The sequence below is a fragment of the Coregonus clupeaformis genome, unplaced genomic scaffold (genome assembly GCF_020615455.1).
Source record: "Coregonus clupeaformis isolate EN_2021a unplaced genomic scaffold, ASM2061545v1 scaf3009, whole genome shotgun sequence".
Classification (NCBI taxonomy): Eukaryota; Metazoa; Chordata; class Actinopteri; order Salmoniformes; family Salmonidae; genus Coregonus; species Coregonus clupeaformis.
In genome coordinates, this window is record NW_025536463.1 from 1 (window position 1) to 57,857 (window position 57,857).

Consider the following 57,857-nt stretch of genomic DNA (forward strand, 5'->3'; position numbering starts at 1 on the left):
GCCAAACCATTTCTGTATGGACCTCGCTTTGTGCACGGGGCATTGTCATGCTGAAACAGGAAAGGGCCTTCCCCAAACTTTTGCCACAAAGTTGGAAGCACAGAATCGTCTAGAATGTAATTGTATGCTGTAGCGTTAAGATTTCCCTTCACTGGAACTAAGGGGCCTAGCCCGAACCATGAAAAACAGCCCCAGACCATTATTCCTCCTCCACCAAACTTTACAGTTGGCACTATGCATTGGGGCAGGTAGCATTCTCCTGGCATCAGCCAAACACAGATTCGTCCGTTGGACTGCCAGATGGTGAAGTGTAATTCATCACTCCAGAGAACGCGTTTCCACTGCTCCAGAGTCCAATGGCGGCGAGCTTTACACCACTCCAGCCGACGCTTGGCATTGCGCATGGTGATCTTAGGCTTGTGTGCGGCTGCTCGGCCATGGAAACCCATTTCATGAAGCTCCCGACGAACAGTTCTGCTGAAGTTGCGTCCAGAGGCAGTTTGGAACTCGGTAGTGAGTGTTGCAACCGAGGACAGACTATTTTTACACGCTACAGCAACTCGGCGTTTCCCGTTCTGTGAGCTTGTGTGGCCTACCACTTCGCGGCTGAGCCGTTGTTGCTCCTAGACGTTTCCACTTCACAATAACAGCACTTACAGTTGACCCGGGGCAGCTCTAGCAGGGCAGAAATTTAACGAACTGACTTGTTGGAAAGGTGGCATCCTATGACGGTGCCATGTTGAAAGTCACTGAGCTCTTCAGTAAGGCCATTCTACTGCCAATGTTTGTCTATGGAGATTGCATGGCTGTGTGGTCGATTTTATACACCTGTCAGCAGTGTGGCTGAAATAGCCGAATCCACTAATTTGAAGGGGTGTCCATATACTTTTGTACATATAGTTCATGGAAAAGATGCTAACTCTATGCCATCAATGAAAGATCAAGCTCAACTTTATTTTGTGAAAAATAACTTTTCCCTTTTCCCCAGGGGAGCATCCTGGTCTCTCCGTGAACAATCTCTGAAACCTTCCTGTTCTCTTTCCCCCAGGGGAGCATCCTGGCCTCCCTGGTCTCTCTGAGAATGGTCTTCGAAAGTAGCAGGACAAAATGTGTGACCTCTAAATGAAATTAGACTCTAGCAGCACCCCGTTTATCAGCTCTGCTCCCTCCAGAGTGTCAAGTCATTCCTTAACTACTGTCCCGACCGACCGACACACACACACACACACACATCCTTTAATAGACATCCCTGGACACCATTTATCTTATCTGAGGGGTTATTAAAACATTTTAAAGGAGCAGCTCATTCATTTAAAATGTAATGCATGAATTTGGCCTGGGCCGGGCTTCCAGTAATGAATGGAGAGTACATTAGGGAAGTGTTAGCCTTGTGTTGATGTAGTGTGGCCCTGGTCACTGGTGCGGGGGGTAAACTGTTTAGCATTGTGTGGGGTCTCCGGTAAACTGTTCAGGCCGGGGGGGGTTCAGGTGCTCAAAAAGGGATAATTGTCCAACAACAAACTGAACAAAGACCTTGCAATTTAAATACAATTGCTGCATCTAATAAGTTACATGCAATGAAGCAATTCGTAACAACTAAAACATATTTGAAGGCCTCGGAGGCAGCACACTGACTGACTCACAAAACAGCTAAATGGAAGTTGAACTCTGGATGACCCTCCGCATGTTCAGACAACCATGGATACTGTCCTCAGGCACCGTTAGGATGACGCTGGAGACGTGCTGTCCTCAGGCACCGTTAGGATGACGCTGGAGACGTGCTGTCCTCAGGCACCGTTAGGCTGTTAGGATGACGCTGGAGACGTGCTGTCCTCAGGCACCGTTAGGATGACGCTGGAGACGTGCTGTCCTCAGGCACCGTTAGGATGACGCTGGAGACGTGCTGTCCTCAGGCACCGCTAGGATGACGCTGGAGACGTGCTGTCCTCAGGCACCGTTAGGATGATGCTGGAGACGTGCTGTCCTCAGGCACCGTTAGGATGACTCTGGAGACGTGCTGTCCTCAGGCACCGTTAGGATGATGCTGGAGACGTGCTGTCCTGGAGCACTGTTAGGATGACGCTGGAGACGTGCTGTCCTGGAGCACTGTTAGGATGACGCTGGAGACGTGCTGTCCTCAGGCACTGTTAGGATGATGCTGGAGACGATGCTGTCCTCAGGCACTGTTAGGATGACGCTGGAGACGTGGCTGTCCTCAGGCACCGTTAGGATGACGCTGGAGACGTGCTGTCCTCAGGCACCGTTAGGATGACCCTGGAGACGTGCTGTCCTCAGGCACCGTTAGGATGACGCTGGAGACGTGCTGTCCTCAGGCACGTTAGGATGACGCTGGAGACGTGCTGTCCTCAGGCACCGTTAGGATGACGCTGGAGACGTGCTGTCCTCAGGCACCGTTAGGATGATGCTGGAGACGTGCTGTCCTCAGGCACCGTTAGGATGACGCTGGAGGCGTGCTGTCCTCAGGCACCGTTAGGATGACGCTGGAGACGTGCTGTCCTCAGGCACCGTTAGGATGACGTTGGAGACGTGCTGTCCTCAGGCACTGTTAGGATGACGTTGGAGACGTGCTGTCCTCGGGCACCGTTAGGGATGACGCTGGAGACGTGCTGTCCTCAGGCACCGTTAGGATGACGCTGGAGACGTGCTGTCCTCAGGCACCGTTAGGATGACGCTGGAGACGTGCTGTCCTCAGGCACCGTTGGATGACGCTGGAGACGTGCTGTCCTCAGGCACCGTTAGGATGACGCTGGAGGCGTGCTGTCCTCAGGCACCGTTAGGGATGACGCTGGAGACGTGCTGTCCTCAGGCGCCGTTAGGATGACGCTGGGCGTGCTGTCCTCAGGCACCGTTAGGATGACGCTGGAGACGTGCACCTTAGGATGACGCTGGAGACGTGCTGTCCTCAGGCACCGTTAGATGACGCTGGAGACGATGCTGTCCTCAGGCGCGTTAGGATGACGCTGGAGGCGTGCTGTCCTCAGGCACCGTTAGGATGACGCTGGAGACGTGCACCGTTAGGATGACGTTGAGACGTGCTGTCCTCAGGCACTGTTAGGATGACGTTGGAGACGTGCTGTCCTCGAGCACCGTTAGGATGACGCTGGAGACGTGCTGTCCTCAGGCACCGTTAGGATGATGCTGAGACGTGCTGTCCTCAGGCACCGTTAGGATGACGCTGGAGACGTGCTGTCCTCAGGCACCGTTAGGATGACGCTGGAGACGTGCTGTCCTCAGGCACCGTTAGGATGACGCTGGAGACGTGCTGTCCTCAGGCACCGTTAGGATGACGCTGGAGACGTGCTGTCCTCAGGCACCGTTAGGATGACGCTGGAGACGTGCTGTCCTCAGGCACCGTTAGGATGACTCTGGAGACGTGCTGTCCTCAGGCACCGTTAGGATGACTCTGGAGACGTGCTGTCCTCAGGCACTGTTAGGATGACGTTGGAGACGTGCTGTCCTCTGGCACCGTTAGGATGACGCTGGAGACGTGCTGTCCTCAGGCACCGTTAGGATGACGCTGGAGACGTGCTGTCCTCAGGCACCGTTAGGATGACGCTGGAGGCGTGCTGTCCTCAAAGGATGATGCTGAGACGTGCTGTCCTCAGGTGCCATTAGGATGACGCTGGAGACGTGCTGTCCTCAGGCGCCGTTAGGATGACGCTGGAGGCGTGCTGTCCTCAGGCACCGTTAGGATGACGCTGGAGACGTGCTGTCCTCAGGCGCCATTAGGATGGACGCTGGAGACGTGCTGTCCTCAGGCACTGTTAGGATGACGCTGGAGGCGTGCTGTCCTCAGGCACCGTTAGGATGACGCTGGAGACGTGCTGTCCTCAGGCGCCGTTAGGATGACGCTGGAGGCGTGCTGTCCTCAGGCACCGTTAGGATGACGCTGGAGACGTGCACCGTTAGGATGACGCTGGAGACGTGCTGTCCTCAGGCACCGTTAGGATGACGCTGGAGACGTGCTGTCCTCAGGCACCGTTAGGATGACGCTGGAGACGTGCTGTCCTCAGGCACTGTTAGGATGACGCTGGAGACGTGCTGTCCTCAGGCACTGTTAGGATGACTCTGGAGACGTGCTGTCCTCAGGCACCGTTAGGATGACGCTGGAGACGTGCTGTCCTCAGGCACCGTTAGGCTGTTAGGATGACGCTGGAGACGTGCTGTCCTCAGGCACCGTTAGGATGACGCTTGGAGACGTGCTGTCCTCAGGCACCGTTAGGATGACGCTGAGACGTGCTGTCCTCAGGCACCGCTAGGATGACGCTGAGACGTGCTGTCCTCAGGCACCGTTAGGGATGATGCTGGAGACGTGCTGTCCTCAGGCACCGTTAGGATGACTCTGGAGACGTGCTGTCCTCAGGCACCGTTAGGATGATGCTGGAGACGTGCTGTCCTGGAGCACTGTTAGGATGACGCTGGAGACGTGCTGTCCTGGAGCACTGTTAGGATGACGCTGGAAACGATGCTGTCCTCAGGCACTGTTAGGATGATGCTGGAGACGTGCTGTCCTCAGGCACTGTTAGGATGACGCTGGAGACGTGCTGTCCTCAGGCACCGTTAGGATGACGCTGGAGACGTGCTGTCCTCAGGCACCGTTAGGATGACGCTGGAGACGTGCTGTCCTCAGGCACCGTTAGGGATGACGCTGGAGACGTGCTGTCCTCAGGCACCCGTTAGGATGACGCTGGAGGCGTGCTGTCCTCAGGCACCGTTAGGATGACGCTGAGACGTGCTGTCCTCAGGCACTGTTAGGATGACGTTGGAGACGTGCTGTCCTCAGGCACTGTTAGGATGACGTTGGAGACGTGCTGTCCTCAGGCACCGTTAGGGATGACGCTGGAGACGTCTGTCCTCAGGCACCGTTAGGATGATGCTGGAGACGTGCTGTCCTCAGGCACCGTTAGGATGACGCTGGAGACGTGCTGTCCTCAGGCACCGTTAGGATGACGCTGGAGGCGTGCTGTCCTCAGGGCACCGTTAGGATGACGCTGGAGGCGTGCTGTCCTCAGGCACCGTTAGGATGACGCTGGAGACGTGCTGTCCTCAGGCGCCGTTAGATGACGCTGGAGGCGTGCTGTCCTCAGGCACCGTTAGGATGACGCTGGAGACGTGCACCGTTAGGATGACGCTGGAGACGTGCTGTCCTCAGGCACCGTTAGGATGACGCTGGAGACGTGCTGTCCTCAGGCGCCGTTAGGATGACGCTGGAGGCGTGCTGTCCTCAGGCACCGTTAGGATGACGCTGGAGACGTGCACCGTTAGGATGACGTTGGAGACGTGCTGTCCTCAGGCACTGTTAGGATGACGCTGGAGACGTGCTGTCCTCAGGCACCGTTAGGATGACGCTGGAGACGTGCTGTCCTCAGGCACCGTTAGGATGATGCTGGAGACGTGCTGTCCTCAGGCACCCGTTAGGATGACGCTGGAGACGTGCTGTCCTCAGGCACCGTTAGGATGACTCTGGAGACGTGCTGTCCTCAGGCACCGTTAGGATGACTCTGGAGACGTGCTGTCCTCAGGCACTGTTAGGATGACGTTGGAGACGTGCTGTCCTCTGGCACCGTTAGGATGACGCTGGAGACGTGCTGTCCTCAGGCACCGTTAGGATGACGCTGGAGACGTGCTGTCCTCAGGCACCGTTAGGATGACGCTGGAGGCGTGCTGTCCTCAAAGGATGATGCTGGAGACGTGCTGTCCTCAGGTGCCATTAGGATGACGCTGGAGACGTGCTGTCCTCAGGCGCCGTTAGGATGACGCTGGAGGCGTGCTGTCCTCAGGCACCGTTAGGATGACGCTGGAGACGTGCTGTCCTCAGGCGCCATTAGGATGACGCTGGAGACGTGCTGTCCTCAGGCACTGTTAGGATGACGCTGGAGGCGTGCTGTCCTCAGGCACCGTTAGGATGACGCTGGAGACGTGCTGTCCTCAGGCGCCGTTAGGATGACGCTGGAGGCGTGCTGTCCTCAGGCAACGTTAGGATGACGCTGGAGACGTGCACCGTTAGGATGACGCTGAGACGTGCTGTCCTCAGGCACCGTTAGGATGACGCTGGAGGCGTGCTGTCCTCAAAGGATGATGCTGAGACGTGCTGTCCTCAGGTGCCATTAGGATGACGCTGAGACGTGCTGTCCTCAGGCGCCGTTAGGATGACGCTGGAGGCGTGCTGTCCTCAGGCACCGTTAGGATGACGCTGGAGACGTGCTGTCCTCAGGCGCCATTAGGGATGACGCTGGAGACGTGCTGTCCTCAGGCACTGTTAGGATGACGCTGGAGGCGTGCTGTCCTCAGGCACCGTTAGGATGACGCTGAGACGTGCACCGTTAGGATGACGCTGGAGACGTGCTGTCCTCAGGCACCGTTAGGATGACGCTGGAGACGTGCTGTCCTCAGGCACCGTTAGGATGACGCTGGAGACGTGCTGTCCTCAGGCACTGTTAGGATGACGCTGGAGACGTGCTGTCCTCAGGCACTGTTAGGATGACTCTGGAGACGTGCTGTCCTCAGGCACCGTTAGGATGACGCTGGAGACGTGCTGTCCTCAGGCAATGTTAGGCTGTTAGGATGACGCTGGGAGACGTGCTGTCCTCAGGCACCGGTAGGATGACGCTGGAGACGTGCTGTCCTCAGGCACCGTTAGGATGACGCTGGAGACGTGCTGTCCTCAGGCACCGCTAGGATGACGCTGGAGACGTGCTGTCCTCAGGCACCGTTAGGATGATGCTGGAGACGTGCTGTCCTCAGGCACCGTTAGGATGACTCTGGAGACGTGCTGTCCTCAGGCACCGTTAGGATGATGCTGGAGACGTGCTGTCCTCAGGCACCGTTAGGATGACGCTGGAGACGTGCTGTCCTCAGGCACCGTTAGGATGACTCTGGAGACGTGCTGTCCTCAGGCACCGTTAGGATGACTCTGGAGACGTGCTGTCCTCAGGCACTGTTAGGATGACGTTGGAGACGTGCTGTCCTCTGGCACCGTTAGGATGACGCTGGAGACGTGCTGTCCTCAGGCACCGTTAGGATGACGCTGGAGACGTGCTGTCCTCAGGCACCGTTAGGATGACGCTGGAGGCGTGCTGTCCTCAAAGGATGATGCTGGAGACGTGCTGTCCTCAGGTGCCATTAGGATGACGCTGGAGACGTGCTGTCCTCAGGCGCCGTTAGGATGACGCTGGAGGCGTGCTGTCCTCAGGCACCGTTAGGATGACGCTGGAGACGTGCTGTCCTCAGGCGCCATTAGGATGACGCTGGAGACGTGCTGTCCTCAGGCACTGTTAGGATGACGCTGGAGGCGTGCTGTCCTCAGGCACCGTTAGGATGACGCTGGAGACGTGCTGTCCTCAGGCGCCGTTAGGATGACGCTGGAGGCGTGCTGTCCTCAGGCAACGTTAGGATGACGCTGGAGACGTGCACCGTTAGGATGACGCTGGAGACGTGCTGTCCTCAGGCACCGTTAGGATGACGCTGGAGGCGTGCTGTCCTCAAAGGATGATGCTGGAGACGTGCTGTCCTCAGGTGCCATTAGGATGACGCTGGAGACGTGCTGTCCTCAGGCGCCGTTAGGATGACGCTGGAGGCGTGCTGTCCTCAGGCACCGTTAGGATGACGCTGGAGACGTGCTGTCCTCAGGCGCCATTAGGATGACGCTGGAGACGTGCTGTCCTCAGGCACTGTTAGGATGACGCTGGAGGCGTGCTGTCCTCAGGCACCGTTAGGATGACGCTGGAGACGTGCACCGTTAGGATGACGCTGGAGACGTGCTGTCCTCAGGCACCGTTAGGATGACGCTGGAGACGTGCTGTCCTCAGGCACCGTTAGGATGACGCTGGAGACGTGCTGTCCTCAGGCACTGTTAGGATGACGCTGGAGACGTGCTGTCCTCAGGCACTGTTAGGATGACTCTGGAGACGTAGCTGTCCTCAGGCACCGTTAGGATGACGCTGGAGACGTGCTGTCCTCAGGCACCGTTAGGCTGTTAGGATGACGCTGGAGACGTGCTGTCCTCAGGCACCGTTAGGATGACGCTGGAGACGTGCTGTCCTCAGGCACCGTTAGGATGACGCTGGAGACGTGCTGTCCTCAGGCACCGCTAGGATGACGCTGGAGACGTGCTGTCCTCAGGCACCGTTAGGATGATGCTGGAGACGTGCTGTCCTCAGGCACCGTTAGGATGACTCTGGAGACGTGCTGTCCTCAGGCACCGTTAGGATGATGCTGGAGATGTGCTGTCCTGGAGCACTGTTAGGATGACGCTGGAGACGTGCTGTCCTGGAGCACTGTTAGGATGACGCTGGAAACGTGCTGTCCTCAGGCACTGTTAGGATGATGCTGGAGACGTGCTGTCCTCAGGCACTGTTAGGATGACGCTGGAGACGTGCTGTCCTCAGGCACCGTTAGGATGACGCTGGAGACGTGCTGTCCTCAGGCACCGTTAGGATGACGCTGGAGACGTGCTGTCCTCAGGCACCGTTAGATGACGCTGGAGACGTGCTGTCCTCAGGCACCCGTTAGGATGACGCTGGAGGCGTGCTGTCCTCAGGCACCGTTAGGATGACGCTGGAGACGTGCTGTCCTCAGGCACTGTTAGGATGACGTTGGAGACGTGCTGTCCTCAGGCACTGTTAGGATGACGTTGGAGACGTGCTGTCCTCAGGCACCGTTAGGATGACGCTGGAGACGTGCTGTCCTCAGGCACCGTTAGGATGATGCTGGAGACGTGCTGTCCTCAGGCACCGTTAGGATGACGCTGAGACGTGCTGTCCTCAGGCACCGTTAGGATGACGCTGGAGGCGTGCTGTCCTCAGGCACCGTTAGGATGACGCTGGAGGCGTGCTGTCCTCAGGCACCGTTAGGATGACGCTGGAGACGTGCTGTCCTCAGGCGCCCGTTAGGATGACGCTGGGGCGTGCTGTCCTCAGGCACCGTTAGGATGACGCTGGAGACGTGCACCGTTGGATGACGCTGGAGACGTGCTGTCCTCAGGCACCGTTAGGATGACGCTGAGACGTGCTGTCCTCAGGCGCCGCGTAGGATGACGCTGGAGGCGTGCTGTCCTCAGGCACCGTTAGGATGACGCTGGAGACGTGCACCGTTAGGATGACGTTGGAGACGTGCTGTCCTCAGGCACTGTTAGGATGACGCTGGAGACGTGCTGTCCTCAGGCACCGTTAGGATGACGCTGGAGACGTGCTGTCCTCAGGCACCGTTAGGATGATGCTGGAGACGTGCTGTCCTCAGGCACCGTTAGGATGACGCTGGAGACGTGCTGTCCTCAGGCACCGTTAGGATGACTCTGGAGACGTGCTGTCCTCAGGCACCGTTAGGATGACTCTGGAGACGTGCTGTCCTCAGGCACTGTTAGGATGACGTTGGAGACGTGCTGTCCTCAGGCACCGTTAGGATGACTCTGGAGACGTGCTGTCCTCAGGCACCGCTAGGATGACGCTGGAGACGTGCTGTCCTCAGGCACCGTTAGGATGATGCTGGAGACGTGCTGTCCTCAGGCACCGTTAGGATGACTCTGGAGACGTGCTGTCCTCAGGCACCGTTAGGATGATGCTGGAGATGTGCTGTCCTGGAGCACTGTTAGGATGACGCTGGAGACGTGCTGTCCTGGAGCACTGTTAGGATGACGCTGAAACGTGCTGTCCTCAGGCACTGTTAGGATGATGCTGGAGACGTGCTGTCCTCAGGCACTGTTAGGATGACGCTGGAGACGTGCTGTCCTCAGGCACCCGTTAGGATGACGCTGGAGACGTGCTGTCCTCAGGCACCGTTAGGATGACGCTGGAGACGTGCTGTCCTCAGGCACCGTTAGGATGACGCTGGAGACGTGCTGTCCTCAGGCACCGTTAGGATGACGCTGGAGGCGTGCTGTCCTCAGGCACCCGTTAGGATGACGCTGAGACGTGCTGTCCTCAGGCACTGTTAGGATGGACGTTGGAGACGTGCTGTCCTCAGGCACTGTTAGGATGACGTTGGAGACGTGCTGTCCTCAGGCACCGTTAGGATGACGCTGGAGACGTGCTGTCCTCAGGCACCGTTAGGATGATGCTGGAGACGTGCTGTCCTCAGGCACCGTTAGGATGACGCTGGAGACGTGCTGTCCTCAGGCACCGTTAGGATGACGCTGGAGGCGTGCTGTCCTCAGGCACCGTTAGGATGACGCTGGAGGCGTGCTGTCCTCAGGCACCGTTAGGATGACGCTGGAGACGTGCTGTCCTCAGGCGCCGTTAGGGTGACGCTGGAGGCGTGCTGTCCTCAGGCACCGTTAGGATGACGCTGGAGACGTGCACCGTTAGGATGACGCTGGAGACGTGCTGTCCTCAGGCACCGTTAGGATGACGCTGGAGACGTGCTGTCCTCAGGCGCCGTTAGGATGACGCTGGAGGCGTGCTGTCCTCAGGCACCGTTAGGATGACGCTGGAGACGTGCACCGTTAGGATGACGTTGGAGACGTGCTGTCCTCAGGCACTGTTAGGATGACGCTGGAGACGTGCTGTCCTCAGGCACCGTTAGGATGACGCTGGAGACGTGCTGTCCTCAGGCACCGTTAGGATGATGCTGGAGACGTGCTGTCCTCAGGCACCGTTAGGATGACGCTGGAGACGTGCTGTCCTCAGGCACCGTTAGGATGACTCTGGAGACGTGCTGTCCTCAGGCACCGTTAGGATGACTCTGGAGACGTGCTGTCCTCAGGCACTGTTAGGATGACGTTGGAGACGTGCTGTCCTCTGGCACCGTTAGGATGACGCTGGAGACGTGCTGTCCTCAGGCACCGTTAGGATGACGCTGGAGACGTGCTGTCCTCAGGCACCGTTAGGATGACGCTGGAGGCGTGCTGTCCTCAAAGGATGATGCTGGAGACGTGCTGTCCTCAGGTGCCATTAGGATGACGCTGGAGACGTGCTGTCCTCAGGCGCCGTTAGGATGACGCTGGAGGCGTGCTGTCCTCAGGCACCGTTAGGATGACGCTGGAGACGTGCTGTCCTCAGGCGCCATTAGGATGACCGCTGGAGACGTGCTGTCCTCAGGCACTGTTAGGATGACGCTGGAGGCGTGCTGTCCTCAGGCACCGTTAGGATGACGCTGGAGACGTGCTGTCCTCAGGCGCCGTTAGGATGACGCTGGAGGCGTGCTGTCCTCAGGCAACGTTAGGATGACCGCTGGAGACGTGCACCGTTAGGATGACGCTGGAGACGTGCTGTCCTCAGGCACCGTTAGGATGACGCTGGAGGCGTGCTGTCCTCAAAGGATGATGCTGGAGACGTGCTGTCCTCAGGTGCCATTAGGATGACGCTGGAGACGTGCTGTCCTCAGGCGCGTTAGGATGACGCTGGAGGCGTGCTGTCCTCAGGCACCGTTAGGATGACGCTGGAGACGTGCTGTCCTCAGGCGCCATTAGGATGACGCTGGAGACGTGCTGTCCTCAGGCACTGTTAGGATGACGCTGGAGGCGTGCTGTCCTCAGGCACCGTTAGGATGACGCTGGAGACGTGCTGTCCTCAGGCGCCGTTAGGATGACGCTGGAGCGTGCTGTCCTCAGGCACCGTTAGGATGACGCTGGAGACGTGCACCGTTAGGATGACGCTGGAGACGTGCTGTCCTCAGGCACCGTTAGGATGACGCTGGAGACGTGCTGTCCTCAGGCACCGTTAGGATGACTCTGGAGACGTGCTGTCCTCAGGCACCGTTAGGATGACTCTGGAGACGTGCTGTCCTCAGGCACTGTTAGGATGACGTTGAGACGTGCTGTCCTCTGGCACCGTTAGGATGACGCTGGAGACGTGCTGTCCTCAGGCACCGTTAGGATGACGCTGGAGACGTGCTGTCCTCAGGCACCGGTTAGGATGACGCTGGAGGCGTGCTGTCCTCAAAGGATGATGCTGGAGACGTGCTGTCCTCAGGTGCCATTAGGATGACGCTGGAGACGTGCTGTCCTCAGGCGCCCGTTAGGATGACGCTGGAGGCGTGCTGTCCTCAGGCACCGTTAGGATGACGCTGGAGACGTGCTGTCCTCAGGCGCCATTAGGATGACGCTGGAGACGTGCTGTCCTCAGGCACTGTTAGGATGACGCTGGAGGCGTGCTGTCCTCAGGCACCGTTAGGATGACGCTGGAGACGTGCTGTCCTCAGGCGCCCCGTTAGGATGACGCTGAGGCGTGCTGTCCTCAGGCAACGTTAGGATGACGCTGGAGACGTGCACCGTTAGGATGACGCTGGAGACGTGCTGTCCTCAGGCACCGTTAGGATGACGCTGGAGGCGTGCTGTCCTCAAAGGATGATGCTGGAGACGTGCTGTCCTCAGGTGCCATTAGGATGACGCTGGAGACGTGCTGTCCTCAGGCGCCGTTAGGATGACGCTGGAGCGTGCTGTCCTCAGGCACCGTTAGGATGACGCTGGAGACGTGCTGTCCTCAGGCGCCATTAGGATGACGCTGGAGACGTGCTGTCCTCAGGCACTGTTAGGATGACGCTGGAGGCGTGCTGTCCTCAGGCACCGTTAGGATGACGCTGGAGACGTGCTGTCCTCAGGCGCCGTTAGGATGACGCTGGAGGCGTGCTGTCCTCAGGCACCGTTAGGATGACGCTGGAGACGTGCACCGTTAGGATGACGCTGGAGACGTGCTGTCCTCAGGCACCGTTAGGATGACGCTGGAGACGTGCTGTCCTCAGGCACCGTTAGGATGACGCTGGAGACGTGCTGTCCTCAGGCACCGTTAGGATGACGCTGGAGACGTGCTGTCCTCAGGCACCGTTAGGATGACGCTGGAGACGTGTTGTCCTCAAGCACTGCTAGGATGACACTGGAGACGTGCTGTCCTCAAGCACTGCTAGGATGACGCTGGAGACGTGCTGTCCTCAGGCACCGTTAGGATGACGCTGGAGACGTGCTGTCCTCAGGCACCGTTAGGATGACGCTGGAGACGTGCTGTCCTCAGGCACCGTTAGGATGACGCTGGAGACGTGCTGTCCTCAGGCACCGTTAGGATGACGCTGGAGACGTGCTGTCCTCAGGCACCATTAGGATGACGCTGGAGACGTGCTGTCCTCAGGCACCGTTAGGATGACGCTGGAGACGTGCTGTCCTCAGGCGCCGTTAGGATGACGCTGGAGGCGTGCTGTCCTCAGGCACCGTTAGGATGAGGCTGGGGTTGGGGTTTTTAGGCACAGCTGGGGACTGGTCTGCTCACTATAAGGCAGAAGGAAAGGGAACTAACCTGGGGGTGGAGGCAGCTGGGGGACTGGTCTGCTCACCATAAGGCAGAAGGAAAGGGAACTAACCTGGGGGTGGAGGCAGCTGGGGACTGGTCTGCTCACTATAAGGCAGAAGGAAAGGGAACTAACCTGGGGGGTGGAGGCAGCTGGGGACTGGTCTGCTCACTATAAGGCAGAAGGAAAGGGAACTAACCTGGGGGTGGAGGCAGCTGGGGACTGGTCTGCTCACTATAAGGCAGAAGGAAAGGGAACTAACCTGGGGGTGGAGGCAGCTGGGGACTGGTCTGCTCACTATAAGGCAGAAGGAAAGGAACTAACCTGGGGGTGGAGGCAGCTGGGGACTGGTCTGCTCACTATAAGGCAGAAGGAAAGGGAACTAACCTGGGGGTGGAGGCAGCTGGGGACTGGTCTGCTCACTATAAGGCAGAAGAAAGGGAACTAACCTGGGGGTGGAGGCAGCTGGGGACTGGTCTGCTCACTATAAGGCAAAAGGAAAGGGAACTAACCTGGGGGTGGAGGCAGCTGGGGACTGGTCTGCTCACTATAAGGCAGAAGAAAGGGAACTAACCTGGGGGTGGAGGCAGCTGGGGACTGATCTGCTCACTATAAGGCAGAAGAAAGGGAACTAACCTGGGGGTGGAGGCATCTGGGGACTGGTCTGCTCACTATAAGGCAGAAGGAAAGGGAACTAACCTGGGGGTGGAGGCAGCTGGGGACTGGTCTGCTCACTATAAGGCAGAAGAAAGGGAACTAACCTGGGGGTGGAGGCAGCTGGGGACTGGTCTGCTCACTATAAGGCAGAAGGAAAGGAACTAACCTGGGGGTGGAGGCAGCTGGGGACTGGTCTGCTCACTATAAGGCAGAAGGAAAGGAACTAACCTGGGGGTGGAGGCAGCTGGGGACTGGTCTGCTCACTATAAGGCAGAAGGAAAGGAACTAACCTGGGGGTGGAGGCAGCTGGGGACTGGTCTGCTCACTATAAGGCAGAAGAAAGGGAACTAACCTGGGGGTGGAGGCAGCTGGGGACTGGTCTGCTCACTATAAGGCAGAAGGAAAGGGAACTAACCTGGGGGTGGAGGCAGCTGGGGACTGGTCTGCTCACTATAAGGCAGAAGGAAAGGAACTAACCTGGGGGTGGAGGCAGCTGGGGACTGGTCTGCTCACTATAAGACAGAAGGAAAGGGAACTAACCTGGGGGTGGAGGCAGCTGGGGACTGGTCTGCTCACTATAAGGCAGAAGGAAAGGAACTAACCTGGGGGTGGAGGCAGCTGGGGACTGGTCTGCTCACTATAAGGCAGAAGGAAAGGGAACTAACCTGGGGGTGGAGGCAGCTGGGGACTGGTCTGCTCACTATAAGGCAGAAGAAAGGGAACTAACCTGGGGGTGGAGGCAGCTGGGGACTGGTCTGCTCACTATAAGGCAGAAGGAAAGGGAACTAACCTGGGGGTGGAGGCAGCTGGGGACTGGTCTGCTCACTATAAGGCAGAAGGAAAGGGAACTAACCTGGGGATGGAGGCAGCTGGGGACTGGTCTGCTCACTATAAGGCAGAAGGAAAGGAACTAACCTGGGGGTGGAGGCAGCTGGGGACTGGTCTGCTCACTATAAGGCAGAAGGAAAGGGAACTAACCTGGGGGGTGGAGGCAGCTGGGGACTGGTCTGCTCACTATAAGGCAGAAGGAAAGGAACTAACCTGGGGGTGGAGGCAGCTGGGGACTGGTCTGCTCACTATAAGGCAGAAGGAAAGGGAACTAACCTGGGGGTGGAGGCAGCTGGGGACTGGTCTGCTCACTATAAGGCAAAAGGAAAGGGAAATAACCTGGGGGTGGAAGCAGCTGGGGACTGCTCTGCTCACTATAAGGCAGAAGGAAAGGGAACTAACCTGGGGGTGGAGGCAGCTGGGGACTGGTCTGCTCACTATAAGGCAGAAGGAAAGGGAACTAACCTGGGGGTGGAGGCAGCTGGGGACTGGTCTGCTCACTATAAGGCAGAAGGAAAGGAACTAACCTGGGGGTGGAGGCAGCTGGGGACTGGTCTGCTCACTATAAGGCAGAAGGAAAGGGAACTAACCTGGGGGTGGAGGCAGCTGGGGACTGGTCTGCTCACTATAAGGCAGAAGGAAAGGAACTAACCTGGGGGTGGAGGCAGCTGGGGACTGGTCTGCTCACTATAAGGCAGAAGGAAAGGGAACTAACCTGGGGGTGGAGGCAGCTGGGGACTGGTCTGCTCACTATAAGGCAGAAGAAAGGGAACTAACCTGGGGGTGGAGGCAGCTGGGGACTGGTCTGCTCACTATAAGGCAGAAGGAAAGGAACTAACCTGGGGGTGGAGGCAGCTGGGGACTGGTCTGCTCACTATAAGGCAGAAGGAAAGGAACTAACCTGGGGGTGGAGGCAGCTGGGGACTGGTCTGCTCACTATAAGGCAGAAGGAAAGGGAACTAACCTGGGGGTGGAGGCAGCTGGGGACTGGTCTGCTCACTATAAGGCAGAAGAAAGGGAACTAACCTGGGGGTGGAGGCAGCTGGGGACTGGTCTGCTCACTATAAGGCAGAAGGAAAGAAACTAACCTGGGGGTGGAGGCAGCTGGGGACTGGTCTGCTCACTATAAGGCAGAAGAAAGGGAACTAACCTGGGGTGGAGGCAGCTGGGGACTGGTCTGCTCACTATAAGGCAGAAGGAAAGGAACTAACCTGGGGGTGGAGGCAGCTGGGGACTTGTCTGCTCACTATAAGGCAGAAGGAAAGGGAACTAACCTGGGGGTGGAGGCAGCTGGGGACTGGTCTGCTCACTATAAGGCAGAAGGAAAGGAACTAACCTGGGGGTGGAGGCAGCTGAGGACAGACTTTTACATTTTTAGTCATTTAGCAGACGCTCTTATCCAGAGCGACTTACAGTTAGTGAGTGCATACATCAGATTGATCAGATTTTACTGCTCTGAAGGAGACGGGAGGGTATTTCCCTTTGAGTCGGGAACCAACCAACTCCTCCGTAATAGAGGACCACAGTATGAGTCATAATACCCATAAAACCTAGCGGTCAAACAGGGAAATGGTTCCAATAGTGTTTTTAGGCTTACCCTGGCGTGACATTTTGATAACCTGTAAATCTCTCTAGGACAAGGTGACTTTTATCAATATATTCACCTGTATTTAACCCCCCCCACAAAAATGAAACGCTAATTAGCTGCTAATGTGGCTATCGTGAAGAACTACAAATGCCATGATGATCTGGACGAGACTGCCGAATCGAGGCAAAGGTAAGAATCTCTGGATGAACTATCTAATGTTAGCTACATGTAGTAATGAATACATTGGCAACGTTTCTTTAAAAAAATGGACAATTCCGTGAACTGTCTTGTGCAAGTTTTAAATTGACACAATACTTGTTAGCAAAGGTGTCAGCTAGAGAAGATGTGCAGGAGATTGCAGGGATTTGTAGTTTTTGCATGATGTCTACTTTGATGCTAATTAGCATTTTAGAATCTGAGAATAAATGGAGCCGAATATATTGATAAAAGTCACCTTGTCCGAGAGAGATTTACTGGTTATCAAAATGTCACGCCAGGGTAAGCCTACACGAAACACAGCCCTTATTTTAACTGTTTCTAAAATCCCCTATGGGAAAAATGAATGTTTGAAAAACGACTGGAACCATTTCCCTGTTTGACCGCTTGGTTTTATGAGTATTTCATGGCAGCTCGAAAGGCTGAATCATTCCGATTCAAGCGCAACAGTCAGCCTTTTCCCACGATCTAAGGGCACTCTGGTTGAATTTTATCTTTTAGATTTCAATCATTTTCCATTTAGATTTTTAAGGTTAACCACATTACAATGATTTCGTGATACAATGGCGATTATTTTAAAAAATCTGTTTATTTTTCTTTATTTTTTTCAGGATTTCGGAAATTCTTCCACGACCCCATTTTCATATCAGGCTTCCCCACATGGGGTCGCGACCCCTAGTTTGGGAACCGCTGCTGGAGACTGTGAAACCACCATCCCTCGCTATCAAAACTCTCTCTGGGGCAGGGTTTAATACACATATAGAGACTGGCTGGAGAAATGGTGATTCTTAAAAATGCTTAAAAAGGCTGAACAATGAAAACACATCAAACACAAACTTGTGAATTATTATTTGCCTAACCTGAGTAAAAAACATCATATAAAAAAAACTGAACATGAATGTCAGAGTATAAAAAATGTCTATAATAATTAACAGGTAGAAAGCCTGTAACAATAAAAAGCTGAACATTTTATAAAAACAATCACAAAAGGTGATCACTTAACAAGTCATAATAAGTAACACAAATTTGTCTTTCATTTCACAACGAACAAACACTTTCGCACATCAAATAGGTGTTCACATCACTGGAGGCTGGTGGCAGCTTAATTGTAGAGAACAGGCTTCCTGGTAATGACTGGAGCGGAATCAGTGGAATGGTATCGAATACGTCACACATGGTTTCCATGGCGATTCCATTCGCTCCGTTCCAGCCATTATAATGAGCCGTCCTCCCCTCAGCAGCCCCCTGTGGTTCACATCTCCTCACTGTCGAAGGACTCTGAGCATTGGAGGAAGATCTCCTCATAGTCCCTCGTAGCAGACAGACACAGGTCCTACACGGAGAGAGAGAGAGAAGAACCTGTCATCTGGTGGACAGACAGACAGGTCCAACACAGGACAGAAGAACCTGTCATCTGGTGGACAGACAGACAGAGACACAGGACAGAAGAACCTGTCATCTGGTGGACTGACAGACAGAGACACAGGACAGAAGAACCTGTCATCTGGTGGACTGACAGACAGAGACACAGGACAGAAGAACCTGTCATCTGGTGGACTGACAGACAGAGACACAGGACAGAAGAACCTGTCATTTGGTGGACAGACAGACAGAGACACAGGACAGAAGAACCTGTCATCTGGTGGACAGACAAGACAACATACTGTATATCTCACACCTCTATTTCCAAGACACCATTTATTATGTTCTATCTGAATCTACCGTATCTGGTTTCTATCTGAATCTACCGTATCTGGTTATGTTCTGGTTTCTATCTGAATCTACCGTATCTGGTTATGTTCTGGTTTCTATCTGAGTCTACCGTATCTGGTTATGTTCTGGTTTCTATCTGAATCTACCGTATCTGGTTATGTTCTGGTTTCTATCTGAATCTACCGTATCTGGTTATGTTCTGGTTTCTATCTGAATCTACCGTATCTGGTGATGTTCTGGTTTCTATCTGAATCTACCGTATCTGGTGATGTTCTGGTTTCTATCTGAATCTACCGTATCTGGTTATGTTCTGGTTTCTATCTGAATCTACCGTATCTGGTTTTGTTCTGGTTTCTATCTGAATCTACCGTATCTGGTTATGTTCTGGTTTCTATCTGAATCTACCGTATCTGGTTATGTTCTGGTTTCTATCTGAATCTACCGTATCTGGTTATGTTCTGGTTTCTATCTGAATCTACCGTACCTGGTTATGTTCTGGTTTCTATCTGAATCTACCGTATCTGGTTATGTTCTGGTTTCTATCTGAATCTACCGTATCTGGTTATGTTCTGGTTTCTATCTGAATCTACCGTATCTGGTTATGTTCTGGTTTCTATCTGAATCTACCGTACCTGGTTATGTTCTGGTTTCTATCTGAATCTACCGTATCTGGTTATGTTCTGGTTTCTATCTGAATCTACCGTATCTGGTTATGTTCTGGTTTCTATCTGAATCTACCGTACCTGGTTATGTTCTGGTTTCTATCTGAATCTACCGTATCTGGTTATGTTCTGGTTTCTATCTGAATCTACCGTACCTGGTTTTGTTCTGGTTTCTCCACCATCTGAGTCTTGAGGAAACACATGATGTTCTTATAGACCTCCCGGAGCTTCTCAAAGTCATCACACCGAGGAGGGGCCAGGACAGGACTGGAGACACACAGAGCAGCGGATGGTAATTCATGAACAGGAGGGGCCAGGACAGGACTGGAGACACACAGAGCAGCGGATGGTAATTCATGAACAGGAGGGGCCAGGACAGGACTGGAGACACACAGAGCAGCGGATGGTAATTCATGAACAGGAGGGGCCAGGACAGGACTGGAGACACACAGAGCAGCGGATGGTAATTCATGAACAGGAGGGGCCAGGACAGGACTGGAGACACACAGAGCAGCGGATGGTAATTCATGAACAGGAGGGGCCAGGACAGGACTGGAGACACACATAGCAGCGGATGGTAATTCATGAACAGGAGGGGCCAGGACAGGACTGGAGACACACAGAGCAGCGGATGGTAATTCATGAACAGGAGGGGCCAGGACAGGACTGGAGACACACAGAGCAGCGGATGGTAATTCATGAACAGGAGGGGCCAGGACAGGACTGGAGACACACAGAGCAGCGGATGGTAATTCATGAACAGGAGGGGCCAGGACAGGACTGGAGACACACAGAGCAGCGGATGGTAATTCATGAACAGGAGGGGCCAGGACAGGACTGGAGACACACAGAGCAGCGGATGGTAATTCATGAACAGGAGGGGCCAGGACAGGACTGGAGACACACAGAGCAGCGGATGGTAATTCATGAACAGCAGGAAGATGCCATTACTATCCTATCACACTACTCCTACAGCACATCACAGGACAGAGGAGTAGGGGAAACACACTGAGTAGGGAAACACACTGAGTAGGGAAACGCACTGAGTAGGGAAACACACTGAGTAGGGAAAAGCACTGAGTAGGGGAAACGCACTGAGTAGGGAAACGCACTGAGTAGGGAAACGCACTGAGTAGGGAACGCACTGAGTAGGGAAACGCACTGAGTAGGGAAACGCACTGAGTAGGGAAACGCACTGAGTAGGGAAACGCACTGAGTAGGGAACGCACTGAGTAGCGAAACGCACTGAGTAGCGAAACGCACTGAGTAGGGAAACGCACTGAGTAGGGAAACGCACTGAGTAGGGAAACGCACTGAGTAGGAAACACGAGTAGGGAAACACCGAGTAGGGGAAAGCACCGAGTAGGGGAAGCACCCGTAGGGAAACGACCGAGGAGGGAAAGCACTGAGTAGGGAAACGCACTGAGTAGGGAAACGCACTGAGTAGGGAAACGCACTGAGTAGGGAAACGCACTGAGGAGGGAAACGCACTGAGTAGGGAAACACACTGAGTAGGGAAACACACTGAGTAGGGAAACACACTGAGTAGGGAAACGCACTGAGTAGGGAAACGCACTGAGTAGGGAAACGCACTGAGTAGGGAAACACACTGAGTAGGGAAACACACTGAGTAGGGAAACGCACTGAGTAGGAAACGCACTGAGTGGGAAACACACTGAGTAGGGAAACACACTGAGTAGGGAAACACACTGAGTAGGGAAACGCACTGAGTAGGGAAACGCACTGAGTAGGGAAAAGCACTGAGTAGGGAAACGCACTGAGTAGGGAAACGCACTGAGTAGGGAAACACACTGAGTAGGGAAACACACTGAGTAGGGAAACACACTGAGTAGGGAAAAGCACTGAGTAGGGAAACGCACTGAGTAGGGAAACGCACTGAGTAGGGAAACGCACTGAGTAGGGAAACGCACTGAGTAGGGAAACGCACTGAGTAGGGAAACGCACTGAGTAGGGAAACGCACTGAGTAGCGAAACGCACTGAGTAGCGAAACGCACTGAGTAGGGAAACGCACTGAGTAGGGAAACGCACTGAGTAGGGAAACACACGAGTAGGGAAACACACGAGTAGGGAAACGCACTGAGTAGGGAAACGCACTGCAGGGGAAACGCACTGAGTAGGGAAACGCACTGAGTAGGGAAACGCACTGAGTAGGGAAACGCACTGAGTAGGGAAACGCACTGAGTAGGGAAACGCACTGAGAGGGAAACGCACTGAGGGAGGAAAGCACTGAGTAGGGAAACGCACTGAGTAGGGAAACGCACTGAGTAGGGAAACACACTGAGTAGGGAAACACACTGAGTAGGGAAACACACTGAGTAGGGAAACGCACTGAGTAGGGAAACACACTGAGTAGGGAAACACACTGAGTAGGGAAACGCACTGAGTAGGGAAACGCACTGAGTAGGGGAAACGCACTGAGTAGGGAAACGCACTGAGTAGGGAAACGCACTGAGTAGGGAAACGCACTGAGTAGGGAAACGCACTGAGTAGGGAAACGCACTGAGTAGGGAAACGCACTGAGTAGGGAAACGCACTGAGTAGGGAAACGCACTGAGTAGGGAAAGCACTGAGTAGGGAAAAGCACTGAGTAGGGAAACGCACTGAGTAGGGAAACGCACTGAGTAGGGAAACGCACTGAGTAGCGAAACGCACTGAGTAGGGAAACGCACTGAGTAGGGAAACGCACTGAGTAGGGGAAAGCACTGAGTAGGGAAACGCACTGAGTAGGGAAACACACTGAGTAGGGAAACGCACTGAGTAGGGAAACGCACTGAGTAGGGAAACACACTGAGTAGGGAAACGCACTGAGTAGGGAAACGCACTGAGTAGGGAAACGCACTGAGTAGGGAAACACACTGAGTAGGGAAACGCACGGAGTAGGGAAACACTGCAGTAGGGAAACGCACTGCAGTAGGGAAACGCACTGAGGAGGGAAACGCACTGAGTAGGGAAACGCACTGAGTAGGGAAACGCACTGAGTAGGGAAACACACTGAGTAGGGAACGCACTGAGTAGGGAAACGCACTGAGTAGGGAAACGCACTGAGTAGGGAAACGCACTGAGTAGGGAAACGCACTGAGTAGGGAAACGCACTGAGTAGGGAAACGCACTGAGTAGGGAAACGCACTGAGTAGGGAAACGCACCGAGTAGGGAAACGCACCGAGTAGGGAAACGCACCGAGTAGGGAAACGCACCGAGTAGGGAAACGCACCGAGTAGGGAAACGCACCGAGTAGGGAAACGCACCCGAGTAGGAAAGCACGCAGTAGGGAAACGCACGAGTGGAAGCGCTTGCAGTAGGGAAAGCACGCAGTAGGGAACGCACCGAGTAGGGAAACGCACCGAGCAGGGAAACGCACCGAGCAGGGAAACGCACCGAGCAGGGAAACGCACCGAGCAGGGAAACGCACCGAGCAGGGAAACGCACGAGCAGGGAAACGCACTGAGGAGGGAAACGCACTGAGTAGGGAAACGCACTGAGTAGGGAAACGCACTGAGGAGGGAAACGCACTGAGGAGGGAAACGCACTGAGGAGGGAAACGCACTGAGTAGGGAAACGCACTGAGTAGGGAAACGCACTGAGGAGGGAAACGCACTGAGTAGGGAAACACTGAGTAGGGAAACGCACTGAGTAGGGAAACGCACTGAGTAGGGAAACGCACTGAGTAGGGAAACGCACTGAGTAGGGAAACGCACTGAGTAGGGAAACGCACTGAGTAGGGAAACGCACTGAGTAGGGAAACACACTGTGTAGGGAAGGTGATTATTGAGAGAGAGAGAGCATTGGGACAATCTCAAGTGCATTCTCCTCGCCTCCTTCTTATATCCCATTGGATGAGAAAGCCAGGAGGTCCCTCCCCTCTGACCTTCTCCTCCAATGGGTTTCGAGGAGGCGGCGAGGAGAGAAGGCGTGAGGAGAGTGCCCATTTGAGATTGTCCCATTGTTATCCTAATAGACTATTCCTACAGTAAGCCATGAGAGAGGTGTAGAGCAGGGGGGGGGGTTATCCTAACACCAACAGGTACTGTACCAGAGGCATAGTAAATGATAGGGGACATCTTGAATCAGGTAGACAGGTATGGTAAATGATAAGGGACATCTTGAATCAGGTAGACAGGTATGGTAAATGATAGGGGACATCTTGAATCAGGTAGACAGGTATGGTAAATGATAGGGGACATCTTGAATCAGGTAGACAGGTATGGTAAATGATAGGGGACATCTTGAATCAGGTAGACAGGTATGGTAAATGATAGGGGACATCTTGAATCAGGTAGACAGGTATGGTAAATGATAGGGGACATCTTGAATCAGGTAGACGGGTATGGTAAATGATAGGGGACATCTTGAATCAGGTAGACAGGTATGGTAAATGATAGACACTGTATGTGAGGCGATTAAGTCATGTGTCCCTCTCCTCTCCTCTCCTCTCCTCTCTGTCTGTTGGTTATCAGAGCTCTGCTCCTCTCCTCTCCTCTCATCTCCTCTCCTCTCTGTTTGTTGGTTATCAGAGCTCCCCTCCTCTCCTCTCTGTCTGTTGGTTATCAGAGCTCTGCTCCCCTCCCCTCCTCTCTGTCTGTTGGTTATCAGATCTCTGCTCCCCTCCTCTCCTCTCTGTCTGTTGGTTATCAGAGCTCTGCTCCCCTCCTCTCCTCTCTGTCTGTTGGTTATCAGAGCTCTGCTCCCCTCCCCTCCTCTCTGTCTGTTGGTTATCAGATCTCTGCTCCCCTCCTCTCCGTCTGTTGGTTATCAGAGCTCTGCTCCCCTCCTCTCCTCTCTGTCTGTTGATTATCAGAGCTCCTCTCCTCTCCTCTCCTCTCTGTCTGTTGGTTATCAGAGCTCTGCTCCCCTCCTCTCCTCTCTGTCTGTTGGTTATCAGAGCTCTGCTCCCTCCTCTCCTCTCTGTCTGTTGGTTATCAGAGCTCTGCTCCTTCTCCTCTCCTCTCTGTCTGTTGGTTATCAGAGCTCCTCTCCCTCTCCTCTCCTCTCTGTCTGTTGGTTATCAGAGCTCCCCTCCTCTCCTCTCCTCTCTGTCTGTTGGTTATCAGAGCTCCTCTCCTCTCCTCTCCTCTCTGTCTGTTGGTTATCAGAGCTCTGCTCCCCTCCTCTCCTCTCTGTCTGTTGGTTATCAGAGCTCTGCTCCCCTCCTCTCCTCTCTGTCTGTTGGTTATCAGAGCTCCTCTCCTCTCCTCTCCTCTCTGTCTGTTGGTTATCAGAGCTCTGCTCCTCTCCTCTCTGTCTGTTGGTTATCAGAGCTCTGATCCCCTCCTCTCCTCTCTGTCTGTTGGTTATCAGAGCTCTGCTCCCCTCCTCTCTGTCTGTTGGTTATCAGAGCTCTGCTCCTCTCCTCTCCATCTGTCTGTTGGTTATCAGAGCTCTGCTCCCCTCCTCTCCTCTCTGTCTGTTGGTTATCAGAGCTCTGCTCCCCTCCTCTCCTCTCTGTCTGTTGGTTATCAGAGCTCCCCTCCTCTCCTCTCTGTCTGTTGGTTATCAGAGCTCTGCTCCCCTCCTCTCCTCTCTGTCTGTTGGTTATCAGAGCTCTGCTCCTCTCCTCTCCTCTCCTCTCTGTCTGTTGGTTATCAGAGCTCTGCTCCTCTCCTCTCTGTCTGTTGGTTATCAGAGCTCTGCTCCCTCCTCTCCTCTCTGTCTGTTGGTTATCAGAGCTCTGCTCCTCTCCTCTCCCTCTCTGTCTGTTGGTTATCAGAGCTCCTCTCCTCTCCTCTCCGTCTGTTGGTTATCAGAGCTCTGCTCCTCTCCTCTCCTCTCTGTCTGTTGGTTATCAGAGCTCTGCTCCTCTCCCTCTCCTCTCTGTCTGTTGGTTATCAGAGCTCTGCTCCTCTCCTCTCTGTCTGTTGGTTATCAGAGCTCTGCTCCCCTCCTCTCCTCTCTGTCTGTTGGTTATCAAAGCTCTGCTCCCCTCCTCTCCTCTCTGTCTGTTGGTTATCAGAGCTCTGCTCCCCTCCTCTCCTCTCTGTCTGTTGGTTATCAGAGCTCCTCTCCTCTCCTCTCCTCTCTGTCTGTTGGTTATCAGAGCTCTGCTCCTCTCCTCTCCTCTCTGTCTGTTGGTTATCAGAGCTCTGCTCCCCTCCTCTCCTCTCTGTCTGTTGGTTATCAGAGCTCTGCTCCCCTCCTCTCCTCTCTGTCTGTTGGTTATCAGAGCTCCCCTCCTCTCCTCTCTGTCTGTTGGTTATCAGAGCTCTGCTCCTCTCCTCTCCTCTCCTCTCTGTCTGTTGGTTATCAGAGCTCTGCTCCCCTCCTCTCCTCTCTGTCTGTTGGTTATCAGAGCTCTGCTCCCCTCCTCTCTGTCTGTTGGTTATCAGATCTCTGCTCCCCTCCTCTCTGTCTGTTGGTTATCAGAGCTCTGCTCCCCTCCTCTCCTCTCCGCTCTGTCTGTTGGTTATCAGAGCTCTGCTCCCCTCCTCTCCTCTCTGTCTGTTGGTTATCAGAGCTCTGCTCCCCTCCTCTCCTCTCTGTCTGTTGGTTATCAGAGCTCTGCTCCCCTCCTCTCCGCTCTGTCTGTTGGTTATCAGAGCTCTGCTCCCCTCCTCTCCTCTCTGTCTGTTGGTTATCAGAGCTCTGCTCCCCTCCTCTCCTCTCTGTCTGTTGGTTATCAGAGCTCTGCTCCCCTCCTCTCTGTCTGTTGGTTATCAGAGCTCTGCTCCCCTCCTCTCCTCTCTGTCTGTTGGTTATCAGAGCTCTGCTCCCCTCCTCTCCTCTCTGTCTGTTGGTTATCAGAGCTCTGCTCCCCTCCTCTCTGTCTGTTGGTTATCAGAGCCCTCTCCTCTCCTCTCCTCTCCTCTCCTCTCTGTCTGTTGGTTATCAGAGCTCCTCTCCTCTCCTCTCCTCTCTGTCTGTTGGTTATCAGAGCTCCTCTCCTCTCCTCTCTGTCTGTTGGTTATCAGAGCTCTGCTCCCCTCCTCTCCTCTCTGTCTGTTGGTTATCAGAGCTCTGCTCCCCTCCTCTCCTCTCTGTCTGTTGGTTATCAGAGCTCTGCTCCCCTCCTCTCCTCTCTGTCTGTTGGTTATCAGAGCTCCTCTCCTCTCCTCTCTGTCTGTTGGTTATCAGAGCTCCCCTCCTCTCCTCTCCTCTCTGTCTGTTGGTTATCAGAGCTCCTCTCCTCTCCTCTCTGTCTGTTGGTTATCAGAGCTCTGCTCCCCTCCTCTCCTCTCTGTCTGTTGGTTATCAGAGCTCTGCTCCCCTCCTCTCCTCTCTGTCTGTTGGTTATCAGAGCTCTGCTCCCCTCCTCTCTGTCTGTTGGTTATCAGAGCTCTGCTCCCCTCCTCTCCTCTCTGTCTGTTGGTTATCAGAGCTCTGCTCCCCTCCTCTCCTCTCTGTCTGTTGGTTATCAGAGCTCTGCTCCCCTCCTCTCTGTCTGTTGGTTATCAGAGCTCCTCTCCTCTCCTCTCCTCTCCTCTCTGTCTGTTGGTTATCAGAGCTCCTCTCCTCTCCTCTCCTCTCTGTCTGTTGGTTATCAGAGCTCCTCTCCTCTCCTCTCTGTCTGTTGGTTATCAGAGCTCTGCTCCCCTCCTCTCCTCTCTGTCTGTTGGTTATCAGAGCTCTGCTCCCCTCCTCTCCTCTCTGTCTGTTGGTTATCAGAGCTCTGCTCCCCTCCTCTCCTCTCTGTCTGTTGGTTATCAGAGCTCCTCTCCTCTCCTCTCTGTCTGTTGGTTATCAGAGCTCCCCTCCTCTCCTCTCCCTCTCTGTCTGTTGGTTATCAGAGCTCCTCTCCTCTCCTCTCTCTGTCTGTTGGTTATCAGAGCTCCCCTCCTCTCCTCTCCTCTCTGTCTGTTGGTTATCAGAGCTCTGCTCCCCTCCTCTCCTCTCTGTCTGTTGGTTATCAGAGCTCTGCTCCTCTCCTCTCCTCTCTGTCTGTTGGTTATCAGAGCTCTGCTCCCCTCCTCTCCTCTCTGTCTGTTGGTTATCAGAGCTCTGCTCCTCTCCTCTCTGTCTGTTGGTTATCAGAGCTCTGCTCCCCTCCTCTCTGTCTGTTTGTTGGTTAATATAACATTTGAAACGTCTTTATCCTTTTGAAACCTTTTTGAGTGCAATGTTTACTGTTTTTAATATTGTTTCTTCTCACTTTTGTTTATTGTTTATTTCACTTGCTTTGGCAATGTAAGCATATGCTTCCCATGCCAATAAAGCCATTTGAAATGAGACAGAGAGGAGTGGAGTAGAGAGAGAGAGAGGGAGTAGAGAGAGAGAGAGAGAGAGAGAGAGAGAGAGAGAGAGAGAGAGAGAGATGGAGTGTAGAGAGAGAGAGAGAGAGAGAGAGAGAGAGAGAGAGAGAGAGAGAGAGAGAGAGAGAGAGAGAGAGAGAGGGAGAGTAGCGAGAGAGATGGAGTGTAGAGAGAGAGAGAGAGAGAGAGTGTAGAGAGAGAGTAGCGAGAGAGATGGAGTGTAGAGAGAGAAACGAGAGGAGGAGTGTAGAGAGAGAGAGAGAGAGAGAGAGAGAGAGAGTAGCGAGAGAGATGGAGTGTAGAGAGAGAGAAACGAGAGGAGGAGTGTAGAGAGAGAGAGAGAGTAAAATGTTTTTGTCATGGTTAAACAGACAGTGTACAACCAAACAGACGTGTTTATGTTGCCTTGGCAATAGCAAATATGTAATCATGAAAGAGCAGCGTTGGTCGTCTGAATAAATGCATAATGCATTATAGTGCTGTCTCTCTGCTGGAAAGATCCCGGAAACACACTGAGTGACCGTAGGATGGAATGAAGGCTGTTTCAGTGTAATACATTATTACAGCTACACTGCTCCTCAGCCTGGGGTCCTCGTCCTGCTAATTACACTGACTCATTAGGGTGCTAATATACACCGATGGCAGAATACTCTGTCTGGATGGGGCCTCCTTTATTGGATGTTTAATACTGGCCAAATGTCTAATTTGGTGTTGTTGAATACATGATAAGATTGGTACCACCACCGCCATACTGGGATAGATAGCAGTACAGTGCTAAAGCCTGGTTGGCAGGATTATGGGAATGTGACTTCATCAATTACCATATGAGGTCAACTAATGTATCTATATGTGTTTTCTGGTGTTGTGGAGTCGGAGGTCTGGTGTTGTGGAGTTGGAGGTCTGGTGTCGTGGAGTCGGAGGTGTTGCGGAGTCAGAGGTCTGGTGTTGTGGAGTCAGAGGTCTGGTGTTGTGGAGTCAGAGGTCTGGTGTTGTGGAGTCGGAGGTGTTGCGGAGTCAGAGGTCTGGTGTTGTGGAGTCAGAGGTCTGGTGTTGTGGAGTCAGAGGTCTGGTGTTGTGGAGTCAGAGGTCTGGTGTTGTGGAGTCAGAGGTCTGGTGTTGTGGAGTCAGAGGTCTGGTGTTGTGGAGTCGGAGGTCTGGTGTCGTGGAGTCAGAGGTCTGGTGTCGTGGAGTCGGAGGTCTGGTGTTGTGGAGTCGGAGGTCTGGTGTCGTGGAGTCAGAGGTCTGGTGTCGTGGAGTCAGAGGTGTTGTGGAGTCGGAGGTCTGGTGTCGTGGAGTCAGAGGTCTGGTGTTGTGGAGTCAGAGGTCTGGTGTCGTGGAGTCAGAGGTCTGGTGTTGTGGAGTCAGAGGTCTGGTGTTGTGGAGTCGGAGGTGTTGTGGAGTCAGAGGTCTGGTGTTGTGGAGTCGGAGGTCTGGTGTTGTGGAGTCAGAGGTCTGGTGTTGTGGAGTCAGAGGTCTGGTGTTGTGGAGTCAGAGGTCTGGTGTTGTGGAGTCGGAGGTCTGGTGTCGTGGAGTCAGAGGTCTGGTGTTGTGGAGTCAGAGGTCTGGTGTTGTGGAGTCAGAGGTCTGGTGTTGTGGAGTCAGAGGTCTGGTGTTGTGGAGTCAGAGGTCTGGTGTTGTGGAGTCGGAGGTCTGGTGTCGTGGAGTCAGAGGTCTGGTGTTGTGGAGTCAGAGGTGTTGTGGAGTCAGAGGTGTTGCGGAGTCAGAGGTCTGGTGTTGTGGAGTCAGAGGTGTTGTGGAGTCAGAGTTGTTGTGGAGTCAGAGGTCTGGTGTTGTGGAGTCAGAGGTCTGGTGTTGTGGAGTCAGAGGTGTTGTGGAGTCAGAGTTGTTGTGGAGTCAGAGGTCTGGTGTTGTGGAGTCAGAGGTCTGGTGTTGTGGAGTCAGAGGTCTGGTGTTGTGGAGTCAGAGGTCTGGTGTTGTGGAGTCAGAGGTGTTGTGGAGTCAAAGGTCTGGTGTTGTGGAGTCAGAGGTCTGGTGTTGTGGAGTCAGAGGTCTGGTGTTGTGGAGTCAGAGGTCTGGTGTTGTGGAGTCAGAGGTCTGGTGTTGTGGAGTCAGAGGTGTTGTGGAGTCAAAGGTCTGGTGTTGTGGAGTCAGAGGTCTGGTGTTGTGGAGTCAGAGGTCTGGTGTTGTGGAGTCAGAGGTCTGGTGTTGTGGAGTCAGAGGTCTGGTGTTGTGGAGTCAGAGGTGTTGTGGAGTCAGAGTTGTTGTGGAGTCAGAGGTCTGGTGTTGTGGAGTCAGAGGTCTGGTGTTGTGGAGTCAGAGGTGTTGTGGAGTCAGAGTTGTTGTGGAGTCAGAGGTCTGGTGTTGTGGAGTCAGAGGTCTGGTGTTGTGGAGTCAGAGGTCTGGTGTTGTGGAGTCAGAGGTGTTGTGGAGTCAAAGGTCTGGTGTTGTGGAGTCAGAGGTCTGGTGTTGTGGAGTCAGAGGTCTGGTGTTGTGGAGTCAGAGGTCTGGTGTTGTGGAGTCAGAGGTGTTGTGGAGTCAAAGGTCTGGTGTTGTGGAGTCAGAGGTCTGGTGTTGTGGAGTCAGAGGTCTGGTGTTGTGGAGTCAGAGGTGTTGCGGAGTCAAAGGTCTGGTGTTGTGGAGTCAGAGGTCTGGTGTTGTGGAGTCAGAGGTCTGGTGTTGTGGAGTCAGAGGTGTTGTGGAGTCAGAGGTCTGGTGTTGTGGAGTCAGAGGTCTGGTGTTGTGGAGTCAGAGGTCTGGTGTTGTGGAGTCAGAGGTCTGGTGTTGTGGAGTCAGAGGTCTGGTGTTGTGGAGTCAGAGGTCTGGTGTTGTGGAGTCAGAGGTCTGGTGTTGTGGAGTCAGAGGTGTCGTGGAGTCAGAGGTGTTGTGGAGTCAGAGGTCTGGTGTTGTGGAGTCAGAGGTGTCGTGGAGTCAGAGGTCTGGTGTCGTGGAGTCAGAGGTCTGGTGTTGTGGAGTCAGAGGTCTGGTGTTGTGGAGTCAGAGGTCTGGTGTTGTGGAGTCGGAGGTCTGGTGTTGTGGAGTCAGAGGTCTGGTGTTGTGGAGTCAGAGGTCTGGTGTTGTGGAGTCAGAGGTGTTGCGGAGTCAAAGGTCTGGTGTTGTGGAGTCAGAGGTCTGGTGTTGTGGAGTCAGAGGTCTGGTGTTGTGGAGTCAGAGGTCTGGTGTTGTGGAGTCAGAGGTCTGGTGTTGTGGAGTCAGAGGTGTTGTGGAGTCAGAGGTCTGGTGTTGTGGAGTCAGAGGTCTGGTGTTGTGGAGTCAGAGGTCTGGTGTTGTGGAGTCAGAGGTCTGGTGTTGTGGAGTCAGAGGTGTTGTGGAGTCAGAGGTCTGGTGTTGTGGAGTCAGAGGTGTTGTGGAGTCAGAGGTGTTGTGGAGTCAAAGGTCTGGTGTTGTGGAGTCAGAGGTCTGGTGTTGTGGAGTCAGAGGTCTGGTGTTGTGGAGTCGGAGGTCTGGTGTTGCGGAGTCAGAGGTCTGGTGTTGTGGAGTCAGAGGTGTTGTGGAGTCGGAGGTCTGGTGTCGTGGAGTCAGAGGTCTGGTGTTGTGGAGTCAGAGGTCTGGTGTTGTGGAGTCAGAGGTCTGGTGTTGTGGAGTCAGAGGTGTTGTGGAGTCAGAGGTCTGGTGTTGTGGAGTCAGAGGTATTGTGGAGTCAGAGGTCTGGTGGAGGGGAGTCAGAGGTCTGGTGGAGGGGAGTCAGAGGTCTGGTGGAGGGGAGTCAGAGGTCTGTGTGTGGTGGTGAGGTGCGCAGTGTTTTCCATTAGTGACGGCTGTCGGCTAATCAGTCGGTTACAGACTTCATATTAAACTAGGCTACTTTTCATTTAAAAGTTTCAATTCACTAGTCCGTTGAGCCCTCTCCTGCTAGAATGAACATCTTCTAGTGATCTATTAATAGGATAGGCGCCTGTCAGTATAAAAGGGAGCGATGAAAGGGAAACGCAGTCAAATTTCTTTACACAGAGGGAGAGAGAACATGATGCTAGGAGGGAGAGAGAACATGACGCTTGGAGGGAGAGAGAACATGATGCTAGGAGGGAGAGAGAACATGATGCTAGGAGGGAGAGAGAACATGACGCTTGGAGGGAGAGAGAACATGATGCTAGGAGGGAGAGAGAACATGATGCTAGGAGGGAGAGAGAACATGACGCTAGGAGGAAGAGAGAACATGATGCTAGGAGGGAGAGAGAACATGATGCTAGGAGGGAGAGAGTCTAATTCCACGACTTCCTAATTATTGTTTTCTGGCACATCATTTATTTATTCATTTATGTACTTGAGGAAAACACTGGGTGCATGCTGAAATAGAGGACAGCTGTATCTGCTCTGTGGCCCCTGTCCTAGAGGAGAGCTGTATCTGCTCTGTGTCCCTGTCCTAGAGGAGAGCTGTATCTGCTCTGTGGCCCTGTCCTAGAGGACAGCTGTATCTGCTCTGTGCCCCTGTCCTAGAGGAGAGCTGTATCTGCTCTGTGCCCCTGTCCTAGAGGAGAGCTGTATCTGCTCTGTGCCCCTGTCCTAGAGGAGAGCTGTATCTGCTCTGTGGCCCTGTCCTAGAGGAGAGCTGTATCTGCTCTGTGGTCCTAGAGGACAGCTGTATCTGCTCTGTGGTCCTAGAGGAGAGCTGTATCTGCTCTGTTCCCCTGTCCTAGAGGAGAGCTGTATCTGCTCTGTGCCCCTGTCCTAGAGGAGAGCAGTATCTGCTCTGTGGCCCTTTCCTAGAGGAGAGCTGTATCTGCTCTGTGGCCCTTTCCTAGAGGAGAGCTGTATCTGCTCTGTGCCCCTGTCCTAGAGGAGAGCAGTACTGACGGTGATTGATGAGTTCCATCGGGACGCGGCAGACACGGTCTACGTGAGGAGACTGTACCCACCGACCCCGAGGATGGCACACACACACAGAGAGAGAGAGAGAGATGGGTACAGGAGCAGCCACACTAGATTAAGGTCCTCATTCCACATCCTGTCATCTTAGAAAGCCTCAGTCATCCCCCCACTCCATCCCTTCAATCCCTGCCTACCCCTTCCCTCTTCCTCACCCCCTCTTCCTCTCCCCCTATATTTGATGACACTGAAGGACACCGTTATAGGTGATTACAGATGACATCTTACTGTTACGATAGCTTATGACAGACCGCTGTGTAATGAAATCAGTGTCTATGTGTAACACGTGAAAATACCTGTCCTCTGAAGCAGAGTCCATCTCTTTCTTCACCACATCGTAGGCATCCTGAAGCAGGTCCTGGCAACAAAACAACAATCAATCAATCAAACAACAACAACGTGGAACGGTCGTAACAAGATGGCTGAAACAAGTGGAAGCTACAAGCTTTAGCTCAGCCAGCCTTCCATCAGTCACTATGGGGACGATACCGTTCCATTTCTCCAGACTGTGGTGTGACTGTGGGTAGTGTGACAGTCCAGTAGAGATAACGAGGGGTGGACTTCTAGACAGGGAGACAAAACCCACCAAAGCCGTCACAATGCTGGCTCTTAAAACGGCTAACCCTATGGTCTATTGTCTTTCTCCCCTGAAAGCCTAAAGCAGGGTGCCTTCGCCCCCCTTTCAGATGGATTAGCAGTGGCATCTGTCCTGGGAGAAGCCTACTTGGAGATAGGGATGAAAGGAAGGAGAGAGAGAGAGACAGAGGGATGGAGAGACTGAAACAGAGAGAGATACAGCCTGATAATCATCACTATTAGAGAGAGATACAGCCTGAAAATCATCACTAATAGAGAGAGAGAGAGAGAGAGAGAGAGAGAGAGAGAGAGAGAGAGAGAGAGAGAGAGAGAGAGAGAGAGAAGGCATCTGGTGTTGTGAGATAAGGCCCCTTCACTCTGAACACTGTCTGGAGAAAGGGAGCCACAGCTGGGAGCACAACTCACTATCTGGAGAAACAGCTGGGAGAGCAGCTCACTGACTGGAGAAACAGCTGGGAGAGCAGCTCACTGACTGGAGAAACAGCTGGGAGAGCAGCTCACTGACTGGAGAAACAGAGCAGCTCACTGACTGGAGAAACAGCTGGGAGAGCAGCTCACTGACTGGAGAAACAGCTGGGAGAGCAGCTCACTGACTGGAGAAACAGCTGGGAGAGCAGCTCACTGACTGGAGAAACAGCTGGGAGAGCAGCTCACTGACTGGAGAAACAGCTGGGAGAGCAGCTCACTGACTGGAGAAACAGCTGGGAGAGCAGCTCACTGACTGGAGAAACAGCTGGGAGAGCAGCTCACTGACTGGAGAAACAGAGCAGCTCACTGACTGGAGAAACAGCTGGGAGAGCAGCTCACTGACTGGAGAAACAGCTGGGAGAGCAGCTCACTGACTGGAGAAACAGAGCAGCTCACTGACTGGAGAAACAGCTGGGAGAGCAGCTCACTGACTGGAGAAACAGCTGGGAGAGCAGCTCACTGACTGGAGAAACAGCTGGGAGAGCAGCTCACTGACTAGAGAAACAGCTGGGAGAGCAGCTCACTGACTGGAGAAACAGCTGGGAGAGCAGCTCACTGACTGGAGAAACAGCTGGGAGAGCAGCTCACTGACTAGAGAAACAGCTGGGAGAGCAGCTCACTGACTGGAGAAACAGCTGGGAGAGCAGCTCACTGACTGGAGAAACAGCTGGGAGAGCAGCTCACTGCCTGGAGAAACAGCTGGGAGAGCAGCTCACTGACTGGAGAAACAGCTGGGAGAGCAGCTCACTGACTGGAGAAACAGCTGGGAGAGCAGCTCACTGACTGGAGAAACAGCTGGGAGAGCAGCTCACTGACTAGAGAAACAGCTGGGAGAGCAGCTCACTGACTGGAGAAACAGCTGGGAGAGCAGCTCACTGACTGGAGAAACAGAGCAGCTCACTGACTGGAGAAACAGCTGGGAGAGCAGCTCACTGACTGGAGAAACAGCTGGGAGAGCAGCTCACTGACTGGAGAAACAGCTGGGAGAGCAGCTCACTGACTGGAGAAACAGCTGGGAGAGCAGCTCACTGACTGGAGAAACAGCTGGGAGAGCAGCTCACTGACTGGAGAAACAGCTGGGAGAGCAGCTCACTGACTGGAGAAACAGCTGGGAGAGCAGCTCACTGACTGGAGAAACAGAGCAGCTCACTGACTGGAGAAACAGCTGGGAGAGCAGCTCACTGACTGGAGAAACAGCTGGGGAGAGCAGCTCACTGACTGGAGAAACGAGAGCAGCTCACTGACTGGAGAAACAGCTGGGAGAGCAGCTCACTGACTGGAGAAACAGCTGGGAGAGCAGCTCACTGACTGGAGAAACAGCTGGGAGAGCAGCTCACTGACTAGAGAAACAGCTGGGAGAGCAGCTCACTGACTGGAGAAACAGCTGGGAGAGCAGCTCACTGACTAGAGAAACAGCTGGGAGAGCAGCTCACTGACTGGAGAAACAGCTGGGAGAGCAGCTCACTGACTGGAGAAACAGAGCAGCTCACTGACTGGAGAAACAGCTGGGAGAGCAGCTCACTGACTGGAGAAACAGCTGGGAGAGCAGCTCACTGACTGGAGAAACAGAGCAGCTCACTGACTGGAGAAACAGCTGGGAGAGCAGCTCACTGACTAGAGAAACAGCTGGGAGAGCAGCTCACTGACTGGAGAAACAGCTGGGAGAGCAGCTCACTGACTGGAGAAACAGAGCAGCTCACTGACTGGAGAAACAGCTGGGAGAGCAGCTCACTGACTGGAGAAACAGAGCAGCTCACTGACTGGAGAAACAGCTGGGAGAGCAGCTCACTGACTGGAGAAACAGCTGGGGGAGAGCAGCTCACTGACTGGAGAAACAGAGCAGCTCACTGACTGGAGAAACAGCTGGGAGAGCAGCTCACTGACTGGAGAAACAGCTGGGAGAGCAGCTCACTGACTGGAGAAACAGCTGGGAGAGCAGCTCACTGACTGGAGAAACAGAGCAGCTCACTGACTGGAGAAACAGCTGGGAGAGCAGCTCACTGACTGGAGAAACAGCTGGGAGAGCAGCTCACTGACTGGAGAAACAGAGCAGCTCACTGACTGGAGAAACAGCTGGGAGAGCAGCTCACTGACTGGAGAAACAGCTGGGAGAGCAGCTCACTGACTGGAGAAACAGAGCAGCTCACTGACTGGAGAAACAGCTGGGAGAGCAGCTCACTGACTGGAGAAACAGCTGGGAGAGCAGCTCACTGACTGGAGAAACAGCTGGGAGAGCAGCTCACTGACTGGAGAAACAGCTGGGAGAGCAGCTCACTGACTGGAGAAACAGCTGGGAGAGCAGCTCACTGACTGGAGAAACAGCTGGGAGAGCAGCTCACTGGCTGGAGAAACAGAGCAGCTCACTGACTGGAGAAACAGCTGGGAGAGCAGCTCACTGACTGGAGAAACAGCTGGGAGAGCAGCTCACTGACTGGAGAAACAGCTGGGAGAGCAGCTCACTGACTGGAGAAACAGCTGGGAGAGCAGCTCACTGACTGGAGAAACAGCTGGGAGAGCAGCTCACTGACTGGAGAAACAGCTGGGAGAGCAGCTCACTGACTAGAGAAACAGAACAGCTCACTGACTGGAGAAACAGAACAGCTCACTGACTGGAGAAACAGAACAGCTCACTGACTGGAGAAACAGAACAGCTCACTGACTGGAGAAACAGCTGGGAGAGGTGATTTTAGGGAGAGAAAAGTGCCTTTACTGTAAGACGTTGTGCCCTAACCTCTTCATAGGAAGGAGAGGAGGCTGTGAGACGTTGTGCCCTAACCTCTTCATAGGAAGGAGACCAGGCTCCCTGACTGTCTGCCTGAGTGGAGGGGTGGAGCGTGAGGTGAAGGTGGGTGTCAGGACCAGGATCAGGGGGTCCCTCCGCCGGCCCTTCCCAGCCCAGGGTGCTCTGCTGTGGGGGACAGGTCTGGTAGGCTGCCCGGCGCTCTGGAGAGAAGCTATCCCACAGGCCTGAGATAGATTCAGATACTACAGACAGCCCAGTCTGTCCCGGGCTCAGCACACCACTACAGATCAACTTCTCTAATGTCTGTCTGTAGAACAACAAGTACCTGGAGAGAGAGAGAGATGAGGGAGAGGGAGGGGAAGAGAGAGAGATGGGGGAGAGGGAGGGGGGAGAGAGAGATGGGGGAGAGGGAGGGGGGAGAGAGAGATGGGGGAGAGGGAGGGGGTGGGGGAGAAAGAGAGAGATGGAGGAGAGGGACGGGGGGGGAAAGAGAGATGGGGGAGAGAGAGAGAGAGAGAAAGATGGGGGACAGGGATGGGGGGAGAGAGAGATGGGGGAGAGGGAGGGGGGAGAAAGAGAGAGAGATGGGGGAGGGGTGGGGAGAAAGAGAGATGGGGGAGATGGAGGGGGGAAAAAGAGAGATGGGAGAGAGAGAGAGAGATGAGGGACAGGGAGGGGGGAGAGAGAGAGATGGGAGAGGGAGGGGGGAGAGAGAGATGGGGGAGAGGGATGGGGGAGAGAGAGAGATGGGGAGAGGGGAGAGAAATGGGGAGAGAGATGGGGAGAGGGGAGAGAGATGGGGGAGAGATGGGAGAGATAAGGTATAGAGCTGTGTGTACTCTACACTATTACTGTAGTCTACTATGGATAGCAACATTACTGTAGTCTACTATGGATAGCAACATTACTGTAGTCTACTATAGATAGCAACATTACTGTAGTCTACTATGGATAGCAACATTACTGTAGTCTACTATGGATAGCAACATTACTGTAGTCTACAATGTATAGCAACATTACTGTAGTCTACCATGGATAGCAACATTACTGTAGTCTACTATAGATAGCAACATTACTGTAGTCTACTATGGATAGCAACATTACTGTAGTCTACTATGGATAGCAACATTACTGTAGTCTACTATGGATAGCAACATTACTGTAGTCTACTATGGATAGCAACATTACTGTAGTCTACTATGGATAGCAACATTACTGTAGTCTACTATAGATAGCAACATTACTGTAGTCTACTATGGATAGCAACATTACTGTAGTCTACTATGGATTGCAACATTACTGTAGTCTACTATGGATAGCAACATTACTGTAGTCTACTATGGATAGCAACATTACTGTAGTCTACTATGGATAGCAACATTACTGTAGTCTACTATGGATAGCAACATTACTGTAGTCTACTATGGATAGCAACATTACTGTAGTCTACTATGGATAGCAACATTACTGTAGTCTACTATGGATAGCAACATTACTGTAGTCTACTATAGATAGCAACATTACTGTAGTCTACTATGGATAGCAACATTAGTGTAGTCTACTATGGATAACAACATTACTGTAGTCTACCATGGATAGCAACATTACTGTAGTCTACTATGGATAGCAACATTACTGTAGTCTACTATGGATAGCAACATTACTGTAGTCTACTATGGATAGCAACATTACTGTAGTCTACTATGGATAGCAACATTACTGTAGTCTACTATGGATAGCAACATTACTGTAGTCTACTATGGATAGCAACATTACTGTAGTCTACTATGGATAGCAACATTACTGTAGTCTACTATGGATAGCAACATTACTGTAGTCTACTATGGATAGCAACATTACTGTAGTCTACCATGGATAGCAACATTACTGTAGTCTACTATGGATAGCAACATTACTGTAGTCTACTATGGATAGCAACATTACTGTAGTCTACTATGGATAGCAACATTACTGCAGTCTACTATGGATAGCAACATTACTGTAGTCTACTATGGATAGCAACATTACTGTAGTCTACTATGGATAGCAACATTACTGTAGTCTACTATGGATAGCAACATTACTGTAGTCTACTATGGATAGCAACATTACTGTAGTCTACTATAGATAGCAACATTACTGTAGTCTACCATGGATAGCAACATTACTGTAGTCTACCATGGAAAGCAACATCACTGTAGTCTACCATGGATAGCAACATTAATGTAGTCTACTATGGATAGCAACATTACTGTAGTCTACTATGGATAGCAACATTACTGTAGTCTACTATGGATAGCAACATTACTGTAGTCTACTATGGATAACAACATTACTGTAGTCTACTATGGATAGCAACATTACTGTAGTCTACTATGGATAGCAACATTACTGTAGTCTACTATGGATAGCAACATTACTGTAGTCTACTATGGATAGCAACATTACTGTAGTCTACTATGGATAGCAACATTACTGTAGTCTACTATGGATAGCAACATTACTGTAGTCTACTATGGATAGCAACATTACTGTAGTCTACTACGGATAACAACATTACTGTAGTCTACCATGGATAGCAACATTACTGTAGTCTACCATGGATAGCAACATTACTGTAGTCTACCATGGATAGCAACATTACTGTAGTCTACTATGGATAGCAACATTACTGTAGTCTACTATGGATAGCAACATTACTGTAGTCTACTATGGATAGCAACATTACTGTAGTCTACTATGGATAGCAACATTACTGTAGTCTACTATGGATAGCAACATTACTGTAGTCTACCATGGATAGCAACATTACTGTAGTCTACTATGGATAGCAACATTACTGTAGTCTACTATGGATAGCAACATTACTGTAGTCTACTATGGATAGCAACATTACTGTAGTCTACCATGGATAGCAACATTACTGTAGTCTACCATGGATAGCAACATTACTGTAGTCTACTATGGATAGCAACATTACTGTAGTCTACAATGGATAACACCATTACTGTAGTCTACTATGGATAGCAACATTACTGTAGTCTATTATGGATAGCAACATTACTGTAGTCTACTATGGATAGCAACATTACTGTAGTCTACTATGGATAGCAACATTACTGTAGTCTACTATGGATAGCAACATTACTGTAGTCTACTATGGATAACAACATTACTGTAGTCTACAATGGATAACACCATTACTGTAGTCTACTATGGATAGCACCATTACTGTAGTCTACTATGGATAGCAACATTACTGTAGTCTACAATGGATAACACCATTACTGTAGTCTACTATGGATAGCACCATTACTGTAGTCTACTATGGATAGCAACATTACTGTAGTCTACTATGGATAGCAACATTACTGTAGTCTACTATGGATAGCAACATTACTGTAGTCTACTATGGATAGCAACATTACTGTAGTCTACTATGGATAGCAACATTACTGTAGTCTACCATGGATAGCAACATTACTGTAGTCTACCATGGATAGCAACATTACTGTAGTCTACCATGGATAGCAACATTACTGTAGTCTACCATGGATAGCAACATTACTGTAGTCTACTATGTATAGCGACATTACTGTAGTCTACCATGGATAGCGACATTACTGTAGTCTACCATGGATAGCGACATTACTGTAGTCTACTATGGATAGCGACATTACTGTAGTCTACCATGGATAGCGACATTACTGTAGTCTACTATGGATAGCAACATTACTGTAGTCTACCATGGATAGCAACATTACTGTAGTCTACTATGGATAGCAACATTACTGTAGTCTACTATGGATAGCAACATTACTGTAGTCTACTATGGATAGCAACATTACTGTAGTCTACCATGGATAGCAACATTACTGTAGTCTACCATGGATAGCAACATTACTGTAGTCTACCATGGATAGCAACATTACTGTAGTCTACTATGTATAGCGACATTACTGTAGTCTACTATGGATAGCGACATTACTGTAGTCTACCATGGATAGCGACATTACTGTAGTCTACCATGGATAGCGACATTACTGTAGTCTACCATGGATAGCGACATTACTGAGGTCTACTATAGATAGCGACATTACTGTAGTCTACTATAGATAGCAACATTACTGTAGTCTACTATGGATAGCAACATTACTGTAGTCTACTATGGATAGCAACATTACTGTAGTCTACTATGGATAGCAACATTACTGTAGTCTACCATGGATAGCAACATTACTGTAGTCTACCATGGATAGCAACATTACTGTAGTCTACCATGGATAGCAACATTACTGTAGTCTACTATGGATAGCAACATTACTGTAGTCTACTATGGATAGCAACATTACTGTAGTCTACCATGGATAGCAACATTACTGTAGTCTACTATGGATAGCAACATTACTGTAGTCTACTATGGATAGCAACATTACTGTAGTCTACCATGGATAGCAACATTACTGTAGTCTACTATGGATAGCAACATTACTGTAGTCTACTATGGATAGCAACATTACTGTAGTCTACTATAGATAGCAACATTACTGTAGTAGCAACATTACTGTAGTCTACTATGGATAACAACATTACTGTAGTCTACTATGGATAGCCACATTACTGTAGTCTACTATGGATAGCAACATTACTGTAGTCTACTATGGATAGCAACATTACTGTAGTCTACTATGGATAGCAACATTACTGTAGTCCACTATGGATAGCAACATTACTGTAGTCTACTATGGATAGCAACATTACTGTAGTCTACTATGGATAGCAACATTACTGTAGTCTACCATGGATAGCAACATTACTGTAGTCTACTATGGATAGCAACATTACTGTAGTCTACTATGGATAGCAACATTACTGTAGTCTACTATGGATAGCAACATTACTGTAGTCTACTATGGATAGCAACATTACTGTAGTCCACTATGGATAGCAACATTACTGTAGTCTACTATGGATAGCAACATTACTGTAGTCTACTATGGATAGCAACATTACTGTAGTCTACCATGGATAGCAACATTACTGTAGTCTACTATGGATAGCAACATTACTGTAGTCTACTATGGATAGCAACATTACTGTAGTCTACCATGGATAGCAACATTACTGTAGTCTACTATGGATAGCAACATTACTGTAGTCTACTATGGATAGCAACATTACTGTAGTCTACCATGGATAGCAACATTACTGTAGTCTACTATGGATAGCAACATTACTGTAGTCTACCATGGATAGCAACATTACTGTAGTCTACTATAGATAGCAACATTACTGTAATCTACTATGGATAGCAACATTACTGTAGTCTACCATGGATAGCAACATTACTGTAGTCTACTATGGATAGCAACATTACTGTAGTCTACTATGGATAGCAACATTACTGTAGTCTACTATGGATAGCAACATTACTGTAGTCTACCATGGATAGCAACATTACTGTAGTCTACCATGGATAGCAACATTACTGTAGTCTACAATGGATAGCAACATTACTGTAGTCTACTATGGATAGCAACATTACTGTAGTCTACTATGGATAGCCACATTGTGGAGTTTAAATTCTAATTTCAAGCTCAGGAGGGCAACTATCATAGCTGTTTTATGGAGGTTATAAATCAGTTTGCCATTGGTGAAATGAATGAGCCCTTTTTAAATCACTCTCCATGGTCAGAGGTGCCACCAGCTATAAGTCCCCCTCGTGCCAAGTCCTTGATCCCCAGTCACAGGCCAGGAGAGCACTAACTCACCGCACTACGGACAGTTTAAAACATCTCAACGGAGACAGGACATCCAACAGACGCAATCAGCCGAGGGGTGAAACTCTGGCTGCGCAGATGGAAAAATGCCTTCAGTTGAATTTGGTCTTTGTGGGGAGTAGCTTCAACAGAGACTAAAGATAAGAGAGAGTTGTACCTCGGGGGAAGTATATTCTGTTGTCACTCATTCTGTCAATAAGTCGGTCTTTCATCAGACCTGCTTTTCACTGAACGTTTAATAAAGTCACCGTGTCCCTTTAAAAGTAACAGAGAAGGCCAGTTTCCCCCAGATACAGATTAAGCCTAGTCCTAGACTACGTGCTTTTTTAGTGTTAGAAAATGGGTTCATCTGTATCCGGGGAAACCAGCCCAAAGAGTGTGTGAGTGGCCCATTGTCCGGGAGAACAAGTCCCATTGTGAAACAATGCTTCATAGCCTCTCGACTGATGGAATACCAGTCCATGGAGATACGTTTGACTCGTCGTGGGGTAGCAGTCTATTGATCCATTTGTATAATTTAGTGGAATTAAATTGGCGCGTGTGTTCAGCAGTGGTGGTCTAGTGGCGTTTCAGATGAGGGAGGACCAATTTTTGTTTTCATGAGCATGACCTTATTTCTATTACAGCATGTTGGATGACTCTCATTCATATTCCATTCACCCAGTTGAATGTAACATCGATAGGTTTAGGCTGCTACATGAAACTCGAATTTTTCCCTATACCCATCATGAGGTTGCTACAACCTAGCCTATGAATGAAAGTTTACAACGTAGGTGGGCACATGTCGAGAGACAAATTTGAGGTGCCAGACAGTGAAACATGGACAGACAGTGACATTCAACACCGTCTGGCACACTCTTGCCTGCATCTAGCTGATCTAGGGTGTAATCATTAGCCCAACAGTTGCAAACGAGAGTTTCTATTGGACAAATTCAGGTATTGTTTATCCCCGTTCTGTTCCGTTTGCTTCCGTTTTAAGAAACGTTTTTCCCCAACAGAAGCGGCAGGAATGAATACACCCGCGTGATCAGGCGTAAACACAGTTCACTCTCATAGCAGCCACGTTGTATTCCTGCTCTTCCCTTCGCTTGTGGACTTCAACGCACAACACATCAGCTGTACGTGACCAGGCGAAAAAAACACCTTTCCAAGCCAAACCTGTATAAACAGCCTACATCATTTTCACCATATTAGTGCTATATTGGTGCTACAGAGGGCTGTAGAGGCTACTGTAGACCTCCTTTGAAGCTTTGGAGCTAGTTTGTTTCCCAGTTTCCCCGGTTGTCTTGAACGCACTGAAGTCAAGACATTTCCCCGAGTAGTTTTGAACGCGGCATCAAACTGTTGCAAGCGTTACGACACACCACTTTGCAATGAGCTGGAAGGCAGTATGCATTTTGTAAACATATACTTAATTGTTTGAAACTTGAAACGTTTTAATCCACATTATGAGGCGTGTCTTAACCTTGCTCCAAAGTAGCCTATTAGATCTACTCTCTTTTTTCTGCCCAATTGGTAGATACAGTCTTGTCCCATCGCTGCAACTCCCCTATTTCTTTCTCAACAAGCTGACCAATAGAATAGGTGGGCTAATCTTTTCTACTCTACTAGCTTGACATAGGCTGGTGATTTAGCTGTAGTCCTCTGTAGCTCAGCTGGTAGAGCACGGTGCTTGTAACGCCAAGGTAGTGGGTTCGATCCCCGGGACCACCCATACACAAAAAAAATGTATGCACGTGACGTAGTCGCGGATAAAAGCGCTGCTAAATGGCATATTTATTATTATTATTTAGCTGTTCGTTACTCGTCTTGTTGGCTGAGGAAAAGTAAATGTGGACAGTTATTCTAACATGTTCAAAGTGCACATCGGAATTCGCTAAGAAGAAACGCACGTCGTTGCATCCTCGACTTGCGTGTTCTGTTAATGTGAATTACCATCATCTAAATGTGATTTGTGTCATTCTGAGGGCCGTGGGTGGACGCCCTAAATCAGGTTATAAACCCAATGCATATGGGTCTGGTCAATTTCTCAAATGTCCGGTAAATTAAAAATATCCGGCGCCGCGGAAACCCTGGCACGCGCCCCCCACCCTTCAAACTCCAGGATGTTGGTTCGAGAGTTGACGGACGTCTGAGAGGGGGCGGAGTCATCCCGAGTCTCCTCCACAGAGTCTTCCTCGCTGGTCTCAATCAGGTCCTCTCCGTCAGCCCCGCCATGACGTCTGTGACCGCCAGGTCTTCTGGAGCGCAGGGAGCTGAATGGGAGGGAGGGAACATGTTTTAATGTAAGACTGGAAAAAGAAGCCAATTGACATCTACAATAAATTGATTTGACATGTGTGTCGTGTGTAAATAACTGTAGTAGTTCAATAACATGGGTAGATGCTTCCTCCCAGTGGTCATCTATACTAACTGCAGGGAAAGGGGATACCTAGTCAGTTGCACAACTGAAATGTGTCTTCAGGGGGCTGCCACGTCTTATAACGTCCATGTCATCGGCGCACAGGGAGCAGGTGTTGTTAACTGCCTTGCTCAAGGGCAGAACGGAAGATTTTTTCCCCCCACTTTGCCAGCTCGGGGATACGAACCAGCAACCTTTCAGTTACTGGCACAACGCTCGTAACCACTAGGCTACCTGCCGCCTACGCTTAGTACCAGTATCTAGTGTTTTGTCAATGGTAGTCTACCTGCTGTGTGACTGCAGCCTCCGGTACTCTGCCCTGACTTCATCCAAGCTGCACGGCCCATCTTCATTGCCGAGGAATATCCCTAAACACGTCGGGTGAATAGAAACGGACCACTTTATCACAGAACATGTTGTTGCTGTACACGTCAAAATGGCACATGGCTCCTCTCACCTTTCAGTGACAGCAGTCTGCTCAGGTAGGCTTCCTGCTCTTTGAGAAATCCTTTGGCATGGTCCAAGATCTTCCACTGACCGATGAGACAACATTATAATGACTTTAAAATTCAAAGCATTCAACTGATTTTTTCTGATTTATATTTAAAAAAAATCCTAAATACCAATTTATCCCAGGTAGGTGAAGATCTACCTCCGTCACCAGGTAGGTGAAGATCTACCTCCATCACCAGGTAGGTGAAGGTCTACCTCCATCACCAGGTAGGTGAAGGTCTACCTCCATCACCAGGTAGGTGAAGATCTACCTCCATCACCAGGTAGGTGAAGATCTACCTCCATCACCAGGTAGGTGAAGTTCTACCTCCATCACCAGGTAGGTGAAGATCTACCTCCATCACCAGGTAGGTGAAGATCTACCTCCGTCACCAGGTAGGTGAAGATCTACCTCCATCGCCAGGTAGGTGAAGATCTACCAGCATTATCAAAGATGGCTGTTTTCACCACGGCCGGAAATGTAACTTCCCAAATCCAAGGGCGGCGCATTTGCTCGTTCACGAGGTTACGACTTGCTAACGTTACTTCGGCTTTCACAGGTCGACCAAACCAATCTAGCTAATATCAAAGACAGTAGGCAGGTTTCCAACAAAATAGTGTGTAATGGAAAAATTGCAGATATAGGAGACATTTTCTAATGATCGACAACATTGTTATCCATTTGACGGGGTGGACTTTCTTTTATCGAACCTTCTTTATTTGCGAAAACAAATGATGGAAACGGTGTTCTTCGAATAAATGATGATTGCCGAATCATTTTGAAGGTACAAGGGGAACGTGATGTCACCACGTCGTAGCCTAAGTATGAAGCTCCATTCCCCATTTAGTTCTAAACGCCTACTGCCTGCTAAATCTATTTTTCAACTATAAAAATGATGTTTCTTTGCAGGACCCTTTTCCTGACTTTTAAAGCATGCCTGAATTGCTTCGCCTCGCTTTTCTGGTTGGCTGGATGCAGATTTCACCATCAAATTATTTCAGATCTACAGGAGTGCAAGTTTCACCAGGTCATGGACCATGGCAGTATGTTGGCACATGACAATTATTAGAACATGTCAAATATTAGTAAATTATTACATATTCTATTAATGCTGGCTTTTGCGGGCTACAGACAGGGCTGTTATGGGTTAATGGAAACAGACAGGGCTCTAATGGGTTAATGGAAACAGACAGGGCTCTAATGGGTTAATGGAAACAGACAGGGATCTAATGGGTTAATGGAAACAGACAGGGCTGTTATGGGTTAATGGAAACAGACAGGGCTCTAATGGTTAATGGAAACAGACAGGGCTGTTATGGGTTAATGGAAACAGACAGGGCTCTAATGGGTTAATGGAAACAGACAGGGCTCTAATGGGTTAATGGAAACAGACAGGGCTGTTATGGGTTAATGGAAACAGACAGGGCTGTTATGGGTTAATGGAAACAGACAGGGCTCTAATGGGTTAATGGAAACAGACAGGGCTCTAATGGGTTAATGGAAACAGACAGGGCTCTAATGGGTTAATGGAAACAGACAGGGCTCTAATGGGTTAATGGAAACAGACAGGGCTGTTATGGGTTAATGGAAACAGACAGGGCTCTAATGGGTTAGATGGAAACAGACAGGGCTGTTAAAATGGGTTAATGGAAACAGACAGGGCTCTAATGGGTTAATGGAAACAGACAGGGCTCTAATGGGTTAATGGAAACAGACAGTGCTCTAATGGGTTAATGGAAACAGACAGGGCTGTTATGGGTTAATGGAAACAGACAGGGCTCTAATGGGTTAATGGAAACAGACAGGGCTCTAATGGGTTAATGGAAACAGACAGGGCTCTAATGGGTTAATGGAAACAGACAGGGCTCTAATGGGTTAATGGAAACAGACAGGGCTCTAATGGGTTAATGGAAACAGACAGGGCTGTTATGGGTTAATGGGAAACAGACAGGGCTCTAATGGGTTAATGGAAACAGACAGGGCTCTAATGGGTTAATGGAAACAGACAGGGCTCTAATGGGTTAATGGAAACAGACAGGGCTCTAATGGGTTAATGGAAACAGACAGTGCTCTAATGGGTTAATGGAAACAGAGATGGTGGCCATTGTGTGATATTATTTAAGATTTTCTGATCAACTGATGAAAGTCCGAAATTTCAGATTGAAGCACGCACATATTGCTAGCTTAGAGGGGATCCATATCAGCGTTAGCCACGCTAGCTTCGCCCTCATCTGGGTGCTAGCAAATTAACAAGCATGCTAGGTACTGCTACTAGGTCTCAACGGCCAATCCAGTAGGGGCTGGAACACTCATCAAGTTTGCCTGGCGACACGAAAGTGTTAGGCCTGATCACTGACGATGATGAGACAGCCCACAGGGAGGAGGTCAGAGACCTGGCAGTGTGGTGCCAGAACAACAACCTCTTCCTCAACGTCAGCAAGACAAATGAGCTGATGGTGGACTACAGGAAACGGAGGGTCAAGCACACACGGGGCTGTATTGGAGCAGGTTGAGAGCTTCCAGTTCCTCTGTGTCCACATGAATCATCATGGTCCACACACACCAACACAGTCCTGAAGAGGACACGACACCTCAGGAGGCTGACAAGATTTGGCATGGGCCATCCCGAGTGGCGCAGCGGTCAGAGGAAGGCTCTAAAAATGGTCAAAGACTCCAGCCACCCAAGTCATAGACTGTTCTCTCTACCGCATTGCAAGCAGTACCAATGCACCAAGTCTGGAACCAACATGACCCTGAACAGCTTCTAAATCTTACTAGCAACTGACCGAAATACAGAAAAATCGACATTTTTTTTTCTAAATTAGTGCTGTTTGAATTTGATAAAATGCGGGACATAACTGCTTGGTTGTGGGACGCGTGACAAAGGGCCAAAATGCGGTCACCCTAAAACCCACTGTGAGTACATTAGCTAGCTAGCCCAAAATCACACCCTCTCTCTCTACCCAGCAACAGTTATCTAGCTAACTAGTTGCTCTATAGTAGCTGACCAAAAATATTTTCGCAACAGTAGCTACACACAAAGGAGAGGAAAGGACGCTACTTTAGATTGTTAGACATCCATTTAGATACCTTAGCAGGCATCTTGTAGGATGTGGGACAGACGACGGTTTTGAGTGTCTCGAACAAGGTGGCTAGGTTGGCTCGGTGTCGGGCCTGCAGAGCCCGCCTTCTCTCCTTCTGATGCTCCTCGATGTCCCGCTTCCTCCGGGGACCCGCACAACCTCGACTGGACATCCCTGATTGATGGTAAACGGGACACCACACTGGTTAACCGAGTTGTTCCTCTTCCCCATTGTTTGGGTTATTATAACGGGTCTCGAAAAAGATGGCTACCTAGCACTGATGGCTGACGTTAACGTTAGGGCGCTGATGATTAGCTAGCTAATGCCGCGCTAGCTAGCAAACGTTTTAGCTACTGTTAGCTACTTGTTATGTTGCTTCCTTACCTTTTGAAATCCTTTAGAAATGTATGTTAGCAAACTGGCAAACGTTTTCTGTTCATGTAATGGCAAATAATCTTGTGTAATGATTTTTGATGCGGATGTAGCCAAAGTGCTTGGCTCCAACCGTCCAATCACCAGGCCGTATTGAGATCCAGCAGGCGGCAGCGGTCGGTCTAGTCGTCGTCTTCAGGTGAAGGTTGGAAACGACTTCATCAGGTGGATAACTTTGCCAGCTAGCGACGTTGTTCGTGATAGCGAAAGTCACACTTTTATTTAAAACGGTACAAAGGCGGGTTTGGTCATATACTTAGCTGATGCAACGTATTTACTTACCGGTATTTTAAAAATAGTGGTTGATATTTCACCTGAAAAGATATCCGGTCAGGAAGGAGAGGAGTAACTTTATTCTGCCCAGCCTGAGCACTGCACAGGTATGTCTTTCACAATTATATCTAAATCAAATGCATTGACTAATTTTCAGAGTTAATATTATAGAGTCAGTCTACACTTTTTACCCTAAATGACCTATTGTTACTGTATTATCACCAAGGCCCTAGACCCTTTACTATAGGGCTTATAATAAAGACTGCTTTACCAAGGCCCTAGACCCTTTACTATAGGGCTTATAATAAAGACTGCTTTACCAAGGCCCTAGACCCTTTACTATAGGGCTTATAATAAAGACTGCTTTACCAAGGCCCTAGACCCTTTACTATAGGGCTTATAATAAAGACTGCTTTATCAAGGCCCTAGACCCTTTACTATAGGGCTTATAATATAGACTGCTTTACCAAGGCCCTAGACCCTTTACTATAGGGCTTATAATATAGACTGCTTTATCAAGGCCCTAGACCCTTTACTATAGGGCTTATAATAAAGACTGCTTTATCAAGGCCCTAGTCCCTTTACTATAGGGCTTATAATAAAGACTGCTTTATCAAGGCCCTAGACCCTTTACTATAGGGCTTATAATAAATACTGCTTTACCAAGGCCCTAGACCCTTTACTATAGGGCTTATAATAAATACTGCTTTACCAAGGCCCTAGACCCTTTACTATAGGGCTTATAATAAATACTGCTTTACCAAGGCCCTAGACCCTTTACTATAGGGCTTATAATATAGACTGCTTTACCAAGGCCCTAGACCCTTTACTATAGGGCTTATAATAAATACTGCTTTATCAAGGCCCTAGACCCTTTACTATAGGGCTTATAATATAGACTGCTTTACCAAGGCCCTAGACCCTTTACTATAGGGCTTATAATAAATACTGCTTTACCAAGGCCCTAGACCCTTTACTATAGGGCTTATAATAAATACTGCTTTACCAAGGCCCTAGACCCTTTACTATAGGGCTTATAATAAATACTGCTTTACCAAGGCCCTAGACCCTTTACTATAGGGCTTATAATATAGACTGCTTTACCAAGGCCCTAGACCCTTTACTATAGGGCTTATAATATAGACTGCTTTACCAAGGCCCTAGACCCTTTACTATAGGGCTTATAATATAGACTGCTTTACCAAGGCCCTAGACCCTTTACTATAGGGCTTATAATAAATACTGCTTTACCAAGGCCCTAGACCCTTTACTATAGGGCTTATAATAAAGACTGCTTTACCAAGGCCCTAGACCCTTTACTATAGGGCTTATAATAAAGACTGCTTTACCAAGGCCCTAGACCCTTTACTATAGGGCTTATAATATAGACTGCTTTACCAAGGCCCTAGTCCCTTTACTATAGGGCTTATAATAAAGACTGCTTTACCAAGGCCCTAGTCCCTTTACTATAGGGCTTATAATAAATACTGCTTTACCAAGGCCCTAGACCCTTTACTATAGGGCTTATAATAAAGACTGCTTTACCAAGGCCCTAGACCCTTTACTATAGGGCTTATAATAAAGACTGCTTCGAATGAGAAAAGCAGACAGTTTTGAATTCTCCATTGAGATTCCAATGATTTAGTATGACGGCTTATGCTTCAGAAACAAATATCCAAACATGATAGTGTTTGGTTGGTAGTGCCACAAAATCTCTAGTAGTCCTTCCTCTTTCCATGCCATCCATATGGAACGGTGGTAAATGTCGCCACCCAGAGGCAGCTGAGACACATGTATTTATAACGTCAATGGTCTTTTCTCAAATAGATTTGCTCAACTCCTGCGTCCTCTCTCGACCTCTCTTTTGAAAAAAAAAGGTCAAAGGTAATCGAGGAGAGGCGGCGAGGAGAGTGGACGTGGATGAAAATGTGCTTGTATGAAATGAGAAGCTCCTTCTTCACTCGCACGTCATCAGGCAAATTACGTTTACAGGGCTGGATCCCAAAATAAATGCATAAAGTGATCAAAACAAATGAAGTTAGTTGTGCAAGAAATGTTCTATGTTAAAGGATAAGTAGCATATGGTTTTTAAATGTGAGCACGCTTTTCTCCTCTGACAAAACAACAGCTGATTGAAAGGGGGGTGGGGCAGATATCAAAACTCTTCCTGGTAGGATACACTTGTGCTTCCTTTGCCAAAAGGAGGCTATGGAGGAGGGGAGGGCCGTCTTCTGTTTACCTACTAATGAATGGACACACTGCTCGACCACTCCACCACTTATCGGTTTCCGGGTCACGGAGGAGAGAGGACGGAGGAGAGAGAGGACGGAGGGAGAGAGGGGACGGAGGAGAGAGGGGACGGAGGGAGAAAGGGGACGAGGAGAGAGAGAAGGAGGAGAGAGAGGACGGAGGAGAGAGAGGGGACGGAGGAGGAGAGGACGGAGGAGAGAGGGGACGGAGGGAGAGAGGGGACGGAGGAGAGAGGGGACGGAGGAGAGAGAGGACGGAGGAGAGAGGGGACGGAGGAGAGACGGGGACGGAGGAGAGGGGACGGAGGAGAGAGAGGACAGAGGAGAGAGGACGGGGGACTGACTTTTCCCAAATGAGAAATGTCCATGTAGCAGCATTCAATCAACAACAAAACAACCACATCTTGATTTATTTCAGTTTATTCCACAACTCTTATGATCTTCTGAAGATATCAACAATTTAACAAATAGGATTTTCGAATAAAAACACAATGTAACATTTAAAGGGACGAGGTTTAAACTGAAACACTTAAACCAGTTAAACATACAGAGAAACATGACTGTTGGCTTCAAACCAATTTGGCAGCTTTGTTTTAGGAGGAACATCTCAACAAAGGTACTGGATGGATGGAGATCAGGCTGTGTCCCAAATGGCACCTATTCCTATAGTACTACTTTACACCAGAGAATGGCACCCTATTCCCTATATAGTGCACTACTTTAGACCAGAGAATGGCACCCTATTCCCTATATAGTGCACTACTTTAGACCAGAGAATGGCACCCTATTCCCTATATAGTGCACTACTTTACACCAGAGAATGGCACCCTATTCCCTATATAGTGCACTACTTTAGACCAGAGAATGGGCACCCTATTCCTATATAATGCACTACTTTAGACCAGAGAATGGAACCCTATTCCCTATATAGTGCACTACTTTTGACCAGAGTCCTACTGGTCAAAGTAAATTCCAGTGTACACTACTTTTGGCACTATGGGCCCTGGTCAAAAGTAGTCGCACTACATAGGACATAGGGTGCCATTAGAGACGCATGGAGATGGAGGTCGCTCCACACACAGACATAACGTTAATCCACTCTCACAGACAGACAGAGAGATAGAGACAGCGTTCTCTACTAGCGGATTGGGACAGGACGGCTGGCTGGCTCACAGGGAGAACACTACCCTACTAGCGGATTGGGACAGGACGGCTGGCTGGCTCACAGGGAGAACACTACCCTACTAGCGGATTGGGACAGGACGGCTGGCTGGCTGGCTCACAGGGAGAACACTACCCTACTAGCGGATTGGGACAGGACGGCTGGCTGGCTCACAGGGAGAACACTACCCTACTAGCGGATTGGGACAGGACGGCTGGCTGGCTCACAGGGAGAACACTACCCTACTAGCGGATTGGGACAGGACGGCTGGCTGGCTCACAGAGAACACTACCCTACTAGCGGATTGGGACAGGACGGCTGGCTGGCTCTCAGGAGAACACTACCTCAGTGACAGTTGGTGTTCCACTTGTGGAATTCAATTTGAGAAGAGACGAGCAAATGTTAAGTCCGATACTACGAAGCAACCTTAAATACAATGTGTACCTTCATTTGGAGGTGCTCAGCATCTCTTTCACCCTACCCCACGAGTGTAACAATGGCATTATGGCTTACGGGATCATAGACGCTTAACACCTCTGGCCTGGGTGGAGATGGGGAAGGAAGGTTGTAGAGACAATGGCATTATGGCTTACGGGATCATAGACGCTTAACACCTCTGGCCTGGGTGGAGATGGGGAAGGAAGGTTGTAGAGACAATGGCACTATGGCTTACGGGATCATAGACGCTTAACACCTCTGGCCTGGGTGGAGATGGGGAAGGAAGGTTGGTAGAGACAATGGCACTATGGCTTACGGGATCATAGACGCTTAACACCTCTGGCCTGGGTGGAGATGGGGAAGGAAGGTTGTAGAGCCATATTCAATCAACCCTTCCGCACAGGAATATTTACTCAGTTGCAATTCACTGTGTATTAGTACTTTGTTTGTACTATGTTATTACTATATGCTAGTACCAAGTACTGGACCGCAGAGAAGCCTGTTCCTCTGAAGATATGGTACTGGTAAATACTGCACTGCGGGTTGATTTGAATTCAGCCAAAGTGTGCTTCTGAGACTCATTCATTGGACGATTGATGGATTTATCAATTGATTGATTTGAGTGTTGTGGTTTTTGAACGATCAAATGGACGGTGTCTGGCATGTATGAAAATGTATGCACTCACTTAACTGTAAGTCGCTCTGGATAAGAGCGTCTGCTAAATGACTAAAATGCAAAGGTTCCTGTGGTGATTTATAGGATAGAATGATCTGACTGTGGTGCAGTATGGAGCGGTATGGACTATGGATATCTATGGGTATGGACTATGGATATCTATGGATATGGACTATGGATATCTATGGGTATGGACTATGGATATCTATGGATATGGACTATGGATATCTATGGATATGGACTATGGATATCTATGGGTATGGACTATGGATATCTATGGGCATGGACTATGGACTATCTATGGGTATGGACTATGGATATCTATGGGTATGGACTATGGATATCTATGGATATGGACTATGGATATCTATGGATATGGACTATGGATATCTATGGGTATGGACTATGGATATCTATGGGTATGGACTATGGATATCTATGGGTATGGACTATGGATATCTATGGGTATGGACTATGGATATCTATGGATATGGACTATGGATATCTATGGGTATGGACTATGGATATCTATGGGTATGGACTATGGATATCTATGGGTATGGACTATGGATATCTATGGGTATGGACTATGGATATCTATGGTATGGACTATGGATATCTATGGGTATGGACTATGGATATCTATGGGTATGGACTATGGATATCTATGGGTATGGACTATGGATATCTATGGGTATGGACTATGGATATCTATGGTATGGACTATGGATATCTATGGGTATGGACTATGGATATCTATGGGTATGGACTATGGATATCTATGGGTATGGACTATGGATATCTATGGGTATGGACTATGGATATCTATGGGTATGGACTATGGATATGGACTATGGATATCTATGGGTATGGACTATGGATATCTATGGATATGGACTATGGATATCTATGGATATGGACTATGGATATCTATGGGTATGGACTATGGATATCTATGGATATGGACTATGGATATCTATGGATATGGACTATGGATATCTATGGGTATGGACTATGGATATCTATGGGTATGGACTATGGATATCTATGGTATGGACTATGGATATCTATGGGTATGGACTATGGATATCTATGGATATGGACTATGGATATCTATGGGTATGGACTATGGATATCTATGGGTATGGACTATGGATATCTATGGGTATGGACTATGGATATCTATGGGTATGGACTATGGATATCTATGGGTATGGACTATGGATATCTATGGGTATGGACTATGGATATCTATGGGTATGGGACTATGGATATCTATGGATATGGACTATGGATATCTATGGGTATGGACTATGGATATCTATGGGTATGGACTATGGATATCTATGGGTATGGACTATGGATATCTATGGATATGGACTATGGATATCTATGGATATGGACTATGGATATCTATGGGTATGGACTATGGATATCTATGGATATGGACTATGGATATCTATGGATATGGACTATGGATATCTATGGGTATGGACTATGGATATCTATGGATATGGACTATGGATATCTATGGGTATGGACTATGGATATCTATGGGTATGGACTATGGATATCTATGGGTATGGACTATGGATATCTATGGGTATGGACTATGGATATCTATGGGTATGGACTATGGATATTTATGGGTATGGACTATGGATATTATGAATGGACTATGGATATCTATGGGTATGGACTATGGATATCTATGGATATGGACTATGGATATCTATGGGTATGGACTATGGATATCTATGGGTATGGACTATGGATATCTATGGGTATGGACTATGGATGATCATATGGGTATGGACTATGGATATCTATGGGGATATGGACTATGGATATCTATGGTATGGACTATGGATATCTATGGGTATGGACATGGATATTCTATGGGTATGGACTATGGATATCTATGGGTATGGACTATGGATATCTATGGGTATGGACTATGGATATCTATGGATATGGACTAGGATATCTATGGGTATGGACTATGGATATCTAAGTGGGTATGGACTATGGATATCTATGGATATGGACTATGGATATCTATGGTATGGACACTTAGATATCTATGGTATGGACTATGGATATCTATGGTATGGACTATGGATATCTATAGGTATGGACTATGGATATCTATGGGTATGGACTATGGATATCTATGGGTATGGACCCCATGGACATCTATGGACATGGACTATGGATATCTATGGGTGTGGACTATGGATATCTATGGGTATGGACTATGGATATCTATGGATATGGACTCATGGATATCTATGGGTATGGACTATGGATATCTATGGGTATGGACTATGGATATCTAGTGGGAATGGACTATGGACATCTATGGGTATGGACTATGGATATCTATGGGTATGGACTATGGATATCTATGGATATGGACTATGGATATCTATGGGAATGGACTATGGATATCTATGGACGAATTAGAGGGATATGGACTATGGATATCTATGGGTAGTGGACTATGGATATCTATGGGTATGGACTATGGATATCTATGGGGATGGACTATGGATATCTATGGGGGATATGGACTATGGATATTTATGGGTATGGACTCATGGATATCTATGGGTATGGACTATGGATATCTATGGGTATGGACTATGGATATCTACGGATATGGATTGATTCTATGGATATTGAGGGAATGGATATCTATGGGGATGGAATGGATATATGGAAGAAGGATATATGGTATGGATATGGATAATGGGTATGGAATGGATATTATGGGATATGGACTATGGATATCTATGGGTATGGACTGATGGATATCTATGGGTATGGATCATGGATATCTATGGGTATGGATATGGATATCAGTGGGAGTATGGGACTATGGATATTATGGGGATGGATATGGATATCTATGGGTATGGATATGGATATATGTGGAATAAGGAAGATATATGGTAAGAAGATTGGATTTATGGATATTTATGGATACGGACTATGGATATCATAGGAATGGATATATGATATGGATATGGATATCTATGGGTAGGATTGGATATCTATGGGTAAGGATATGGATATTATGGGTAGGATATATGGGGGATATGGATATCTATGGGTATGGACTATGGATATCTATGGGTATGGATATGGATATCTATGGGTATGGAATGGATATAGGTGATATGGATATGGATATTATGGATATGGATAGATTATGGTATGGATATGGATATCTATGGGGATGGATATGGATATCTGGATGGATATGGATATGGATATCTATGGGTATGGACTATGGATATTATGGGTATGGGACATGGATGACATGGGAATGGATATGGAATATATGGACTATGGATTATGTGACTAAGGGATATTTATGTATGGATATGGATATGAGGGGATGGATATGGAATTATGGAGAGGGAATGGATAATGATATATGATATAAAGGGACTAGGGATATTATGGGTATGGACTATGGATATCTATGGGGATGGACATAGGTATCTATGGGTATGGGATTTATGGATATTATGGGTATGGATATGGATATCTATGGGTATGGATATGGATATGGATTTATATTGTATGGGACTAAGGATATATGGGTAATGGATATGGATATTATGGGTATGGGATATGGATATTATGGGTATGGATATGGATATCTATGGGTATGGACTATGGATATCTATGGGTATGGACTATGGATATCTATGGGTATGGACTATGATATGGACTTGATATATGGATATGGACTATGGATATTATGGGTATGATATGGATATTATGGGATGGAATGGATATTTGGGTATGTTGGATATGGATATGGATATATGGGAAAGGGACTATGGATATTATGGGTATGGACTATGGATATCTATGGGGATGGACTATGGATATCTATGGGATGGACTATGGATATCTATGGGGTATGGACTATGGATATTATGGGTATGGATATGGATATATGGGAAGTGGATATGGATATATGGATATGGATGCGGATATCTATGGGATGGACTATGGATATCTATGGGTATGGACTGGATATCTATGGGTATGGATATGGATATTAGGGTATGGACTATGGATATTAGGATGGAATGGATATAGGGGATGGATATGGATATATGGGTATGGGAATGGAATATGGGTATGGAATGGATATCTATGGGTATGGATATGGATATCTATGGGTATGGACTATGGATATCTATTAGGGACTATGGTTATCTATGGGTATGGGACTATGGATATCTATGGGGGGATATGGATATATGGGTATGGACTATGGATATCTATGGGAAAGGACATGGATATTATGGGTATGGACTATGGATATTATGGGGATGGATATGGATATCTGGGGATGGATATGGATATCTATGGGTATGGATATGGATATCTATGGGGGATGGACTATGGATATCTATGGGTATGGATATGGATATCTATGGGGATGGACTATGGATATCTATGGGGTATGGATATGGATATTCATGGGTATGGACTATGGATATCTATGGGGATGGATATGATATGGAGGATATGGATATTAGATGGGATATGGATATTATGGGGCATGGACTATGGATATCATGGGGATGGACTATGGAACTATGGGGATGGACTATGGATATCTATGGGGATGGATATGGATATCTATGGGTATGGATATGGATATCTATGGGTATGGGATATGGATATCATGGGATGGACTATGGATATCTATGGGATGGACTATGGATATCTATGGGGGATGGGATATGGATATCTATGGTAGTGGACTATGGATATCTATGGGGATGGATATGGATATCTATGGATATGGATATGGATATTTATGGGGTATGGACTATGGATATCTATGGGGATGGATATGGAATTATGGGTATGGACATGGATATTCATGGGGATGGACTATGGATATCTATGGGTATGGACTCATGGATATCTATGGGTATGGACTATGGATATTCATGGGGGATGGATATGGATATCTATGGGGATGGATCTGGTGGATATTATGGGTATGGACTATGGATATCTATGGGGATGGACTATGGATATCTATGGGGATGGACTATGGAATCTATGGGGATGACATGGAT

At 49.5% G+C, this 57,857-nt stretch overlaps 1 protein-coding gene across 3 annotated transcripts; it reads right to left on the reverse strand.

Annotated features, from left to right (window-relative positions):
* Nucleotides 1-17,092: 17,092 nt before the first annotated feature.
* LOC121537113 (stimulated by retinoic acid gene 8 protein homolog) lies at nt 17,093-47,981 on the reverse strand. 3 transcript variants are annotated; one of them, XM_045220005.1, is made up of 9 exons: nt 47,895-47,981; nt 47,518-47,684; nt 44,392-44,467; nt 44,221-44,302; nt 43,624-43,788; nt 35,787-36,078; nt 32,242-32,303; nt 19,053-19,164; nt 17,093-17,855 (listed from the first exon to the last, which is right to left on the reverse strand). In XM_045220005.1, the coding sequence occupies exons 2-9, from the start codon at nt 47,680-47,682 to the stop codon at nt 17,775-17,777; spliced, it is 1,035 nt and encodes a 344-aa protein (XP_045075940.1). In that variant the 5' UTR covers nt 47,683-47,684; nt 47,895-47,981; the 3' UTR covers nt 17,093-17,774. The 3 variants fall into 3 exon arrangements, with proteins under 3 accessions (XP_045075940.1, XP_045075938.1, XP_045075939.1); XM_045220003.1 differs by having other exon boundaries at nt 19,053-19,791; XM_045220004.1 differs by lacking the exons at nt 35,787-36,078; nt 43,624-43,788; nt 44,221-44,302; nt 44,392-44,467 and having other exon boundaries at nt 19,053-19,791.
* Between the last annotated feature and the right edge of the window lie 9,876 nt (nt 47,982-57,857).

Excerpts from the sequence above, each read along its gene's own strand:
- LOC121537113 (XM_045220003.1), bottom strand. The coding sequence starts at position 47,682 with ATGTCCAGTCGAGGTTGTGCGGGTCCCCGGAGGAAGCGGGACATCGAG. Across the intron at positions 43,789-44,220 it reads AGGCTGCAGTCACACAGCAG|CTCCCTGCGCTCCAGAAGAC; the intron begins GTAGACTACCAT and ends CCTCCCATTCAG. Across the intron at positions 32,304-35,786 it reads GGTCTCCTTCCTATGAAGAG|GACCTGCTTCAGGATGCCTA; the intron begins GTTAGGGCACAA and ends TTTTGTTGCCAG.